We start from the raw sequence: 72,089 nt of genomic DNA, 5'->3' as shown, positions 1-72,089 counted from the left end.
CAGTTTGTCTGTGTTCTATATTTCTTTGACTCTGTCCTTTGCTGCTGTAAACCCGTATGCCTTAGCCTTCCTCTTAGATTAGCATCCTGTCTTTCCCTTGGAGGGGTAGGGGGAAGTTTGCATTGGTTATTTCGTTTTTCCCTGCTCCTGATCCTTATTTTCCATTGGGATCCATTGCATGTTTTCCATGGCACAACTGCATTTATTTCCCATTTGATATTTAGGTGTGGTGTGCGGTTGTAGCTAGCTCCTGTGTGAATGCTTATGTTTTCCTCACTAATTTGTAAACACTATTCCAACTTAGGTATTTAGTTTTCCTCCCATTGCTGTTATAGCCTTTCTGGGTCCCAGTTTCATCAACAGGATTCGTGGGCTAGCTGACATTCAAGAGGTTTATCTCGTCCTCGTGAGTACTGTTCTTTAGTTCCCTTATTTAATACCATCCAGAGAGTTAGTTCACAGATCCTGTCATTGCTTGCCCTCCACGTGGGTTTAGCGCTGTCAGTACCTGTAACAGCAATTGGGGGTAAGGCGCTTGCCGACTTTCCTCGCGGTCAGGTGCTTACCCCACATCCCTTTTCATATATGGGTTTGTTGTCACACTCTATTTGCACTCCTGGGTTCTAGCATACATGAGTCTTTGTTCCTGTGTGCACGTAGTTTAATTCGAAGCCTTTCACTGTGTAATTTAGTGCACATTTCCCTTGCCATATTCGCTGCCTTTGTACTCGCCTGACTAATCCTGACAGAATGACCAGCCCAAAATTCCCATTGAATATGGCAAGTTTAAGAAAGAAAGGCAGCAAGGCCTCTAACAAGTTTGTACAGAAAGCTTCCCCTACATTTACCTGTGACAATCAAATCACTAGTCCTGACTTAAATGAACTCCTTGTCACGAATGGGCATTTACGTGCAAAGTATTTTTCCCATAGGATGGCACATCCTACATTGCCTGATCCTTTCACTGTGTAATTTAGTGCACATTTCCCTTGCCATATTCGCTGCCTTTGTACTCGCCTGACTAATCCTGACACAGTTCTCCAATTCTAAAGATATTTCAACTTCAGCGATGGATATAGGCAAAAGAAACTCACATTAGAAAACCGAGGCTAATGCCTTCACGGATAAAGTATTGTTTGTGAAGGAAACTTGGGACCAAAGCTTTTACAACTTCCCTCTGATACTTGATATTCTTAATGATCTGATTGGTGATGGACAAGAGGATAGACAAGAATTGGTGATGGCCTTCAGTGGTCGTGTTACGGGGTGATTTTGAGAAGTCCAAATAAAAAAAAAAATTGTTGAGTCTACAAGGGGGATTCCATGCAGCCTTATACAAGAATCTGCTCTCAACAGCCAAGTGCCATCACCTTCCCAACAGCAACAGCAGCGTGAAAGTCATCTTTAGGTAGCTGTTTAACATGGCTGCTATTGTGCGCCTTGGAATAGCCCTTCCATAGCACTAAATGATATGGCCTCTCATAACACAAGAAACGTATTCTCAATGATTATCAATGATACTGCCCACTGCTGTTCTCGAGAGCCAATACATCACCCCTCTAAATGGCAACTCCCGGACAAGGAAACCTCGGCGCTTTAACTTTCCATGCTTTATCCATGGCAGAAATTATAACAACCCATGTGGGATCTGAGGCCTAACTCAGACACCTGTAGAGCTTCCCTCATCAGATTCAATTTAGAGGTTCCAGCAAACATACAAGCCCCCATATGCAGGAGGTCAACCTTTGCCTGGATCCTGATTTTAATAACAATGATGGTAGCCAACCTATGCATGTGGCCTCAGTTACTGGTTGAGGTCTATCCTGACTGAGACGCCATCCTTACCAGGAGCTCCTGGAAGGCAGGATGACTCTTTGGAGACTGAAAAGGAAACTGAAGGCTTCTTGGTTTGTCATTTATGGCATAAGAGGGCTCTCATTGAATTGCTTATATCTGTTATCAGCAGCTTTAGGTCAATGCCCGGTATGGGAATCCACTAATCGTCTAGGTGAGAACCTTCTTGGAGCCCCAGCAATCACATGTGGTTTGTATCTGATCTGGATAATAACACAATGTGTTGCAGTCCCACAACATGGGTAACCCCACTTCATCAGGACCTCCCACTAGCACGAAAGGAGCCTTGAAAAGGTAAGCCAGAATCCCCTACTGAGTACCTGCTATTGCTCCTTAATTGGTGTTCCTGGCTCAATGAGAGGCAGGGAGCATAGCTCACAGCCAACGTGCTCGCCTTGGAAGCAACACGACACGTAGAAACACAGGTTCGATCCCGGGTCCCTGCTCAGAAACCTTTGGGTATTAAGTGCATTATAAATAACCTATCATATCACATCATATGTTGCAGGCCTTAGTGAGGGATCTGCGGCACAAAGATGGGAGCTTGGTGCATCCAGGACACCGTCAAATGCATATGACACTCAAATCACTCCCTTTGGCTTTGTGGAACTCTAACCAGGTGTCAGGGAGGCTGAGGTCCCGTTTTCTGAGATGGCACTATAAGAATGAGAGGTGTGCATGGGGGCTGAAGTGCAGATCTGAAATATGATGATTTCAACATGAACCCCACTACTGGAGCTGATGGGAGTGAGGCCCCATGCACAGAAGGCTTAGGATACTCATTCTGGGATGTGGGTTTGTCATAGGCAATGCCGGCTGTCAAAAGTTGCTGGAGCAGTAAAGGTCATTGCAAAGTTAGTGGGAAAAATGAAATGGCTTAGAATCAGAAACCTTAGCAGCCACCTTACCAGGGACAAGATCACGAACATTATGATCAAAGACTGCAGCCTCCAAAACATCAGTAGGAGCCTGCAGATGAATAAAGGGAAGAGGTCAACAGACTTGCCTTAATTCCTTCATCAGACGATCCTGGACTGATCTATTTGACAATAGGGTGATGAATTCGCACATTTAAGACTAAATCCGTCCCCATGGAGATCAGTTCAGTAGCCTGGGATTGTATGTTCGTGAGGAATTTTTAAAAAGAAAGCACTACACTTATTAGTCTACATTTTGGTGCCCACCCTAAAAGCCAAGGCCCATTGAAGTCTCAAAATCGCCAAAAACAAAAACAAAGCAATCAGAGAAATACATGGGAATCCCAGGGGAAGCACACGAGAGAGCAAAGTACTTTGGGCTGGGAATCTGATATACTATTATTATCTTTATTGTTTTGGTTTATATAAACCTTTACAATTATACAAGAAACTACGAGTATTAACAAAATTACCATAATTCACATATTTACATCAATAAGAGAAAAAAATCACAGAAAAACTCTCCTAAAACTCATTTAAACATATTTCTTAAAAAGGTAATCCAGTTGCTTTGCAATATAATATATAGTGACCATTACCCGAGAGTGAATATTTTTTGTAAAGAATCAACTAGCACGTTGATCATTCATTTCTACAAATCCTTCTTGCGTCATGTATACAGTTTGGGTTGTTAATACATCAGTCAGAATTGTATATCCAAATCTTGCGTGTTGTTATTAAACCTTTGGCGACAAGCAATAATAAACGGCAGTTACGATCTTATTGTACATTCTAGCACACAAATATCATACAAAAATGTATGCACTTTCATTTTCAGGGCAATAGAATTTACATGTAACATTTCATTCCATAGTTTAACTCGGTCTACATTGGACATATCCATTACACATTTTGAAAAACATTCAATTCTTTGTTGGGCTAAATTGGGACAAGCCAATAATAGATGCATCAGAGTTTCTTTTTCTTCTGTAAGATTACAAAATCTACATCCAACCTTCCCTTGCATGTTTAAACCACGATTTGCCAAGATTTAATTCAAATTCAGAACATTCGCATCATTCTATTCCTGAACACCCTGGAAGGATATTTTACTATATCATTTTCTGGCTTCGGAAACCATTTCCAGTAGGAAATTATTTGTGAATATAGCTTTGACTTCAGCAGTACAACATTGTTTTCCAGCCAATCATAGGCTTTAACGGTTTCTTTAACTTTCCCATAATTTCTTAGCAAGGTCTCATTTGACAAGCCCACTTTCAACAGAGTTTTTTCACAAGGGAAGGGAATCTGATATATGCACTAGCAAACATTTTAAATGACTGAGTCCCCAAAGGGACCTAGGCCACCCTCAAAGCAGTAAAGATACATGCAGTTACTAGGCAATGGTGAATGTCTGTCAATGTGCGTCATTACATAGAATAACCTCATTGCTTAATAAGCACAGTGACACAGAAGCTGCCTCCCCCCTGCCCCGTAACTCTCTTAGGTTCTGCACTGATATCAGAGAACCATTGAAGATGGTCAGGCCTTTTATAGAGAATGTCATGAATTAGCTCTACCTGTTCCACCACTTGTCAGACACTCCGAGGGTGTGCTGCTAGTCATAGGTGGTGCAGGCCAAACATTTCAGTAGTCATTGCAGCCCCTGGCAATTTAGACAATCTGTGCATGTACAAAAGCTAATCCTGAAGGACACACAGCAACAACGCCCAGTATCAGCTGCACTCAGTGGATCAAGGAGTATACCAAACCTTTATTTTAAATGGGAAAGCATTTGGTATTGCTGTATCCTTCCCATCCTTCCCTGTTTTATTTATTTATTAAATGTATTTATTTATTTTACATTTATAGATAGCAGTGCATAAAGGCCTGAGGTATCTAAGCGCTGGTTACAGACATGTATGGTAGCATAGTCCACTGAGTGTGGGCCCAAGCAAATAGTTACAACATAAGGTAGATTGAACATGATCGTGGATACCAGCACTTTACCGGACCCAGCCAACTATGGGTTTTCTGGTATGGCGCCTCTGTTACCGGCAGTGCCCGTAATGATGGAAAGTACCCGATGAATGGGGATTTACACTGTCAGTCCGGCACTAGGAATCCAGCAGAAATGCCACTGGACCGAGTGCCGGAAACAGTGTCTACATTTGCCGGTAACCAGTCGGCTCTACCGCCAGGATACAAGCAAAGTCAGAATGAGGCCCACAGTCCGGTAAATCCTCACCACACATCAGGTGTACAAACAGGCATAGCAAGGTACATTCAAGTAGATGCACAGTCTTGCGGGTGCCGGGGGGTGGAGCTACAGTGTGCTCTCAGATGAGCATCATTACTCTATAGCATAGTAACCATGCTGAGAGCTGAAGGGTAATTTGTTTCATGTGGCAAAATATAAAGAAAAGAGTAAGGTTTTCAGTGAGTGGATATTTGAATTGTGCTAACTGCAAAATAACATTGCTTTGGAAGATATTGAAGAACTACACCTGCAAGAAGGGAAAATATATAAATACATCTGCACAGTTGTTAACTTGAGAGGAAGTTTGGTTGGATAAGGAAACAACTGCATAGTGCATTGAATCTCCTTTTGTCTCCACAGGTGGTACAGGAGAGCGGACCTAGGTCTGATGCTTACTCAGCAAGATAACAAGGAACGGGGAATATTTCTCCAAGAAACGGTACACCACCTCCGTTTTCAGGACTGTGCAAGTGGGATGGCACAACACACCACACCCTAATCCTTTGAGGACAAGATTAGGAAAACCCTCTAAGTTGATATGCTTTCAATACAATAATCGACAAAAGTTGCCTCAAGCCATTCCTGAATGTTCCTGTTCCATGCTGGCGAATGCAGTTTTGTTTTTCTCATTGTAAGTATTGGGCTATAAATCCAAACATGCAATGGGGAAAACCAGCACCGACTCGTGGTGTCATTCATGACACAGAGCAACTTGGCAGCTATGCAATCAAAAGTTACATTCACAAGTGATGGCAACACCAAAGCTTAAGTCCATTCCTAAAAGCACCCAAAAGTCCTTGTAGGCAACTCCTGGTGAGTAAACAAACGTATGCAAGCACGCATCAAAATACCTGTGCATCTCCCACAATCACCTCCCTATATCACCTGTGTAGCTCCGTCTCCAAGTTGGGTTTCTCATGGGAGGCTATGGCTTCTTTTGGGTCTTAAGTCTATTCAATGCACTTGCAAGGCCGAATGCCACAAGGCCTTGTAGGACCACGACTGTATATTGCTGGTTGTCATCGTTTTTATTTTCCCTGTTGCCTTCCCATTTAGCCTTGTACTTTGAAACACAATTCTGTTGTATAAAGTGCCTTACCAATGCTCAATAATATAAATAAAATAAAGTAAACCTGCAAAAACATCTGTCCCAGAGTGGCAGCTTGTGACAAGTCAAAGAAGTGAAAAATGCAAGGAAAGGGGAAATACCCAACAAAGGTTAAAAAAAGGATGCATTTACATGCATTGAGATTGTTGGATCTATCATCAGAAGGTTAGGTGCATAATACTTTTTTCAATGTTACATGTTCATTTTGGGCCACGCCTTCTCTTGATAGGGGGGCGCTATACAGAGCCATGCTAATTATTTCAGTTACCAGTTTTCATTGCACGTGCTTCAGACTTGCAAGTCTCTCCTTAGATGCTAAGCTCTGTCTCCTTCCCATTTCACTGCATTTCGGTTGCTCCTATCACGAAAGATTGGTCCTCTAAGTGGCTTGTGATCACCTCTTGAAATGGCGGTCATTTCACAGTCCATATTGCGTAATCCCCTCTATCTAAGTTGATTTAGAGTTTGGACTGTGGCTCCAATCTACCTTGTATGGTGTTTGGCAATATTTCTTGTCATTAGGTTTAGCTCACAAAATGGCATTTGCCCCTGAGATTGAAGGCTTTTTGGGATAGCCGTGTGTTCTTTAGACTCAGGGCTGCCGCATTTAGTTCTGTCTCCTGTATATCAGAGTGCACAGAACCCCAGACTAAGCGTCACACGAAACAACCCCTTTCACCCTAAGTGGAGGAGGCTCAGCATCTCCCTTGGCAATTCTTCACCTTCATTCCGAGAGTCAGTCCCTGTCTTTCATGGGTTGCAGCTTTCAGGTTTGCTTGTTTGTTTGTTTATTTATTTGTAATGCGCACCAGACCCAGGGATATCAGGGCGCAGAGCAACATGAAGAGATATGAATACTTTCAGCTCATAGTTACAGAGGTTACATAGGTCACATAGGAGGTATACAGTTTACAGATAAAATACACTAAGGAGGCTGAGTGCCAAATCTATACATTCAAAGGGAATACACAGTGTGTAATTACATAACTTACCAGGTTGAAATTAAACATATACTAAGCTTTGCAGTATCTATTTACAGTAAGATTTGGTGGGTAATGCTGTGAAGCATTAAGACAGAGGTCAGTCACTGGGACGAGTTAGTGGTCTTTATCTCTGAGACATTTAATGGTGTTATGTCTGAAGTTCAAAAAGGTTTGATCCACCCTCAAGTAGAGGAGGGGGAGGGTGTTCTATAACTGGGCTGCTTTGACTGGGAAACTGCTCCCTCCAGCTTTTGTCAATTTAAACCTAGGTACAACTAGACAGTCTGTGCTAGCAATCGTAGTGGGCCGGCTAGACATTTTTCTGTTAATTCTCTCCACAAGGTAGCAAGGTGCAGCGTTGTTCAGGCATTTGTGGGTTAACAATGCAGTTTTGAGCAGGATCTTGTCGCTGGTGGACAGCCATTTGTTTTGTCTCCTTGCCTCTGAGAGGTACTAAGTGGTGTGTGATAGGGGCGTTGGGGTTAGCGGGGAGCGAGAAGGTGGGTTGGCCGTAAGATGTAGTCAGAATTACATGCACTTTGACAGGAACAGCGCAGCACCTTGGATTTACCCCGATCCCCTCGAGCCTGGTGATCCTCAATCCACAAGAACTTGTACTGGGTCGCCGTGTAGCCCCCAGGGGAATGGGTTTGGGGAGGGTTTGTGGTGGCTAGAATCAGAGTCGCATGATAAAATTCCCTACCTAACGCTGGGGACACCTAGTTGGGTCGCCAAAGAGCCGGGGGCATCATTATACTAGTGGATGATGGGCCCAGATGTGGGATGGTGAGGACTCCTCTCCACCCAACACTGAGTCCCCTCCCTTAGCCAGAGGACTGTCACATGAGGACATCTAGGGACACTGTCCATTTAAGAGAGACGGGTTCCATCCTTTTGGGCCTGAATCAGAATGGAATCAGAGAGGGACTCTCCCAGTTGTTCCCAAAAACAAACACTTTTGAGATTCAAAGAGTGGATAATGTTTTAGGCAATGTGTCATTGAGGGAGCACAGCTCTAAGACTGATGGAAAAATGCAGCAATGGATTTCATTCCACATTACTAGTGCACACTCACTCAGACATCTCAAACACCCCAAAATTGATATGCACTCTCAAAGCAAACCCACACAGATATCAGAAGCACATACGTTTTTCTGAAGACACACAATGTGCCAACACAGACATCAGAGGCAAACCACATGTTTTCATACTACTCCACCAGCCAAATGCATGTAGACATAAGAGGCAACCCAGACTTTTCTATGCAATGGGTCAGATTCACAAAGAGACAACTATGTCCATTTCCCAGGTGCACAGAGCCAAAGAGAACAAGCAGGGAATGAGCGTGGAATTAAACAATGTATTTACTTTGTTCACCTTCATGAAATTTGCGCGTGGGGCACAAGTATCTGCTCTCGAGAACTTTTACGCCAAATGAATGGCAGGGAGAGCCTGTGCCTGCGGCATCCCTTCAGTTGAGTGAGGTAAAAGCCAAGATGGCTAATTATCTTTGTAACTGCTTGGTCCATCGTCAATTCCATACCAAACCAAAACCCGGTAGACCAATCCAAAGGAACCAATCACAGCCCCTCCCTCCTTCACATACACAGGTGCAGACCATCACAGGAACAAGGTGGCAGCAGAGGTTTGGAGCAAGTTGCACATGAAGATGTAGTCTGTATGGCGAGTAGAGGGAGGAGAGGGAGAGATAAGTCTTCTGGAGGAGGTTGGTTTGAGACATTAGAATGAGTTTGGTTGGATACACCAATATGAGGTTGTGTAGAGATGTCAGGATGATGTTGCTTTCAAACATGGGGGAGGTTCGGCTGTGCCATTAGGAGGAATTTGGTTTGAGACACCAGGAGGAAGTTTGTAGGCAACATCAGGAGGCGTTTGGCTTGAGACATCAGGTGGAGGTTGGTTTAAAACATCAGGAAGAGGTTGGTTGAAGAAATCAAGAGGGGCTTGGTTGGAGTCATCAGGAGGAGGTGAGTTGGAGAAATCAGTCGGGGGTTACTTTTTGACACCAGGAGGAGGCTGGAGAGAAGTGAAAGGCCGAAATGTAGGAGATTAACAAAGCCATAAATATCAAGATCAGGAAAGAATTAGAGGGCACACTTAGACATCAGCAGGGGGTAAACTGAGACCCAGATTTGAAGGGGCCAAGTACACAGTGAATGGAGGAATGAGAATGTGGCATGGCATTGAGTTGGAGCAGGGCCAGAGCAAGAGTAAAGAGGTGGTACAGTGGGAAGAGGTCATGACCCATCCCCTGGTCAACAGCCTAGAGGCACTCAACCTCTCCCGGCATAGCACAGGACACACCCACACTGGAAGCAACACCCTTGATGCAATCTTCAGCTCCTCTGACCTCGTCCCGATGTCCATCCTCAAACCCTTCATATGGACAGACCACTCAGGCCTACCTTTCTCTGTCCGCACACTGGCCCCACCTCCCAAGGCCTGCTCAGACCAACAATGCTGGGACATGGTCAAGGTACTGCCTGACCTGGCTGAAGCCCTGCTGAGCTCACTTTCAACCACAGACAGACCTCTACCTTTTGAATCTTCTGACCCTTGGCTTAATGCAAAGCAGGTCTCGACCCCCTCCAGCGATCAATTACAGACCCATCTCCAGCACCATATTCTTGGTGAAACACACTGACGGCTCTGCCTATTCTCAACTCAACCTTTTAGCTGAATCCAACAACCTAATAGACCCCACTCACTCTGGTTACTGGCCTTGCCACGGAACTGATAACCACACTGATCTTGATCTGGGACGACCTCAAAGTCACAGCAGACTCAGAGGATGTGCTGCTCTGGTTTTCCTTGATCTCTCACCTGCCTTTCACACCATTAACCACTCAATCCTCATCGACTGACTCCACTCCCTAGAAATGTGAGACTCTGCACTCAACTGGATTGCCTCGTTCCTTAACAACCGGAAACACATCACTATCCTCCCCCCTTTTACCCCCTACGCTCGTCCTGTGAACACCGGTGTACCCCAAGGTGCTTGCCTCTCTCCTCTCCTTTTCAACCTCTACATGACACCGCTGCCAGGGATCATCCGCTCCCACAACCTCACCTGCTACAATTACACTGATGATACCCAAATTATCCCGAGAATCCCCAAAACGAGCTCTGATCAACGTCCCCAGCCTAGCAGTTTGCCCTTGTGATATCGACCTATGGATGACAAGAAACCACCTACTTCCCAACCCAGTGAAAACAGAGATCATGGTGTGTGGCAACACAGCTCTACTGGCGCATCCACTCCGATGACCTCCCTCCCTCAGCACTCCCACCCCTACCTCAAAAACAGTCAACAAACCTTAGCTGCACAATGGACTTGGGCCCTATCCCTGTCCCACCAGATCAATAATATATCCAAATCCTGTCACTACCATCTTCCCCTATCTCACCTCCCCCAACAGATTGGCTTCTATAATTTCCTGTTATGCACCAGTCTGCCAACTTAACAAACTTCAAAGAGCCTAAAAATGCAGCTGCTAGACTCCTTCTTGTACTGGGACGAAGGGACTACATCTCGCCTGCTCTCCGCACCCCCCACTGGCAAGCTATTGGTCGAAGAGCCACGTTAAAAATCCTATGCATCACCCACCAAGCAGTGCACAAGGCCGGCCTGACATACCTCCAAGAGAAGATTATGCCCTACCTCCCAACACATACTCTAAGGTTAAGCGTGGCCCTTCTACTAGTAATCCTAGTTTCCATTCCAACAAGGTTTGGAGGGTCAGCCAACTCTGTGGAATTCACTGCCTCCCCATAGTCGACACAACCAGGACTACTTGAAAACATGGCTTTGTCCTAATTAGTGAAAGGGACAGCCTAAGGCCACATATCCATCCACTAATGGTCAAAATTCGGATAAAATTGGCATTAACTTGAAACGCAGCAACAGTAGGGCCGCGGAAGCTGGCTAATTAATTACTTCACCTCGGAAAAGCGTAAACTATCAGGAAACAGAAGTCGACCTGTACACGAGAGGGGTTCCGGCCTAGGCAGCTGTGGGCTGTCCTCACCCGGCTTAACTACCAGGGCATAGCAGGTGGTATATGATCGATAGAGGCTACTCTGGCCTACCTAGGAACAAGGGCCAAGAACCCCACACCGGAGGCACAGAAGGATCTATGATTAGCTGGACTCTCCGGAGAGTAATGCGATAACCCAGGAAGTACCCAGCCTCCCACATTAAACTTCCACCAGGTACCCAGAAAATGGGCCCTCTGAGTCCTACTACCGAGCGTCTGGAAAAGGGCCGTCCGACCAAGTTAACACAATATGCCATCACCTGCCAGATTATCTCTCTCAGAAATCCAGTGCCACGAACCACCCGGACATACACGGGCGACGCATTGAGCTCCAAAAGCAACCAGGAGCGGGGACCTCCTACCGGTAACCACAGACACTCATTCCTACCAATATGCTCACTCTCCTCAACAAACAATAGAACACAGCTACACCCCTCGATCAATTCAGCCAAGCTGCACACATACCTACACTGTTCCAAGAACACCTCAACAGTCTGGTAGAACACAGCTACACCCCATGAAAAAATCGGTCTGGCTGCACACATAATCTCCTACAGGCCCCACGGCAACTAGAATGAAGACTCAGAGACCACCCTCCTTGCTGCGCACATTACACTGATCTCTCACATCCACCGCACCACACCTAGCATTAGAATGCAGCCAACCACATGTAAACCACTCTGGCTGCACACCTACCAAGTGCACCCAAGCACTATATGCTACACTACTCTCTCCACTGACATGACCCATAGTCCCCAAGGGCTTCCAATCCACAGCGCTTTGAGATCATACCAATGGTACATATGGCACTATACAAATGCACCATAACATAACATAACTAAGATGAGAATACGTTTTTTCTTTGAATCTGGTACATCAATAAAAGACATACACCTCAATTTGGAATTTGTGGAAGGGCTAAAATATAGATATGTTATGTTATGTTGTGCTTGTAACTCGCCATAGCCAGCAGGCCTCAGGGAGCACATAAAACAAAAGACAAATGACTGACGATGCTTACAAACCGTTTATAAGGAGAAGGCTAGCGGATGGAGTGACAGAAAGAATCATGAAAGGTAGAAAGGTCTATTTATATGAATAGGTGCATCTTGAGCCTTTACCCGGAAAGTTTGGAAGTTCTTCTCGAAGCACATTTCCACTGGGAGGTCATTCCAGGCTAGGGTGGCCAAAACCGCAAAGGAGCAACCTCTACCTCGGCTTCTTTTGATCCTTGGGCAGATGAGATGGAGAGTATTGTTAGATCTAGTGGATTTCCCCGAGGCTTGGGGATTGAGACCGTTTTTCAAATAGGTGGGAGCATGTCCGTATAAACATGTGTGTGCCAGGGTCAGGATCTTGAAGGAAATCCTGTGATTGACTGGTAGCAAATGAAGTTCCCTCCTGGCCTTAGTTATGTGTTCTCGCCTAGACACACCTTTCATGATGCAGAGTGCATCGTTTTGAAAAACGTGAAGTTTTTGTATGCAATTTATACTTGCTCCCCCTAGTAGAGCGTTACAGTAGTCGATTTGAGGCATAACTATGCCTCTGACCAGAGTCTTGCAGTACTTTTTTGGGACGTATGGCTTAAACAGTCTAAGTGGTCTTAGATGTTATTGTGACTTTTTGACAACATTTGCTGCATGTGTGTCAGCGTTTAGGGATTCATCCATTATTACTACAAGGGTTTTAACCTGATCTAAAATGTTGATGGGATGACCATCAATTGTAAACTCTGTATATGCCGGCAGCAGTTTCAGCTTTGAATGGGCGGATCCAAAAATCAACATTTTGGTTTTTCTACAAAGCCAATGTTGGGTCATCCAATCTTTTATGATGTGATAAATATTCTGTACTGTTTTTATGTCGTCAACGTGATTTCTGCTCAATTCCACCAAAAGCTGAGTATCGTTAGTGTAATTGGCAAACTTGACTCCAGCTCAATCAAGAAAGTCACACAGAGGACACAGATAAATGTTAAATAATGCAGGGGACAAGCATGCACCCTGTGGCACTCCACAGGTAGACAGTATAAACCCTGTGGATGCTTAGCCCCAACAAACTCTAGACATTCTGCCTGAGAGAAAGAATCCATCCACTTCACTGCTAATGGGGAGCAGTGACCCCCGATGGACAATGTGGCAAGGAGTCTAGCATGGTCCAGGAGATCAAAGGCCACTTATAGGTCAAGAAGTATCAGTAGGTCTGTCTTGCTCCTGTCCATGTCGTCCAACATCTGACTCTGAAGATCTAAAAGGACCTTTTCTGTGCCGTGATGTTCTCTAAGGCCAGATTGACGGGAGTATTAGTTTCTTCTAAGTGTTTTTGCAACTGTATCATGGCTACGTGATCCACGACTTTCAAAAAGAAAGGAACATTAGTCCTGGGTCTGCAGTTGGTGAAATTTTTATTTTAGGATCCAGACTGCCCTTCTTTTGGCCTCTTTAGGAATAGTGCCATGGCGGAAAGCGGCGTTTGTGAAGCGAGTCAAGAAGGGTGAGAATATATAAGCATTGCTAAGAATAGTTTTGCCTGTTAGGAGGTCACCGTTGCAGAAAGTAGGGGCGTCTTTTTAAGGACTTCCTCCATAGTCTGAACAGAAATGGTAGCGAAATCAAAAAGCACCGTGAAAGAGGGGAAAGGTATAAATCGAAATGGCGAAAGAGGGGAAAGGTATAAATAGGAGAAGTTGTAAGGGTTAGACAAGGGAGTATGAAGGGTAACACTCCTATAAAGAATAATGCAAGAACACAAATGATGGGTAAATTCAAAGAAATGGGTAGGAGGAAAAGCAGATTCGATGAAACAACATAGATCCCCAAAGATAGGAAGGTGAGGCGAACCCTCTTAAAAACTGCGTGTGAAAAAACAAAAGGATGCAAACCCGGTTGCATCAGTATTGGAAGAACAACATGGAAAGACCCCGAGAAGGTGCTCTTGATTACCTTGCTGTTCCATACATGCACCCTTTCAGGTTAATTTGATCTCTGCACATATGCGCTATTTACTAATTTGCCAAGGGGCCCCAATATTAGAGCCACTCGGTTCACACTAGCAGTATTGCTCTCATCCTGACTATTTGGGTTTTTGGGACCTGCCTTACTGGAGGCTCTGTTAAGTTGCCCTATTTCTGGAGATTTTGGATTGCAGTTGCTGAGTCGGAGGACTTCAGAATACCAAGTGTGGCGCATAGGGGAGAGCCATCTTTTGAATCATATAATACAAGATGCCAACCAGGGGAGGTTGGGAGTTGTAGGGATAAACTCCCCTTTTGGTCTTAAGATGCTAAAGTTAAAAATGTTTCACACCTACAGAAATTGCCCAGAATCCCTTCTTATGTTTGCTGGGTCACAGATGGGGCTAATGAAACATGGCTTTGGTCCTAGTTCACTGGTGCCTGTATACATGTGGCCAATCAGAGTGTGTGCTACGCAGGAGCTGATGACCAGACAAGAAAAGCCTTCCCTTGTTCTGCTGCATGATTACCACAAGGCCTAGCCACCCTCCCAGCTTAACAATGGCCACTCTCTGGAACCCTGAGCGAGCTGGGGATTGCAGATTGTGAGTGGGTTGAGGGTTTGGGGCTTGACACAGATGTGTCAGTAAAATACATATGTTCGTTCAAAATAATTCTAGTGTCCATGGTTTTGTTTTGTATATAATGCGCATACTTCTGTTTTTTTATTTAACCAAAATAAATGATAACTTCTTGTCTACCAGTGTCACCTACCAATACTCTGTGGCATGGGAGGCACACAGGTGGATGGCCTTCCTCGTCTTCCATGCCACTCTCATGATCCCAGAGCTCCAGGTCAGACATGGCTACCTGACGCCTGATGAAATACCGTCCAACATGTACTACAGTCGATATGCATACACATGTCTGACCCCTTTGTTGCCTTTTGCAGGGATTTGGTGCACCTGCCATTATTTGACTGACCGGTTAGTCATTACATCTAATTTTTCGGTGGAAGAAAACTTTGGAGGTATTTGTGGGATTACAACAGTTTGTCAGCTCCTAATTAGGGAATACAGCATGAAGTATTTAACACGTGCAGTGTTTGTGAAACACTGTGACATTATCCTATGTGATGTACGCTTCATTATTATGCGATCAGTAAAACAGGTGGTACTCCAAAAACACTGGTCCACACCTGCATTTTGCTCTTTTTGGTTCGAACATGGGCTCATTGCCCTATAGTCCAGTCCAAGCCTCTGTACATAGTGTGGGTAGCCAGCATCTGGAATGGCATCTTTTAACAGTAGTGCAGTACTGAGAGGTCTGTACGTCCGTATATGCATCCATTGGAATTAGTCCTTGGCCAGGTGTTGTTGAAAGATCCATGTTTTGCAAGATTTGAAAAATTGGAGAATTGTGTATAGCTTTACCTTTAGCTTTATTCATGAATGTGTTAATACACCCACAATAAAACAAGGCAACGAAACATTGCAACAAATATGTAAAACGGATTAAAATCACATTATAAGATCTTGAATAAGCAAAAGCCAAATGGAAAAATGTGTGTATTACATTGAGCCCAAAACAAGACCAACATTGCTGTGTATCTTACAGCAAGAGGAAGCCCCTTCCACACAGCAGGAGCCACATTTTACAAGCCACAATGTCTCAGCATAGGGTGACGTACCCATGGCACAAGGGACAGGTTGTGAAATGTTGCCTCGCAATGTGCCAATTGAGATTGCTGATAAAGTGTCCCACTACACTACAAAGCTCCAAAGGATTCGATGGACAATTTGGAAGACAAACCATAGTGATCGAATGTTGTGGACATTTTGCAATATTCTACAAGTGCTAGACACACTTCTGGAGAATCATTCTGCACTAGATGAAGCTTCTCACTTAAGCACACAGTGAACTTTCTAGTTTTTGTAGTCAGGATGCACAACACAAAATGTTGATTACTAAAACAATGTTGATTACTCATTTCATGTCAGTGCATGATGAGAGAAAGAGAGCAAATCTCTGATGTTCTTAAGGTCAAATTATCCTGTCCTGACCACTGGCGAATCTGCTCATAAATGCTGAGACAGTGGCAGAAAGGGATGTCAAGATTGTGCAGTTGCCTAATTGCGAGTAGTGAACACCTCTGATTAGGCACAGCTCACTTTCTCCCTGCAATACGTCAGATGTGTTTCAGGACCCACAGCCAGTATCTCCGTCTCATCTGGGTCAGCTTTAGAACATGTGTCTCCATCCATATGATGACCTCTGTCAGCCAAGTTGGTAAAGTATTCGGGGCTGCCGCAGAACTGCCTTGAAATGAGATGTACATCTGGGTGGTGACATTCGTCTACTGATGACTCTGTAGACTATTCCTCGGGATTATGTTGCCCATTGGTCTCACATACAGATCAAATAGTACACTGGAGATAACTTATTCCGGTTGGACTCTGTAAGGGAACATGCTCACAGGTAAACACAGGTAGCCCCCTCTCACCTGCTTGGACCTGCCTTGATAGAAAGAGATATACATCTGTCCTTGGACATCACCAAGTCGCTGGTAAAATAACACGGAATAGGGTGCAATATGGTCCATACCATCTCTGAAAGCAGATTGAAAAACATTGAAAAAGTTGACCACTGTGGTGAGTTGGAGGAGCTCTGCACACTCCCTTATGAAGGGAGTGAGAAACGTGGGAGGGTGTTGACCCGACTGCTAACAGATGTCAACAAGAGAGTGGATGATGAGGGTTCCCACCAGCTCGCTCTCAAAAAAAGACGAGGTAACTTGACATCAAGAACAGCACTGTTAATTCACACACCCAAGAACTCCATTCTGCAGAATACCTCACAAGGGAGCAGAACCACCCATGGACCAGATTACTGAAACAATCAGTGGGGTGCTTGTCGAAGATGTACTCCATACCCTATACGATGGGAAATTCTGCACCCGGTAGACGAGGCCATGGAATGCTCCAGAGCCTCAAAACTCAATGTAGGGAATTCCAAGATGGTGCTGCAGATGATTATGAAATCTTGAGGTTCCTATTAAAACTGAATAACACCATTAACCCATAAACCAATTACTGACCTCAAGTAATAATCAAAGATTCCTGAAAGGAATATTCAATTTCAGAGAAAGGATACAAGAGCAATTTCAGTGTAACCAATCAGAGTAAACCTTACAAACTACTACATGACCTGATGGGTACAAGAGGGGCTGGGAAAGTTCAATCAGTGCCCTCAACCGAAGGGCACAGATATACCTGCTAATAATCCCTTGATACAAGTGGAGGATGATTAGGAGATAGGTATTGGAAGGACTGCTACCTTTAAGAAAGCAGCTTTTGGCTGGAGAGGTGGAGAGCTGCTAAGCCCTGGAAGCCCTGGAGGAGTCAGGCTAATTGGAAAGGCACCACAGTCCCACTCAAGTGCTTAGGGGAATTGGAAAATCCAGAGTAATGGTTTTTCACCAGCGACCTCTAGGGAAGGACTAATGCCCAAGGCAGGAGGTTAAGACAATATTTGCTGCCTAAAAAGTCCCATGAATGAGGAAGGGAATAATTACAATTTAAAGTCAAGGCCAAGGAGGGACCTGTGTGAATCGTGAAATCCAAAGTCCAAGAGGGAACTGTTGTGAATTCACAGAGTCCCAGGGCCCAGAAGGAGCCTGTTGTGAATTCTGAGACACCCAAGGTTCAGGAAGGACATGCTTGTGGGGTACATTTACCAGCCCCAACAGAAATCCCCTGCATCACAAAACTGCATTTCAGCAGTTACAAAAAAATGGCTGTGCTGTGTTTGCTGAGCACATGTGGGGCGAGAGTTAAATATAGCCACCCCAAGAATGGCTGCATTTGCTGTTCTCCATGTGAATTTGGAGAAAATAACTTGGAGGCAGAAGGGCCCTGCATGTCCTTTCTGTCAGTGAAAATTCAAGGCTGCACCAGACAAATGACCTGCATTCTGGACAACATCACATTGGTGTCTCTTTTGTTTTAAACAGCACACAATTTGTTCCATTCATTACAGCCCTGTCTATGTATTGTATTTGAATGCCATGAAGTCAGACTAGCCCTGTAGAAAGGCATTGTTTTCTTCAAGTCAAGTCCATGAGGAGCAGAGAATCTGCATCAAACTCGCACGGCTCAGAGTTCATTTAGCAACAAACTAACACACATGAGGAACTTCAAAGAAAAGATGTTTCCCTTGCCGTTTGTGATTTACCAAGAAAACTCTTCACAAGCATATTTCTGTGCTCAGAAATTGACCTGATCTGTAAAAGCTTTCAGAAAATGAATGCCAAAGAAACCATGTTTTGTGAAATGAACATGAGCTAAAAGGAAACAAACATGTGTAAACCCGCTTTTGCAAAGCAGTGATATGACACTTTGAAAACGAAATGTGAAAGAATGCCATTACTTGCACAGAAATAGGAGTATATGTGTGGGGATGGGGATTGGTTTAAATGTATATAATATTATTTACAAAAAGACTTGGTTTCTGTGAACGAAATAGAGAAAAGGAAAACACATGTTTGAAAGTAGCAGAACCAGTTTTGGCCTAGACAGGCACTTCAAAGTTACCAGCCCCCATGGGAAAAGACGCCCCTTTACAAATATGAAAGGGCCAAAGTGTGGAAATTCATAACCTCGTCAGAATGACCGGCATTTCTTCAATAAGGGACAATGGACACAGGGGATATAGCACTGTCAGAAAGAAGTGTGAATTCCTTTGACACCCCTCCTCAGCTTCAACTGCCCAGGATCAAAGGGTGCCATGGTAACCCTGTTGTTCAGACTTGTACAGAGGGGGCAGGATGGCTGTGGAAATTGGAAAGACTGCCCACATTTGGGCCACATCCAGCCCATTTGATTTAAAGACCTTTTCATATTATGTAATCTTTCTCCACAGTCTGAATAAGCAGTAATGTAATGTTATGCCAGCATTTTATGTGATTTTTGGACAAACCCAAAGAGACTCAGCACTTGTTCCTATCATGTGATGAAATGAAATGGCACAAAAAAAGTATTTCGGTGCAATCATAAAAGGCGCAGACATGAAACTTGAGAAAATTATGCCTGTGTGCATATATGGAACCAGTTGTTGAATTGTAGGTGTTTTATTGTGCCTAAGGGTGAGGCAACATTGCACAGAATTGGTGTTTGAACCGGCATATTCCTTGTGAAATAGGGGATCTGCACATCTGATTTTATGATGCTGACTAGTGTAAATATGAAGTTTTTGTGCCATAAATCATTTTGGTAAAAAGTAACTGGGATGAGACAAAGGGAATCCTAAAATTCACACACACTAAATGAGGTCACTTCCTTCAATCCAATCAGCTCGGAGGAAAGTGGCAACATTCATAAGCCTGGCCTATCCTACTCAAGAGGTATGTCCAGATTACCTCCACCCACACAGTAAAAATTCTCTGATGTCATACTGGCTATATAAGAGGTAGACAAGGAGGCACAGGGAGATTCAACATTCAAAATTCACCCTGCAAGATACCAAGACTCCAGAACCAACTCCAGAGGTAGCTGACCCAGGTCCAGAACCACATATCCTGAACCACATTTATCCCAATAATTCAGCGAGAATGGAGGAAAGGCTGCTGATCACTTTGGGAGAATCCAGCCAACAGACCCTTTGCCCAGCTGATGCCCTGCTGTCCACACTGACCAGACCCCTGTTGCCCAGATTTTCCCTAAAGGAGAGCCGATCCACTGCCCAATGACCAGATCCTTGCCTCGCTGTCCAGAGACCGGGTTGGCTGTCCAAATTACCCAACTACGGTGCATTTTGTAAGTATAACCCTCCCCAGTACACAAAAACTGCATACCCAGCTCTGTTACCCTGCATTCTGTCTAAATCCCATAAAAATCCCATAAGAACTCTAGTAACTTCCCAAATTGCCAGCATCATCTGTTTATCCTGTCCTTAGAAGAATCTTTGTTAGTCTCTATGTGTTAGCGTAATTCTTTTCAAATCATTTTAGTTACCTGTGTAAGTCCTTAGTACCATTTTTGAGATAAAGTAATTAATTCCCTTATCAAGAGGAATGTGGCACACGTTAGTTAAAATTGCAAATTAACCCCCTCGCGTGCAGTTTCTTTCTTTAATAATCTAGCCATTAAAATCTAGTCAAAGAAGAACCTGTCATTGTCCTATCAAAACCGATTTTACCTGTGTAATTGATTTCCTTAAACAAAATCGATTTACATTACTGTCACCCCATAAGGAGTCCTCCTTTAATTTCATTACCCTATCTGAAATGTGCCTTTGTTTCCATCATAAGAACCGATTTCCGATTTTAACTCTTTAGCTATTTTCTCAGCTGTTTGCTTGTTTAAAGTCTGTGTAAAATAGGAAATTGTAATTCTACCACTTGTGATTTTTGCTGCCTTGCTTTCCTTCCCCAAAGTTGATTTTTCTCACCTGTGTTCATGTTGTTCAGTTCTCTGCCCAGTAGCTGGTAAGCTTCCTTGCCTCTTCAGTACAGCCACACACATTCCCATCCCATTTCTCCTACCGAAAATGTAAACTGACCTTTAAGTAACTAGTGAACTCTGTGTGTGCCATTTTATGCCTTTTTCATTTTGGGATGGTAGATCAGAATTAAAATCAGATTTTTCCCTCTTATTTCTGACTCCTTGTCACTGCTTTCCATCCACACAGAATTTAGTTAGCCGGTGTTTGGGGGAGTGTTGCAGGGGGAATGAATAACTTAAGTGCCCTCTAGGGGTGGGACAAAAAGGGATCTTGCTTCCATTCTTTGAAGCTTATGTATTTAATGTCAGAAAGTTAAATTGATTGTATTATAACATTTTGCTGTGTATTATCACCACACTGGTGATTGCTGCCCTAAATTTGATTCGTTTGATTTTGCATTTGAATTTAAAAATAAATAAATATTTCATTATTACACACCGGCCTGGTTCATGGTCCATTGGGACACGGGGTGTTTGTTAAGGGGTGTGTGAGAAGGTTTTGGTGGCTTCTCAAAGCAGAATCCAAATAAATAAAGTAAAAGTGGTTTGATTGTGCGCCACATCCCTTGCCAGTGGAAAGAGTCCTGGTCTGGAGTGTGCCGTATCATAAATTCCATTACATAGTGGGGGCTTTTTTCCCAGGATTGAGATAAGTGTTTCCACTCATGAAAACTTAACACAGCAGCCTAACCCAGAAAAAGGTAGTGATACTTATTGTGGTTAGAAAACTGTGTTACACTGTAAAAACACCATCCAAAAACCTAGACCCTAAGTATGAGGCCTGTGTGTACAAAGAAAGTAAAATTAACATTGAACTAGACAAAAGAAACAGAGTACCAATTTGTCCTTAAATAAATAATTAAATAATGGAAGAACACTCTTCATAATGAGCACTGTAGAGATTAATATGGCTAGGCAGCACCTTCTGTCCAAACTATTCATTAGAGGGGAATGGGCAGAGCAAGATCAGGAGGCCTGGATATCAAACATGGTGCAACAGGTCACCACCATAAGCATGGATGTGCGGCGGGATAGTGGCCTATTGCATCAAGCCCTGACTGAGTTTTATATGACTCAGAATATCAAAGAGGAGCAGCTTAAATTGGTTGAACTCACTGCGTATATATATTTCCACCTGTATTGAGAAAGTGCAACCTTTGTGCAAAACCGATCTGAGTTCTTAAACCAAATCTAGAGTGAATTCAAACAGGTAGAAGAAAAATTGCAAATGAGCCAAAATTATGAGATAGAATTTGAAAACCACATCAAACAGTTAAAAGAAGAGTTGGCAGTATAGCAACCAACTAATTCAGAACAGGAAGACCAACTAGCTATATTAAAAGAAGAGTGCCAGGAAAAGGTTGATTCCATGAAAGAGAGCCAACATAAATTAAAGTAATAAGTAAAATACAATAGAATCTGCTTGGAGGACATGGACGCTCTCCAAAAACAGATTGAGAAATTGGATGATGACAATAGTAAATTAAACTTTGAAGAAGTCCATTCCCAAACAGAATTTGACAAGGAACGCCAGAAATTAGGTGCTATAAAACAACAAAGAGAGGAACTGACTGAAGAGGTTGGCACCCTGTATCAGGAAAAAGATGCCCTATACCAAGAAGTGTGCAAATTAAAAACAGATCTACAGAAAAGAGAGTCAGACATTTGGGAACTGACTGACCTAAAAACTGAATATGAAACCTGAATGGGGCACACGAGACAAGTAGAAGGTGATCTCGTAGAGACCACCCAGGCCAAAAATGTGCAAAGTCAGGAGATGTATCTCCTGCAACAAAAATGGTTTCATTGTTCCCAGGCAATACAGGTGGCACAAAGAGACAATGAGGCCCTCTGAGATGAGAATAGGGGACTCCAGAGCCAGGTAGCAGCACAAGGAAAGGTAATAGAGGTAGCTCAAGCCCTGATAGCAGAGCAAAAGGCTGAGGCCTTTGCCTACAGCCAGGAGATAGGGGCTGAGAAGGAGAAACTTGTGCTGTTAAAAAAGAGTATGCTAGCCTGAATCTAAACTTGAGGGACCCCAAACAAGTAGAGAGGGACAGGGCCACCCCTGATCACAGTGTGATGTCCTCTTTACCCGGGGCCTCAAACCCATTTACCCCCTTTTATACCCAAGACTTCATGGCTACAGATTCACATGAGCCAGAAATCATGAGGCAACCAGACTTCAATAGGCCTAGCATAATTGAGCTGACAGGACAGCACCCATCAGAGACTGATGGACAGGCATTGCTATTCAGCTTTGAGAATGTCATTGTTGAGGGATCTGACCATGAAAGCTCCTATGAGGAGAAAATCAGGGAGCTACACCTGCACAAGCATCAGCTACAAAGGGACCATTTGGTTCGATTTACAGAAAAAAAGAGCAGGAATTAAGGCCCCAAAAGAGTATTCTGAAAACCTCCACCAAATCAGTACAGTGGGGGGATTCTCCACGAAAGCTGGGAGCAGGGAGGAGTCGGAAGAATACTTACCTGTGCGAAAGAGGGAGTCCAAGGGGAGTGGCCCAGAGAGCCCAAAGCACAATAGGAGAGACAGAACTAGGCCCCACCATTCTGAGGGAAACTCACAAGCTCAAAGAATCAGGGAGCGCCCAAAATAGGAGCAGCTCTGAGTCTGAGGGTGAACAGACGCAGGTAAAGCAGCAGAAGAAGGCTAATAAACAAAAGAGAGCTCTGGTGAAATACCCCATTAAACAGATTAAAGCTATTAGGAGTTTCATGACCTTGTACCACAAGAATGCCAAATATTCTGTCTGTGAGCATCTGGAGGTATATGAACAGATGATGACCTCTTTTGACATAAAAAATAGCCAGAATTGCATAGGATTTGCCATATGGACGTTCTCTCCAGAGTACTCCAGCTTCTTTTCTGGGCGGGAAGACCAGAACATTTAAGGTGGTCCACCTACAAGGCGGCCATCTTGAAGTACTTCTCCCCACACAGAAACTCCCAGGAGGCCCGCAAGGCGGCCTACAATCTGCAGTGTGGAGAGGATCAGGCCCGCAGAGAATTTGTGCAGGAGCTAAAACAGGCATTTGCGCAAACCACTAGGCAAGTGTGCACAAATAGTAGGGAATTTATAAATAGCTATTTTCATGCACTCCCAAAATATATTATGAAACAACTGGTAGGAGATTTCCATGATGACAGGACCCTGGACTGGGTAATAGAGCAGTCTACCCGGATCTACAAGGTCCACAAACCTGTGGAAAACAAAAATACAACTAAGAACCCCAAACCAACCAACACCCCTGCTGCTGCCAAAGTGGCAGAGGTGAAGGTTGCCCCCATTTTGGATCTAGAAATGGGGGGGACTAAAAATACACCTTCCCAAAACAACCCATTCAGAGGCAAAGGAGACCCTCAGATCCATCACAAACAGGTGGTAGTCAGGGGGTTTATAGTTAAAGTTTCAAATATAAAAGAGTTGAATACCCCCCCAAACTCCTGTTTTTTGGGGAAAACCCACAAATCCTTCCTATACCAAACACACAAAAAAAATACATTTAAAAAAAAACATTCAGTCATTTTTTTTCAATCCTTTCTATTCTAACGTATTGTATTCAATCCTTTTGTAGTCGAAATAATGACTGGACACCAGTCAGACAAGGTATCCCACCAATGTGCCCCCTAACTCTGCCAATTAATCATCCCTAGGTACAAGGGCAACAGACGCTTCTTTTGGTACGTGTGGACTCCCCTGGCTGAGGGAGGTGGATCCAACCAGGTGAGTGCTGCCCCAAGAAACTTCCCTCCTAACTTCCTTCAGGAGGGCAGTAACCTTCCAAATTCTGGGTTAAGTTTTTTCCCTAGGTACCCTCAGAACCCCAACAACCAGGACAAGCCTCCTTACTTTCCCCGTTTTCAAGAATCCAGACCACCAAATCCGGGAGAGGGAAGGCCAAGGGTGGAGGGCTACCAAGGAAATCCACTGTACCCAGGGTACTCCGGCAGAAGGGATAGTTACCCATCCTGAGAACAACCTAGATTTGATCCAAGACCCCTACCAGCCGGAGCGGGTGTCCCAACTGGAGAGCAAGGTCCAGAGCCTAGCTCAAGATCTAACTGGCATGTTGAGTGCTCAGCAGAACCCTCAGATGAACATGGCTTCTCTGAATACCTCAAACCAAGGATCTGGCACCCCAGAATAATCATGGGGAGAGAACCCCGATAGCCCACCGGTTCCAGAGGAGGAGACACAGGAGGAAGGGGGGTACAAAGCCCTAGAGGAAGCTTCCTTCCTCACTCGTGAAAAGCCTCTAGACACCCCAGAACCAGAACTAAAATCTCCTGCCCCCGAAAATCTGCAACCCAGGGAACAGAGGGTGGGTAGGAGAAACAAAAAGACCAAAAAGGGCAATTTTGTGGAGAAAGTCAGTGTCTTCCAGTATGAAGGGGAAGAATCCTGGGAGGATTCTGGGAAGAAAGTCTTCTCCTCAAGGATGGGGGAATTCCTCCCAAAGAAAAATGGGTCCCAAGAGACCAGAACCCAGACTGGGTAGGCGTGGGGACTGATTCAGAATCACCCATCCCTGAACCCCAAATTTGGTATCCATAGAACATAATGATCACAGAGGGATCCTCCCCACAAACTGGTTCCTCTGACTGTTTACCGGTAAGCGGGGACAGCACAGGGCTAAGGGAAAGAGGGGACTCCAAAGTCCCACATATTTCAGGATGCCAAATTTTCTTTACAGATGCCAAACTCAGACATAGAAAACTGTCCAAAACCCCACAGTGTGGGAGTCCAAAATAACTAAATTAACTGCCCAGCTTGCCCAAAATGACCATTTCCTTTGCTCATTGGAGGAGAAAGAGGTAGATTCTACACCTCTGTCCGAGTGCAAGGGCAATGTGCATTTTTAGCACTGGTGGACACTGGATCCCACGCCACTCTTCTGTCAAAAAGGGCCTTTGAGCAGCTAAATTCAGGAATGGGGGAGATACACCGGATTCCTCTCACACCTCTTCCTGAACAACTCCAGAACTTTGACGGGAATGAAATTCCCACAGAGGGGACTGCAGATCTGGAAATTAAAATTGGGTGACATTAGGTGAAACACCCGGTTATAGTAGTGACTCCAGAGAGAACCCCCTGTCAATTAGGGAATGACATCCTTTGGAGGGTTTCTCCCCTAATAGACTGTGTGAACCAGGTCCTCTGGACTCAGGCTAACCGGCCAATAAAATCAAAACAAAGCATCAACTATGTCAGTTTAAATGGCACATGCCACATGGTTGAACAAAAATCTGACCAAATTGAGTTCCATTTCCAAAACAATCAAATACCTGACATTACAGTAATTGCTTTAGGACAACAAACTGGTGATGGGAATTCCTCTCCATTCCTGAAAATCAACCTTCCTTCCAGTTTCAAGTTGCATTCCACACTGGAAGGAAATACCTTGAAATTATTTTTGTACCGATCCCCAATTTGACAATCCAAGTCCTGTAGACAAAAGTGATGAAAAACTAGGTCAAAGTTTGGCTGAGATTCAGAAAATAAGAGAACAGCTGTCCTCCCTAATCAGTTAAATGAGGGGAGGGAGCCTGTTCTCACCAGAGTGTGCCTGAATAATGGAAAAAGCTTAATCAGCAAAGCGTTGTTCAGGAAACTCCCAAAAGATCCAACCATTCCCACATTTAAATTCATTGATAAGTGGGAAATGGTCCTGGAAACTCCCAATTCCAATAGCAGGTGTATGCAAAATATGTTCATAGGTGATAAAAGCATATACCGTAATTGTTGGGATGTTGAGTTGTCCTTGCTGCATTCTATTTAGGCAGTGACATTCTCAATCGGTTTGCAACTAATTTAGACCTTATAAATTACAAGGCCTGGTCCCGACTGGCGGGCAACCCTATAGGCTTTGATTATTCTGAAAAAGTATTTTGGTCAGCTCAATTGCTGCTGTATGCGGTTGAAGTTCAAATTGGACCATCCCAGGACGGACCTGACAATTCCCACTTGACTTAAAAATTAAGAGAGGACGAAACTTCAGAATCCAGATGCGTATGTACACCTCATTGCCCATCTTCAACAGCAGGGGTTCGGGTTAAACCCAACACCATTTGTTAATGTAGAACACAACAGCATTCCAATAGTGGTGGATAACAGCGACCTTAGGAATATCACTCTGGTGCAGGCACCATTATTGGAATTGTCAGGGACTCAGGTAGGCAGAGACAAGGACAGGCTAGGCGTAGGGGTGTTGTGGGTACTGTTTTGGGTACTGGAGGGGAGAGACAAACTAAGATGCAACCATACAAAAGGCTGCTTTGCCCTATGTGCAGGAGAAAGGGACTAAAGACTGCGTTTCCCAGCAGCCGGCGCCAAAGGACTACAATCCCCAGCATGCCCAGGGACGTTTTGGGCCAATCAGGAACCAGGAAGGGCGCGGCCGCCCCATCGCGCATGCGCAGAGCCCCGAGCACGGGGCTTGTGCTTGAGACTCCATGCCGACAAGACGTGTGGACCGGAGCTCCAGCAAAACTACACGCGAGGGGCCCAGCCCCACCCGAGCAGCAGCCCGGCCCCTCGCCCACACGAGATAAGTACTCCTCTTTGCTCAGGGCCCAAAGGGATCGAGGGGGAAGTGCAGGGGGCGAATGCTTGCCACCCCAGAGCCCCTGCACAGCTACGAAAAGCTAAGTTTTTAGAACTTCGGCGCTCAATGTGCCGGCGGCATTCTTTTGGGATACATTGACCTGTGCACGGGCGTTTAGCCATTCGGGGTGTTTCCGCCTCTTGGAGACCAAAGCATATCCGTGAGGCGAAAACACAGCACCGGAGACACCTGCCACAGTTTTAGGGCACAAATCGATCACGAGGGTCTGCAGGAAGACTGCTTGTGCATTCGAACATGTTTGCAGGGATCTGCAAGGAGATCGCTTGCGTAGCATAGTGCAATAGCACTATACAGGCCTTGAGAGAGGCATTAGAGAGTGTGTTTGTGTGAGTGAGACTGCATGAGGTGAATGCAGAGAGTAATAGAGGGCATGTTCTAATGCTTGTTAATTTCTTTTAGCTTGGACCTTGAAAACAACCCTTCAGACGTGCCAAGGACGTGACTGCTCTTCATGGACAGGACACAGAAGACCAGAGCTAAGTTGCATGCTAGTTCTTGTACTGTTCCGATGACTTAGGGTTAGGCCGAGTTAAACTGTTCTTATGTGCAAATTGGTGCTTATGTACAAGTAGCTAGTAAGGGCTGAGAACACCAGAACAAAAGTGAGCAGCAACCAAACTTTCCCAGTAGAACTCCCCATTCCCACCCATAACCTCTACCTCACCCTCAATCCGGTTTACCTAACTCCCCCTACCTATCCAATCATCGAGACCCTAACCCTCCTTCCCTGCTCTGGTCCAGGAAACCCGTGTAAGCTCTGACTTGCGGGCTCCACGACCAAAGTGGGGGTGGTTGGTACTGCGTCGCTCCTGCGCCTTGGATTCTGGACTTCGTGACAGAAGCACAAGCCCACGTAACATTCAGGTGCCCGAGCTACGTGGCCAGCCCCCATTGAAACCATGGAAGAAATAGCCAAAGCCCTGCAGGACTTGCAAGGTGAACTGGCAGCGTCCAGACAGGACTACGCCACCCTGTCCGCACAGGTGCGCAGTTTAGCGGCTCAGACAGCGCCCTTACCTACCCAACCGCCCACTCCGGTGCAGGTACACGTAAGTCCGGAGGCAACAGTTCCGTTGGCACCTCCTGAGCGCTACGCTGGTGACCCACAAAAGTTTACCACTTTTATTACTCAGTGTCGTCTCCATTTTCTGACCAAGACTGCAGCCTTTCGGTCTGTTCAGTCCCGAACGGCGTTTGTAATTTCGTACCTCACAGGGGACGCTGCGGCATGGGCAAACCCATTAGTCCAAAAAGACCATGCCATTCTTTATGACTGGGATGAATTCCTGGCGGAATTCGAGAAAATATTTAACCGGCGAGCCGCCACCCTTTGCAAGGATCGGGAACTATTAAGCCTCAAGCAGGGGTCTAAGGAATTAGTGACATACGTCACTCATTTCAATCGGCTGATAGCGGAAGCCGACTGGCCCCGTGATAAGCGGATGTCCCTCTTTTATCAAGGCTTGAGGGATGATATCAAAGACCTTATTGCCCAGGTAGATCCACAGCCAAGGGGCTGTTCAGAGATGATTGATCTGGCCTTACGGCTTGATCACCGAATGGCAGAAAGGCGGGGCGATAAACGAAAGGGAGATTCGCGACCCATGCCTCGGTTGGATCTGTATAGGGGATCCCGGGGGGTGGCGGCCAGATCTGAGGGGGAAGAACCGATGCAGATAGGTTCAGTTCGAGGTCCCCTCACTAAAGAGGAGAAGGAACAAAGGAGGAAGGACGGCCTCTGTATGTACTGTGGCAAGGCTGGGCACTTTGTTCGTGAATGCCCAAGCAAGCCCAAGACCCAGGGAAACGCTTCGGCTCGTCGGTAGTGGGGGTCACCCGATCGAGCCTGTTGAGTAGTAGGGCCCCAATGGCAGGCATTTCGAACTATGCTACGCATGTCACCTTGACGGGTTGTTTGGAGTTCCAAACACAAAAGAAACAGGTCACTATGTTTGTGGACTCGGGAGCGACAGGTAATTTCATTGATGTCCAGTACGTGGTTACCTTAGGTATCCCAGTACAGCAAAAGGCAGACCCAGAACCTGTACGTGCCGTTGACGGCACTCCTCTCTGCTCAGGGCCCATAACACATAACACTTGTTTGGTGACGTTACAATGCGGAGCTTGGCATAGGGAAAAAATTGCCTTTGATATCATTGCCGCCCCGCAATTTGGGCTGATTTTGGGATTACCGTGGCTAAAAAAGCATAACCCCCAAATTCATTGGACCACAGGGTCAATCAGTCTGGACTCACCGCATTGTCTTGAACATTGCCGGCAAGAAAGTACACCTTCAGTGTGTGCTCTCAACGTCTCGGTTGAGCAGGAAATGCGTCCCGAAAATATACCCCAGGAATACGCAGATTTCATGGACGTGTTTAACAAACAAGCTGCAGAATCATTACCCCCACATCGGCCCTTTGACTGCAGAATTGATCTGGAGCCTGGGGCTACTCTACCGTGTAGTCGTATATATGCCCTAACGGAGGCAGAAAACAATCACCTCCAAGAGTACATAGCTACGAATTTAAAGAATGGGTTTATTCGCCACTCTAATTCACCAGTGTCCTCCCCTTTGTTCTTCGTACCGAAGAAGTCTGGAGAACTCCGGACTTGCATAGATTACCGCGGAGTGAACCAGATAACCATTAAGAACCGTTATCCGCTTCCTCTCATCCCGGTTCTTTTGGACCAAGTTAGGGACGCGACAATCTACACCAAGTTGGACCTTCGAGGCGCTTACCATCTTGTGCGGGTGCGTGAGGGAGACGAATGGAAAACCGCCTTCCGGACCAAGTTCGGATTGTACGAATATCAGGTTATGCCATTCGGTCTCTGTAACGCCCCCGCTGCCTTCCAACACTTCCTGGATGAGGTCCTTAGAGAATATTTAGACGTATGTGCGGTAGTGTACATAGATGACATCCTAATATATTCTCAAAATCTCCAGGAACATGTTCAACATGTACGCGCCGTTTTGCAAAAGCTGCGAGAATACCACCTTTATGCAAAACTGGAGAAGTGCGAGTTCCATTGTACCACCGTGGAATTTCTAGGCTACTTCCTGACCCCAACCGGCGTACAAATGGACAAGAAAAAGGTGCAGGCAATCTTGGATTGGGCTCCCCCTACCAGTGTGAAAGAGATTCAGTCATTCCTGGGGTTTGCGAACTTCTACAGACGCTTCGTAAAGAACTTTTCAGCATTGGTCACTCCAATCACGAAGCTTCTCCGTAAAGGCTGCCCTTTTGAGTGGGACACATCGGCCGACCAGGGGTTTCGACAGCTCAAAAAGGCCTTCACCGACGCCCCGGTACTGAAACACCCGGATTTGTCTAGACCTTTTGTAGTGGAAACCGACGCCTCTAGCTACGCTCTAGGTGCTATCCTGTCCCAGCGAGATCCCCAGACAGGCCTGCTACATCCCGTGGCCTACTTCTCAAGGAAACTACTCCCAGCTGAACAGAACTATATCATTGCCGATCGGGAATTGTTGGCAATTAAGGCAGCTCTTGGTGAGTGGCGACACTACCTGATGGGGGCACGTCACACCACCACGATCATAACGGACCATCGTAACCTCCAGTTTATAAGAACCGCCAAGACGTTGAGCCCGCGCCAATTGCGATGGGCTCAATACTTTGCCGAGTTTAATTTCATCATAACGTATAGACCCGGAGCCAACAATCGAAAGGCAGACATATTGTCACGATATCCCGAGTCAGCAGAGCGAGAGGCAGGCATTACACCACAACCTATTATTCCCCCAACACGTATCGTTGGAGCTACTTCTGATTTCTTTGAGGCCGTATTAAAAGACCTCACTATGCAGGACGTCCATCAGTGGTGCAAACAAGATCCTCAGAATACTTTCGTTGAGGGACTCCCCTACCATGGGTCAGCCTTGTACTTGCCCACTAAGCAACTACGGGAAAAGGCCTTATCTTGGTGCCACGATTCGTCATTGGCAGGACACCCGGGAAAGTCAAAAACTCAGGAGTTGGTGGCTAGACATTTCTGGTGGCCCAAGTGGCGGCACGATGTTCTGCAGTATGTGTCTCAATGCGAGGTGTGTGCTCGAAATAAAGCTAGTCACCAAAAACCTGCTGGACTCCTTCGTCCTCTACCGACCCCTTCGGTGCCATGGCATACGATCACCATGGACCTTATTGTGGATCTTCCCGAAGTTCAGGAATTCACTTCTGTATTGGTAATTGTGGATACCTTTTCGAAAATGGCTCACTTCATCCCATGTAAGGGGGTCCCGACTGCTGGTGCAATTGCCGAATTCGTTCTGCAAAACATAGTCCGCCTTCATGGCCTACCCTATTGTGTGGTCACAGATAGGGGTCCACAGTTCACCTCTCGCTTCTGGCGTGAGTTTTGCAGGATTCTGGGAATGGAAGTCCGCTTGTCGTCCGGATACCATCCCGAGACAGATGGCCAGACAGAACGCGTGAATCAATGCCTAGAGCAATATTTATGGTGTTTTGCCACAAGTAGGGAGACAACCTGGGTCCAGCATACTTGGTTGGCAGAATTGGCATATAATAACGCCACACATGCATCCACCAAAAAGACTCCGTTCTACTGCCTTTATGGGCGACATCCACGGATCCTCCCAGTGGCCATTCCAGTTTCAGGATTTGAATTGCCTACGTTGGCTGGACAACGGTTGGGCATAGAGCAGGTTTGGAAGGAGGTGCAGGAGAATCTCACAAAGGCCAAGGACGCATATAAGCGCTATGCAGATAAGCGTCGTCGACCCAGCCCACTTTACTGTGTAGGAGATAGAGTGTGGTTATCCACTCGCAATCTTCGCATGGAAGGACCCAGGAAATTACAACCCCGGTATTTGGGTCCATTCCCAATAGTTAAAATTGTGAACCCTGTTGCAGCTAAATTGACCTTACCTCCCCAAATGAAGGTACATCCCACTTTCCACACTTCCCTCCTGAAACCCGCTCCACATGGGACAATAGCTAGAAAACCACCTCCCGTTGTGGTGCAAGGGGAACCAGAGTACGAGGTTCGAGCAATATTGAACTCTAAACAAGATAAAAAGGGCCAGGTGTTTTACCTCATTGACTGGGTGGGGTATGGCCCTGAGGAACGCACTTGGGAACCCTCCCAACATGTACATGCCCCCAGGTTGCTGCGTGCTTTTCACAAGAATTATCCTAGTAAACCCGGAACAACTGCCTTCTGTGGGAGGGGGAGTACTGTCAGGGACTAAAGACTGCGTTTCCCAGCAGCCGGCGCCAAAGGACTACAATCCCCAGCATGCCCAGGGACGTTTTGGGCCAATCAGGAACCAGGAAGGGCGCGGCCGCCCCATCGCGCATGCGCAGAGCCCCGAGCACGGGGCTTGTGCTTGAGACTCCATGCCGACAAGACGTGTGGACCGGAGCTCCAGCAAAACTACACGCAAGGGGCCCAGCCCCACCCGAGCAGCAGCCCGGCCCCTCGCCCACACGAGATAAGTACTCCTCTTTGCTCAGGGCCCAAAGGGATCGAGGGGGAAGTGCAGGGGGCGAATGCTTGCCACCCCAGAGCCCCTGCACAGCTACGAAAAGCTAAGTTTTTAGAACTTCGGCGCTCAATGTGCCGGCGGCATTCTTTTGGGATACATTGACCTGTGCACGGGCGTTTAGCCATTCGGGGTGTTTCCGCCTCTTGGAGACCAAAGCATATCCGTGAGGCGAAAACACAGCACCGGAGACACCTGCCACAGTTTTAGGGCACAAATCGATCACGAGGGTCTGCAGGAAGACTGCTTGTGCATTCGAACATGTTTGCAGGGATCTGCAAGGAGATCGCTTGCGTAGCATAGTGCAATAGCACTATACAGGCCTTGAGAGAGGCATTAGAGAGTGTGTTTGTGTGAGTGAGTCTGCATGAGGTGAATGCAGAGAGTAATAGAGGGCATGTTCTAATGCTTGTTAATTTCTTTTAGCTTGGACCTTGAAAACAACCCTTCAGACGTGCCAAGGACGTGACTGCTCTTCATGGACAGGACACAGAAGACCAGAGCTAAGTTGCATGCTAGTTCTTGTACTGTTCCGATGACTTAGGGTTAGGCCGAGTTAAACTGTTCTTATGTGCAAATTGGTGCTTATGTACAAGTAGCTAGTAAGGGCTGAGAACACCAGAACAAAAGTGAGCAGCAACCAAACTTTCCCAGTAGAACTCCCCATTCCCACCCATAACCTCTACCTCACCCTCAATCCGGTTTACCTAACTCCCCCTACCTATCCAATCATCGAGACCCTAACCCTCCTTCCCTGCTCTGGTCCAGGAAACCCGTGTAAGCTCTGACTTGCGGGCTCCACGACCAAAGTGGGGGTGGTTGGTACTGCGTCGCTCCTGCGCCTTGGATTCTGGACTTCGTGACAGGAATGGTGGTTGATGACCAGCATTGCTCTATGGACATAGGAAATGAACTTACAGGACCAATCCCCAATGACTGCTATGACTGTGGCAATGACATACCGCAAGAAAGGATCTTCACCCGGCAAGGGAGAAATTTCCTTATGTACTCTTCCTGCCCATTACCGGGGGAATAGGTGACCTGTGAGATCAGGAAGAATGAGGTGATATTCCAGGTCCACAATGACTGCCTCACCTACCTGAAACCCCCTGTCCAGGCCAACACCCTCACCAGAGACCTCTCCACACAGCTGGAGGAGGCCACTGAGATCGCAAAACCCAGGGTCTTTCCAGGCTTCAGACTTCCAGGTTGAAGAAGGGGTCAACCTCGCTTATGCCTGTGAGACCGAGGAACAAAAACAAAAGTTGAAACAGGTGTTTTTAGATTTTCAAGATATCTTTGCTGTGGACTTGTACCACTGTGGTCGCACCGAGATACATACTACCTCAATTCCCACGGGCCCTGGAATTACCCCTGTATTCATGAAGGAATATAGCTTACCTCTCGCGTCTATGGAGTACCTGAGAGAAATTATAAAAAACCTCCCGTGGGATAATTTATCCAGTCCACAGTACCTTTAATAATCCGTTACTGGGGATTCTAAAACTAAATGGCCAATGGAGACTTTGCGCAGACCTCAGGGAGCTGAACAAATGGGTTCACATGTCCCATTGGCCTTTTCCCTACATTGACCAGGGGCTGGCCCAGATTCAGTTTATTGGACTGTGCTCGTCAGTAGGGAGGACCAGTACAAGCTGGCCTTTACCTTCAGGGGAAGCAGTGCACATGGACCTGGACTCCCTTTGGATACATGAACTCCAGCAATTAATTCAACATCTTCCTACATAAGGTCATGCCCAACTTGGGTGAAAGGGATAACCTGGCCTATGCGGATGATGTCCTGATTAAAAGCTCAACTGTGGAGGAACACTTAGCAGAAATCTGCTATTTTCTGACCCAGTTGACGGTTGCCTGAGCAAAACTGTCCTTCCAGAAGGCACAGAAGTGTAGGACCTGTGTAAACATCTTGGGACATGGAATACCCCTCTATCCCCAGGTGATGAAAGTGGATGCACTACTAAAACTAAAAGACCCCACAACTCTGCGTGAAATAAGGAGCCTTCTTGGACTGGCCAATTAAAGTAGGAAGTTCATTGAGGATTACGCTATGGTCACAAGACCCCTGGTCCATCTGTTGAAGGGGGGTCAAGTGGAAGTGGGGTCTGGAACAAAATGAGGCAGTAAAACAATACAAAGAAGCCTTTCACAAGTGCCTTGTCTAGCTTACCCCATCAAAAACAAGGAGTTCTTCTTGGAGACAGGGTTCTCGAATACATGCTTGACAGCAGTATTATATCAAAAGCATGACAAGGTCAATAAAGTCATCTCCTATGCAAGAAATACTTTATTCTCTGTGGACGAAAAAGTTAATGATTGTGAGAGGCACTCCTGGATATTGGTGTGGGCATTGAAAAATGACCACCCGTTCATTGAGGGGGAGCACATCATAGTGGAGACTCTGCACCAGCCTTTCCAATACCTCCAAAGTGACAGAATCCGAGCCAGAAATGTGAGTAATTCCAATATGACTTCCTGGATTAAGTCCATTGAAGGCTTTACTGTGCAGGTCAGATATGGCCAAAACAAGAAGAGTCGCCTTGCGCAAGGTCAGCTAACTTGCATGATTGTGCCAGAGAAAACTGTCTCGAGGACGAAAGTCTCAAAATCCAGGACAACATGGAGGCGTACCTGAATTGTCTGTCCAAGGTCTATGAAGAAGATATGTGCAAGGGGATGTCCACAGTTTATGTGGACCGGTGCTCCTACCATGTTGACAACAACAGGGAAAAGGAACTGGTGGCCGGGTTTGGGAATGCCCGGGTGAATGATGCCCAAAGCCCTCTGCTGGGTACAAAATCGGTCCCTGCAGTAGTCAGGTGGCAGGGTTGATGGCAGTTCACTAAGCCATCCTCACGGCCGTGCAACACCAACTGCACAAACTGATCATAATCACTAATTCTAATTATGTCCAGAACAGATTTGTGGAGCACCTGATCAATTGGAAAACCAGAGACATGTTGTTTGCAAATAATAAACCACTCAAGCATAGCAAACTCATACAATATATTGATGATCTGGTCACCTCTAATTGGATGACCATCTATTGGAAAAAGATTAAGGGTCATTCCAGAATAGAGGAACCTGACAAAACTGGAAACGACCTGGCTGATCCAAGGGCATCTCCTTGAGATTGAGTCCTTTTTGGGGGAAATCCAAGTCACAGCTGTCCAATTCCCAAACACTTGCTCACAATGAACTCTCAACTCCCCAGTGGAGTAAGGAGACCCCAGATGCTGATTTAATCATGGCACAAAAAGGGGATCCGATTATTGGAAAATGTTACCAACACATGTGAGCTTTCCTCTGGCAGAAACCGATTACATTGGGAAAGAGGATCTCAGGGTGTTGATGAAGGTTCCCAAAATGTTCTGAATCCAAGACGGTTTGTTGGTAAGAAGATCCATCTCTGGATGTGACCAGTGGGTGGTACCTACCTCATTCTGAAGCCTGATGCTAAATCACGCCATGACGCAGCCACAGCCGGTCATCAGGGTTTTCTACTACTCTAGAAATCTTGCAGGAGGTTCAATACTGGCCACATATGGGGCAGGACCTCGACCAATATATGAAGGGGTGTCTTGTGTGTGCACAATTTCAGCCAAGTTCACTCACATACCGAGCTCCCCTCCTGAAGAGAGTGATGACACTGCCTTGTTCAGATTAACAAGTAGATTTATTCAGGCCTGTGATTTGCTACTCTAGGGGAAACAAGTACATGTTAACAGTAACATGCATGTTTACCAAATGGGTGGAATGTCTCCCGGCCCAAATTGCAAGGCAGAAACAGCAGCTGCCCTGATGATCAACCACGTCTTCTTGTGTTTTGGCCTTCCCCAAAGGATTGAGTCAGACTGAGATAGTCATTTCACCAGCGAAGTGATGATCAAGATGTGGGAGATACTTGGGGTAAAAAGGAAACTTCATATTGCATACCACCTGTTCTCTAGTGGGGAGTTGAGAGGAAAAATAAACCCATTGTGAGAATTCTCAAAAAGTTTGTGCCAAAAGTTAGGACATCCGATTACCGCTTGTCCTGATGGCCAATAGATCTACACCATCTTCTGTGACTAAAATGTCTCCATTTGAGCTAATGATTGGACGAAACATGGTGCCACCTCAGAGAACCTTGCTCAAGAGAAGACACTGATAAATGCCTCCACAACATATGAATGTGTTGAGAATCTAAGAAAATACCTAGACCATGCTTTTGCCACCCATAGCTGCTCCCAACAATGTTGACATATTTGTGGTCACACTAAAGCTTGCACCTACTCATCGTGGTGCATGGATGCACTGCCTATCACTACTTCATAATTAAAGTGTGTCTGAGACAATAATTGCCAGGGCTCAAAAATAAGTGCCGGGGATGAGCCCTGACAAACACCCTCACAAATGAAGCACTGTGTGGCGGTAACAAATTTACCACCACATTACTGCAGTTTTTAACAACACCGCCACACTTGCAATGAGACCCAATGTGATGAGCAGGAGAGCGGATTTTGTGAGTGAGAAGGGGCATATACATAGATGTTGTGATGTGATGTGCTTAGACATAGGAGCTTATGACAAATACACTGACCTTTTAAGGAGAATAGGTCACAGTCTGTGTGAATAGTTATGATTGCCATGGAGGACTTTAGCTTCCAGCACATTTTATCAGCCGACATTCACAGGTGCTAAAACCCAAATGATTGTGTGATGCAGCTCTCAGTGGGTCAGGTTACATGAGCTGGGAAATTTCCTGCGATCGAATGATGTTTTAGAATTACATTTGCAAAAAACAACCAGTGCAACCCTTACATCATTTTCACCCAATGACCATTGCAATGATGACAGTTTGCACAAACTGGTCAGTGCAAGTGATAGTGTTACATTACCTGGCATTGGTGCTAAAAAAAGAACTATATGAAATGTGTCCCGTCTGTGCTTAGCAGTAAATATCCTTGCAAAAATACAAAGGTGCATTATCAATGACACTTTGCACCAAAAAATGAAATGTAAGCATTTGTATTGTGATATGCCATTTTGTCAATTATGTTACCATATGTGAACAAAAACATGTAAATTACTAAATACATGTTTACAAGCTGTTGATGTGCTGCAGCCCCTCCTACTACTCCTACTACTTGTGACTTCTGCTTTGCAGGGAGAGGCAGAGGGAGAGGGCAGGGGAAGAGGACCAAGGACCACAGGCAGCAAAATAAACACAGTGGGGGTCATTGCGGCATGGCTACCCCCATTCCGGGTACCTGGTCCGGTTTCATGGAATGGGGAAATATCAGCCATTCTGACCTTGGAGGGCCCAGTATTTCCCCATACAGGAACCCACCCCCATTCCCATTCGAGCCCCCATAGGGCTCAATGGGAATGGCGAGCATGCTAACAATGGGCCCGTTAATGACGGGCCCGTTGTTAGCATGCTGGACCACTCGCGGGACCCGCAAACCGACCTCGTAATGAGGCGGTAGGGGGTTAACAGGGCCGGCTCCTCTACCGGCCCCGTTAACCCCCTACTGCCAGGGTCGTAATAACCCCAGTGTGTTCATTTTGGTTTCTGATGTGAGCGAGCCACTGGGAAGCTTCAGGCGAGCTGTTGACCCTGGGCCAGATGAAACCTGATGCGTAAACTGAGCAACCTAATGTCTAGGAAGGATCTCCCATGAATCCTGAATGCTACAGTGTAGGGAAAGGCCTTTGAGTGAATGCTGCAATGCCCGAGAGATGCCTGTGAATGCTGCAGAACTGAATTAATAAGACATGTGGCAAAGGCAGAGAGGCTGAAGGATCCCCTAGACTGTAAGTAACTTCTGAAGGAGCCATCTCAAGACCATTGTTTGTTTTTTGTTTGATTAGCTTAGGGCAGTGCATTTTTAGTTTTGGACTATGGAATTCTTGCTTTGGCTAAAATTTTAAACATTTTCGGTTGAAGCATAGGGTCACCTGGCGACTGGCGACTGAGGACTATAAAGATTAGGTTAGAAAGCTTGGCTGGAACACGTTTTCAACATTTCCTTTGTAGTATAGGGTATCCCACGGAGGGGCAAGGACTGTGGAATCAGAAAAATACAATATTAAGGCTTTTACACCATGCAAAGGAAAATACACTGACACGGGCTTGTAAAGATTCCCAGAATCTTTATTACAAAACTGAACAGTATCGAACAAAGTACACAAATAGCTATTTGGCCCTCAATACATCACAGAGACCACCAGCAGGGTTCAATGTGAGCAGTGAGCAGGATTTGCTAGCTGGACATCAGCATATTTATACAGTCTCTTATAATGATGTCCAGCCTCTTACAAGTTAATTATATACTGGGCTAGGGTCGCGCCAGGTTCGTTTCCTAATTTACATATCTCTTGCATGCGGTTTACTTTTCAACATATTTACTAACACACACTATTATTCTTTAGTTTAATGTTACACTCTTTACACATTGCTTTAATACAGATCAAACAAATGTTTCGCATGTCATATTTGGATAGCGTTATTGTTCTTGTATACTTGTAGGTTAACATCGCTGATTCAAGTAATCCCCTGATCCCAAAGTCAACGAAGGACAAGGGCTACATGACCCTAACATGTAGCCTGAAGGCAGGTTGGACATTAACTCCCCTACAGAGGTTGGAGAGGTTAAAGCAAGAACAAGAGCACACGAGACGGCCATTTTAGACTACAGGGTGACTTTGCACGAATAACTAAAATGGCGGCTTTAACCTAAAATGGAGGCTTGATTTACTTAAGGTCACGACCTTGCAATACGAATTTCCTCACAAAGCGACTGGGCATAGGCCAGCATAGAGAATGAGGACAAAACAATATTATATCAGTTCTAACAAACCCTCCTTTTGGCCTATGCCAAGCGCTAAACTACCTTCAATCACTTTGAGACTAACTCCACGATTCAACATCTATACATCCCGAATCATTGTCGGACATATCTATTGCCATTAGATCAGACACTAGAGTTTCTTTCAACACATACTCTATGGAAACCTTATCTGGGGCCCTTATGCCCTAATACACTTGTTGCTTGCGCGCAACACCCCCCTAATACTGAGCATATACCAGGGAGACACTGTATACAACAACAAAGGAACAGAAAACCTTCCAAGATAATCAACATGGCCGAAAACAACTTCCATCCCCATGACCGTAGGAGGTCCCAAAACCATGCACTAAGTTCCCAGTTTCCCTCAGGAACATGTACTTCTGAACTAAGAACATGTAGATTTTGGATAGCCCTAAAGATCATTGGAGAGGAGTCTGGTACGTAAACGCAGCAAGCGGACCACACTAACATCTAATGCCATCCGGTTCTGAAGAGCCACTAATCTTATCGCTTTCTGTTCTAACGTCATATTATAGAGTATGTCAGTGGTCCGGTTGATGGTTCTCTCCAATACTCTCGCTAGTCCCCTGATATCTTCTGAATTCGTAATTTGCCCAAACAATTGCACAAAGGATTTCATGATGTCTCCTAGAGTCTGCGCTGGAGTATACCCTTTCATACCTCGTTGTGGACGAGTTTTTGAAATTTCTGCAGTACTGGCAATAAATACCCCAGGTAGTAGAATCCCTAAATAGCAGGTTCCTTGCCAATCCCTGGGCAACCATGGAAATGCCACATTACCGCAAACAAAATAGACAGGTTCGTCTACGTACAGAGGTCTGTTCTCACTAGTCAAATTCGCAATGTTGGCGCACTTTCTAAAATTACTCATTGACTGTGTTCCATTCCTCTGTATGCAGAAGGATACTGAATCGGGGCTATGGTTAACAGAATAAGATGGGGGCGTGGCATCCTTATTGCCTATAGGAGCCATTTTGAAAGAGATTAAAGACTGAAAAGGGCGAGACAATCTATCAGAGGGCCTAACAGAAGCAACGTTTGGCTTACTTCTATTTGCAAAAAACATGCATCCCAGGGGCATCAAAACATGCATTTCAAAACTATTCAAATTTGTACCATCAAAGTTCCCTGAGATGCTGTCATTCCATCGGCCAAAGAATAGTGCTCTAAGAGAAGCGTAACAAGTAGTTGTCAAAGGTAAAGCATGAATATACCAACCTAGCACCTTATCCCCATGTTGCGGTAGATGTGAACAGATCCAGCAATTGGTTCTATTTAAAATTGCATGAGTGGCATTCAAAATTAACAAAAGAGTATTATTCTGATAGTTCCGTCTATGCAAAGAATCTCTTGGCGATAAAGTATGCAATTGCACGGAAGGAGTGGGGATAACAGATACATTTTCAATAGGTAAAAAGTCCTCTAACGGATATGCTTCCTCAGTTACCATAACCCAAAACCAACAGTTACTAAAAATCCAGTTATTATTACAAAAAGGCAACAATACACTTTGGGGGTCCCCTTACATGCTTGATCATTGTCTCTGCTAGTCACATATTTATCTAAAAGTTTGGTACGAGCGGTAGCGGGTGCAGGCATTGTAGTCTTCAATCGAAAAACACCAATTGTTCGTTTGCTGGCGACTCCAGTTGCGCGTCTTCTTAATGTCTTTCCCACAACCCTTAGCCAACAGAATCCTTCCGTACAGTCGGGCCAAAAGTAAAGCCCTCAAATGATTTTCTCAATCGCACAGTCAGACAGTGCTGTACGTCTATTTCCTTGGACGCAAATTATATTTCACAGTTTCTGGTGAGAACAAAGTGTCGTCACTTCCTCCTGGAGGTGGCGAGTGAACGGAAATGGGATCAGAAAAGGATTGATCCGGAAGTTCCACTGTTGGGGAGTGCGGAGACAAGATGGCCCTTTTGTCTGGCCTTGCGAATTCTGGAACGGTCTCCGATACTCCCTTGTCGGTTGTTGCTGTTCCAGGTACGCTAGTTGCAGCAGTGGGAAGGGATTCTGTGTCTTCTGTATCGTGTGGCACGGGCTGCGGGATCCGTTTGGTGTGCGTCACATGGATCCAGTTGTTACGGCCCGCTACCCGCACAGCAGTCTGAGTGACTAGCAGGACTTGGTAGGGGCCCCTCCACCGAGGTGCAAGGCAAGACAACCTCTCAAAAACGTTCATGAGGATCCAGTCCCCTAGTCCTAGACTGTGACCCGGACCCTCGTACCGTACAGGTAATGCCTCTCGCACCTGGTGATAAATTGAAAACAGATTTTTAGTCAACTGGTTACAGTAATCTAAAAGAAGCACATTTTCTTTATCCCGCAACAAACTGCTTTTTGGCAAACCCCAAATATTAGCAGGTCTCCCCATTACCACCTCAAAGGGAGAGAGCCCAGTCTTAGTTTGAGGGGTTGTTCTCATCGACAGCAACAGGATCGGTAAGGCGTCCGGCCATTTTAGCTTGGTGCCAGCGCACGTCTTAGCGAGCTTGTTCTTTATAATGCTGTTATGCCTTTCCACTAATCCGGCACTGTGGGCATGTCTGGCCGAATGTAACCGTTTATAAATCTGTAATCCTTTGCAAATTTGTAGGATTACAGTAGCGATAAAGTGTGGCCCATTATCCGACCAGATGACTCTCGGCAGCCCGAACCTAGGGAAAAACTCTTTCAACAGAGTTTTTGCCATGGTAATGGCAGTTGCATCTCTAACCGGGAAGGCCTCAACCCACTTACAAAAGGCACAAATGACAACCAACACATATTTAAGATTGTTACAACATTCCATTTCAATAAAATCAAAGTGAATAACCTCAAACAGAACAGAAAGTGGAGCGAAACTTCCTCTAGGCGTCGAGGTACCTTTTCCTACATTGTGCTGCAAGCAGACCGTGCACCCTTGGACAAAGCGCTCCGCAGTTTTGAAAATCTTATCATTGGCCCATACACCGTGTAGCATTTTAGTCAATTTACGTGCACAAACATGTGTCGGACCATGAGCCATAATAACCATCATTGCAATGTAGGCGTCAGGGAGTAACCATTTTCCTTATTGTCCACCCAATACCCATCATCATCCAGTCTCCCTGCACCCTCGATCCATCTCTTAGTTTCCTCTATGGTAGCATCTGCTTGAATGTCTTTTAACGAATCGATACTTTCACCGAAAGTGCAAATATTTACAGTTTCTCTTACAGCATACATTTCTGAACTGAAATCAGTGGCAGTTTGTTTAGCTATCTGATCAGCGAAAGCATTCCCTTTTCTTACATCATCTGTAACTTTTTGATGTGCTGCACATTTTATAATAGCTAACTGAACAGGGAGTGCGAGTGCTGAAAGTAATCGCACTATTAAAGTGCCATGCTGAATTTTCGTGCCGTGCGAGGTCAAAAAACCTTGTTCTTTCCAAAGTCTACCGAAGTTGTGGACCACCCCAAAGGCATACTGACTATCCGTATATTTACTGTAAGCCCTTCAGAAAGTTCGCAATCTCGAGTTAACGCTATAATTTCTGCGGTCTGCGCGGAATTATGCATAATTCTTTTGGTTTCCACAATCGTGCTTAAAGTAGTGACGGCATAAGCAGCCGTGGATGTACCGTTCGGAAGTTTAAAACAAGAGCCATCACAAAATAGCTCTCCTTGTGGGCTATTCAAAGGCGTGTCTTTCAGATCGATTCTGCCTTAGTCTCTTGTTCTGTCACATAAAGGCAATCGTGCGACGTTTCGTCACCATCAACAGTATCTTGCGGGACAGGTAAAAGTTCAGCCGGATTTAATACACAACACCTCTGAATTTGAATGTGGGGGGCAAACAAGATTAGTTCATATCTTGTCAATCATGCGGAAGTGAGGTGTTGCGTTTGAGTTCTATTCAATAAAATATCTACAGAGTGAGGTACCATTGGGGTTAACGCATGACCCAGGACCATTCCCTCACTCTGTTTTACAGATGCAGCAGCAGCAGCAACAGCTCTCAAACATCTCGGCAAAGCGCATGCAACAGGATCAAGGGCGGATGAGAAATAGCCGCATGGCCTATTCTTCCCTCCATGTTCCTGCATTAACACAGCCAAGGCACATCCATCACGTTCATTCACATACAACACAAAGGCCTTGTCATAATTTGGAGTTCCTAAAACCGGCACTGAACACAGCACGGATTTGAGCAAATCAAATGCTGTCTGGTGTTCCAAAGTCCATGGCAATGGCAAAGAAATGCCCTTCTTTGTCAAAGCCAGCATTGGTTTAATCGTTAACGAAAAGTTAGGGATCCACAATCTACAGTAAGAAGCCATGCCTATCAGGGCTCTAACTTCCTTATGCGTATTTTGGACAGACATGCCAGAAATAGTCTTTATTCGTTCAGGTATCAACCGTCTTCCCTCCTTTGACAGGAGATACCCTAAATAGGCGACCTCCTGACAACAATATTGGAATTTTTTAAGTGAAGCTTTGTGGCCATGTTTCGCTAGATGACAAAGCAACAATACGGTGCCTTCTTTGCAGGCGCTCTCAGAATCAGCAGCCAAGAGGAGATCATCTACATACTGTAGTAATGTGCAAGTAGTAGGCAACTCGAGAGTATCGAGCTGCTCTTTCAATGCCGTACTATAAATACTTGGACTCTCAGTGTACCCTTGTGGTGCACGAGTGAATGTGAATGAGCGTCCACCTAGGGTAAACGTGAACAAATACGTGCTATCCTTGTGTATAGGAATACTGAAAAACGCGTTTTTAAGATCAACAACGCTAAAATGAGCGGCAGAAGCCGGAATCATGGTTAGTATCGTTGTAACATCAGGTACAATAGGAAATTGAGGAGCCACAATTTTGTTAATAGCACATAAATCAATTATAAAACGAAAGGGAATCGCATTATCACCTTTTTTGTCTACTGGCAAAATGGGGCTGTTACATACCCGTAATTTCCTCAATTACTCCACGATGTACAAAATCAGAAACTATACATTTCAAAGCCTGATCGCCTTCAACTGAGATCTTATATTGCGGGATGCGAGGCAATTTTACTTCATGTTTGAGAATCATTTTAACAGGTTCAATTTGAAGAATGCCCACATCATTATCAACAATTGCCCATAAGCATTCTAGAACATTACTGAATTCTGGCGGTAAGGGTCGAGTCAAAAACTGAGAGGCGAGTGATTGCTGAGGTGAAATTGTTAACCGAACTCCGTCCGGAGAACAATTTATTACTGCATGCAATTCTTTCAACAAATTTAACCCCAGCAAGTTCTCCCCATAGTTTGTGGTAAGTAGAAATGGACACTGCTCCGTGAAGGGACCCAGTGTTATCGGTACCGGCAAAGCGACCGGACAAACTACAAGTGTGCCTGAAAACCCTAAGGAAACGTTGGACTGCCCTGACAGGGGAATATTTGGAACCCGTGAATGGTCAATGGAACATTTCTGTGCTCCCGTATCTACTAAGAATAGATGCTTCCTATTTCCCACCGCCATCTCAACGTAGGGACCTTTCTGATGAACGGGAATAGGCCTCAGTTCCAAATCCTGCTCTGGGCAATCCTAGCGAAACAGAATATTATCAAAAGGAAGCTCTTCAGAGAGGTACGCGGCAGAAGGGTGATCAAAAATGTTTCTATTATCCACATTCGAAACTTGCTTATCTTGTGAAGGAGGTTGCTGTGATTCTGGTGCAAACTGACCTCTGCCAGGGCCCCCTGCAACGGGGCGACCTCTGGATCGTCTACCCATGTTCCCAAATGACCTTTGCTGCAAGGTCGGACATTGGCCCTCATTACAACCTTGGCGGAGGACCATGGTGCTATTAGCACCATGGTCCAAGCCTCTAAGGTTACGATTCTGCCATGGTGGATGGTGGAATTACCGCCCCATTCCAAGGTGAGTGGGGCGGTAATTCCCCATTCACCATTTGCCCTTCCCCATTCCCGTTTTTGCCCCCATAGGGCATAATGGGAATGGGGAAGGCGCTAATTACGGCACCGTAAATTACGGTGCCGTAATTAGCTCCAAAGTCCCTTTGCGGGTTAGATTTTTAACGCCTGGTTAAACACCAACCCGCAAAGGGACACTTGTAATCAGGCGTTAAGGGTTAACGGCGCCGACGGCGCCGTTAAACCCTTAACGCCTGAGTTGTAATGAGGGCCATTGTGCGCGCCAGTGGCCTTCCTGTCGACAATAGGCACACTGGCTAATGGTTACCAGAGCCAAGGGCGCACTTCCCTGTGGAATGTACTGACCCCTAAATTGATTACCCCCTCTAGGGCTTCTAACAATCTGTTGTAATAAGACTTTTGTTTTCAGGTCACCCTTTTTTTTCAAGTTTTTCCTTTTCAGTATTTACACAATTTTCATAGTACTGATCCATGTGCAGTACTTCTGATTGAGACTTCGCCTGCCAAGCACTTTCGGAAGACATAATCTGTAACTGGATGTCACGCAGCAATCCACGTACAAATTTGTCGACAAACAGCCTTTTCCCTGACTCTGTGCCTAAGTCTTGTCCACTGAAGTCTGAAAATACCTGCACGAACCGATTGAAGAAATCGGTAGCACCCTCAGATTTTCCTTGGACACAGGCCGTAAGCTTGTCCCAAATGATTCTTTTTTCAGGAACTATAGTTTTCAGTTTTACAATAATTCTATCAGGGACGGTTAATATCACTTGAGGCAGTCGTTCGCCAGCTGGTCTTTCTCTATCTAACCTAACCATGTTATCCCATGTATCTCCCAACCCAGGTATATCATCTATAGTCCTAATCTGTTTCCACAAATCGACTGACAGGAGTACGGGAAATAATAAATCAATATCACTTAAGGTGAATACCGCCGACTGTAAGACCGACTCTATTTCTTTATAGAACCCGGTCGATTCTTTCTTACATCGGGAATAGATTGCTTTATGGTGTTCACTTCCTGTCTTGAAAACGGGACGTGAACAAACTGTGATACGTAATGTGCAGGAATGTCCACTGCAAGTATCCCTCGTCCAGCATCGGCCGCAATCTCAACTTTCGGGACAAATGTCGGAGGGACCTCTCTCATAGGCAACTGAGAAGTAGGCAGCTCCGAATGCTTACTAAGCAACAGAGCCAAATCAAGCGCTAAGGCAGTCGAAGAAGTATCAATCGAAAAGGCTCTCTTATAAACACTCAACAATTCTGCGGGACAACAGATCTTTCTCTTTGCACACTCATTCTGTAGGTACTCCACCATCACCTGTATCACCTTCTTTTGCATTTCTAACGTATACTGACTATATGTGTCATATACTTCATCTGGAGTTATCGACATATCCGAAATCCATCTTATCGCATCCTTTGTACAAATTTGCGCTTCCTCACCCTTTAATTCACGGCGAGGAGAAAACCGTTTCTGTAAGTACATAATACCTAAACTACCACCATCTGATTCCTCATTCTGTAACCCTTCCAACTCCTTCCTATACTCAAAAATCCTCTCACATGCTCATATACCTTCTCCGCAGTATCTCTGGACAACGCTAAGGTGTTCAAATCCCGTAACCGTTGTGGGAAATCTACATTTTTAATCTATTCCACATTATACTCAAATGAGTCCCTAATCCTTCAATAAAAACATTTTTTTCAGGAATACCTTTTAAATTTTCAAGTGTGGAAAAAACATCAGCTTGTTCACCCTTCTCCATACAATGTTTAGCCCAAGCAATCAATTCATTCTTTTTGTCTGGGGACACCGTATTACGAGTTACAACCCTTGGTCTCACTCCCTGGTCTACTACAAGCGATGCAGAATCACTTGGAAGAGGAAGAGTAGGCACATTCTGAATATCAACAGGTGGAGGCAAGGGGGCAGGCAAAGGAGCGACAGCTGGAAGAACAGGAAGAACAGCAAGGAGGACCGGAGGAACTATAGGAGGGGGAATAACAATGGGGAGGGGCAAAGCGCCAGGAGGAGGGACGTACGGAGGTGGCGGGGGGGCACCGGGCCTTCGTTCAGGCAAAAGTTTATTAATCAATTCATCTAACGTATGAAAATCTTTTGAAGGGTAGATTTTCTGAAAGCCTAATTGAAACGCCCTGTCCGTGTTCCTAACTGACTCCAATTGTTTATTTTGATCATATAACCGTGCCTTTTCGACACTTGCCATATGTCTACGCATATGTTTCTCTCTACTCTTTTGTTGCTGCAAAGCTTCTGTTTTCCAACTATGCAATGCGTCAAATGCTGCAGGACTAGCCTTTTTCTTTACTAATACAGACTCTAAATATTCTATACGAGGGATTTCAAAACTACCATTGGTTGGCCACCGAAGATTAGAATTATGTCTGGTCTGTCTGTGCCAAATGTCATTAAATGCTACTCTACCAAAGCCTTTCTTACAGTACATAGTACATGCCGGGGACCGCTCCTGAGGTGCGGGACGGCTATCTTCCAAAGATTGTCTGTCGCTGCGGAATAATGCCCTAAAGCAGGCAGACAATTTTGGTGTGGAGAGTGCGGTGAATGAGGAAGAGTACAGGCTCCATGTGTGTAGCTTTTTGGAGGTGCCGTGGGTGAGGTAGGGGGGCAGTGTTGTGGAGACAGCGATGCATTTGGACAGGATTTTGAAATCTATCTGTGCTTTAATGGATATACAGTGTGCCTCACTTCTAGCAGAGGAGATGTGGTCTGGTCGTTTTAGGCCCCAGGCTGCTCTGAGTGAGTTTTTCTGAATCAATTGTAGTTTGTTAAGGTTTTTTTGTGAGGTTCCTGCAAGGATGGAAAGAAATGTGCTATTGCAGCCTTGTGTCAAGATATTGCACGCTCTCTTTGAAGCTATGGTTATGTAGGTTTTGTAATTTTCATTCCGGGCTGCATAATTATAGTGCTCTTACATTGAGGCTGCCCAATGTTATTTCAAAATTGCAATTATTACTTAGAGTCACCTTTGTTCTTGTACCTCAGACGCTTAACATTGATTAAATGTTTCAATAATGATGTCTTGATACACTTATTTGAATCAAATATTGTTTAATTGCATCTTCAATTTTTGGCTTGAATGACTAATGCATGATGTTACATCACATCAAGAGATAAGGTTCCCCTTCACAGTGTTATGATTATCTTGACACGTGCTTCTCCCAAAACAATCTGATGGTGTCATGCACCGAGGCGACTGGCGGTTGCTATCGCGTTGGTGGCTGTGCCGCGGTCTACGCCGCCATTAATGGTTCCATCACGTTTTTCAGTACGTGTTGCACAAGTCTATTGGTTTCCAAGATGGCCGCCGCTTGGAGGTACTTAACGCATACACTCTCAGCAGTCGGTGCGTTGCAACCTTCACGGCGATTGTTGTTCCTCTTTGGTTGAGATGCTCATTTTCCTTACTCGCTTCGCCCTGAAGCTCTTTTCTCTCTCTTTCTTACTCTTGACTTTTGCCAACACTTATTTCTTTCATTACCTGTTTTCCTTGTTACATTTTCCTCCTTTCGTCTCGCGCTGCACTTACCTCTCCGTTTGTCCCTTCCTTTCTTGTCTGTACCTGTTCTCTGCTATTTGCGGTCCCTTATATTTCTTTGCTCTGTCTCTTCCTCCTCTTCCACCTCCCTATCGGCAGACATTCCATTTATCGCTACCTTGGGGTCTTCCGCACCTCTTTCCACTTTGCCTTTGCTCCGGTTTGGTTTACAGTTCCTATTTCCCGCTGAACTGCCTACTGGATTCCTGTAATCCGGGTTCCTTCAGTACCACGCTCAGAGAGCGTCAGGTGGCTCTCCATACCAGTACGTCCTTCAAGAGGGTTTTTTTAAAGCGTTCAGCTTTTTTCCCCTTATTTACCGGCCTGTCCCAGGGATAGGAACCACGGATATGCATCTTACAGGCAGCCACTGTGGCTTATACTCGAGGCAGGCATATTCCACAAAAAAGGAGAAGGATTATTTGTCTCAAAGACATCTGCTCAAAGACACTTCGGCACAGAACAACTCAGATGAGGAGGAGAGTGAAGGGAGTGGGTTGGTTAAACGCCGCTAGAGTGACAGTTTGCAACGCCTAGAACTAGGAATGGCCACAGCTGAACAGGTCCAGGAGCTTTGGATTGCTGTTCAAGGATTGTCTCAAGAACTACAAACGGTTAAGGCAGAAAATACTCTGCTGAAACAGCTTATCACTGCTCGTGAACAGCAACCTCCGGATCTACCAAAGATGGCTCTTTCCTCTGGAAAATGTATTCGATGGAACCCCAAATGAAGGTTAAAGAATTTATTGAAGCTTGCATGGTGTACTTCACGTTCAGACCCTGTGTGTTTGCTACAGACCAGTCTCGAGTGGGTTTCCTCATCTCCAATATGACTGGTAACACGCTTGCTTGGGGTACTCCACTAGTCACAGGGGCCAATCCCATACTGCAAGACTTTGGGGGTTTCCAGGCACTTCGCAGGCAGACTTATGAACAACCTGACTTACACTGCATGTGAAGACTTGTTGTATGTTAGACAAGGGTCATCTGATCTCCTCTCCTAAATTACTAATTTCAAAAGCTTGGCTACTGGGGCCGGTTGGCCCGAACAAGCACAATATGCGATATTCCGCAGAGGCTTAAAAGAAGAATTAAAGGATGAGTTGGCGCGTTCTCCCAGACCTCCTACATTTACGGACTTGCTATCTTCAGTACTTCAGATTGAATATCGGCTCCAGAAAAGACGTACGGAATGAAGAAGACATCGAGGAAGCGCCCTCTTTGGTGAATCACCATCCTCTTCCACCCACTCTCCTTCTCATTCTCGAGATGAACCAATGCAGATCGGGGCAACTCAAACCCCTCTCTCTGCCGAAGAAAGAAGACGCCGGAGAGAGAAAGGATTATGTGCATATTGTGGGTCAGCCCAGCACCTTCTCAAAGACTGTTCAGAAGTGCGATGAAATGGCAGGGAAACAAACACGCTTGGCCCTAGTAGGGACGAGCAACCGAGGGAAAACATCAACCAGTCGTAGTCCCTACGTTTGCTGTCTATCTCGGCAGCAGAGACCAACGAGGATTCCCGAATGATGGTCGTCTCAGTTCTCCTAGACATCAACCATAGTCCATTTGAGTCCCTAGCACTTCTTGATTGCGGTGCCGCAGGCAACTTTGTTGATACACTGTAGGCCGAGTAAGTGGGTCTTCGAAGGCTTACTCGCAAGGAAGGGCAAAAGGTGGAGGGAGTGGACAGCTCTCACCTTTCCTCTGGGCCCACTACCCATACCACAGAGGATCTTCAGGTTACTATATTTCAACATTCCGAAGTCCTTCGGTTTGACATCATATGAGCGGCACAATTCCCTATCATATTAGGAATCACGTGGCTCCGGAAGTATAACCCTCATATTGATTGGGCAACCAACCAGTTATGCTTTGAATCAACCTACTGCAAGCAGAAATGTCTCCCTCATACCAACTACAGTAAGGTACAAGCTGTTATGGCTTCCCCAGAAGACAATGTAGGAATACACGCGTTACCCAAATACTGTTCTCCATACCACCACATATTCAAAGAAAAGAAGCAAGCGACACTACCTCCTCATCGGCCAGAAGATTGTTCAAACGATATAGAATCCAACGCATTGGCTTCGTTCGGTTGGATGTTTTCTCTCTCACAAGAAGAAAGACATGTTTTACGAAACTACTTGAACGCAAACTTGCAGAACGGTCTCATTCAATCTTCCAAATCACCAGCAGTGGCCTCTTTGTTTTTTATCTCCAAAAGAGACCCGTCAGAACTAAGACCTTGCATCCACTACAGAGGCCTAAACAAGGTCACTATCCAAGACCGCTACCCAATGCCTTTAATCAGAGACATCATAGAGGCTGTACAAGGAGCACAGATATTTACCAAACTAGACCTCCGGAATGCATACCATTTGCTTAAGACGGCCTTTTGTACCCCCTTTGGGTTGTACGAATACAATGTCATGCCGTTTGGTTCAGTCAATGCTCCAGCCATATTCCAACGGTTCATGGACCGGATGTTCACTGACTTATTGTTTATTACAGTCATCATCTACCTCGAAAACATACACATTTTTTCCTCCAACATGGAAAAACAATCCTTACACGTGGTGGAGGTACTGGACAGACTCCAAGCCAACCATCTACTGGCCAAACCTGAAAGGTGTGTGTTTGAAGTTTCATCTATGCCATACTTAGATTTTATACTATCCAAAGACGGCATTTCTATGGTTCCACGCAAGGTATCAGCCATCCTGGACTGGCCCGTTCCGTCCTCGGTTAAGGAGGTACAAAGGTTTCTTGGCCTGTCAAATTTTTACAGATGGTTCATTCCCAGGTTTTCAGAGATTGTTCTTCCCATCACCTCTTTACTAAAAAAGAACCTTGGACCTTTTTCTTGGTCTACCGATGCAGACAAAAGCTTCATCCAACTCAAGACCCTCTTTTGTTTCGCTCCCATACTGCGACAACCGGATCAGTTAAAACAATTCAGAGTTGAGACTGATGCTTCAGCCTCAGCTATAGGTGCTGCTCTTCTTCAAGAAGACGGTGGGATTGAACATCCCATTGCTTACCTCTCCAAAACTCCCTCTGCAAGCCAGTTGAACTATTCGGTACTCGAGAAGGAATTGCTTGCCATGAAGCAAGTGTAAACGAGGTCCCAGACATGACCTGCACCCCTGCCACTCATTTCGAGCGACCAGGATGGTACTCGCCAAGGCACGTGATGTATGAAGAGCAAATTAACCAACAGAGAGTTGCACTGGGACTCTGCCCAGTGTACATTAGAAGATCCATACCTGTTGAAGCGCCCATAAACAGACAACCCTGAGCAGCACAGTACCCTATCAGACAGCCATACCTGCCTCCAATACGAAATGAGGAGTGCCTACATACGGTCCATGAAGAGACCCCAAGAGCCCTAATGGGAGGCCAGTGGAAATGAATGACACAAGGGCCTAAACAGACTCGTGAATGACCAAAAGCCACTATCGACTAGAACACGCCAGCGTACGTAATTACGAAAATAAATGTAATGGACACAGAGATGAGACAATGTTAAAACATGAGGAAACAGTGCTACGAGACAAGATGGAAGCAACCAACCTGTTAACCGCCTGTAAATAGGCTTGGAACGCAAGATGCTAAGAAATCGATACTGCTTGCAATGCTTAGTAGAAGATAGAGCGGAAAGCTCCAACCATATATCTACCTCAATAAGCCACATTATACAAGTGCGACTCCATTTTGTAAAGCAGAAATGGGCCTGGGCTGCCGGAGGCCTGGCAGGCCAAGTTTCACAACCCAGCCAGAACAGAGAAGAAGAGTGGAATCGAAACTCAACAGAGAGCGGCTCATGCCTGGGAAATCGAGGTCACCCAGAGAAAGGGAGGAGAGCGTCAGCTCGCAAGAACCAAACTTCGGAGCATACCAGCTCGCCCGTGAAGGTCAAGATAAGAGAGGCCCAGGCAGGTGGCAGGGCTGAAGCAGAATTAAATACAATAAAAGCTGGAAACTGAAGCAAATTCATGGTGAACAGACACGTGACCAGCCAGGCGCGAAGAGGTACTATCGCCTGATGTCATCCAGAACCCAGGATGCCATAACGTTTCCCGATAAGAGGCAAAAGTCTTGAGGCCAAACCCAGCAAACTAATTGACACATAGCCCTAAAATACTGATTGATCGAAGGGAGGCAGGGTGAAACTTGGTACGCCAGACCCTTGGGTGTCCATTCTGCATGCTGCTAATTAAAATGGGGATTTATGTCTAGGGGTGTAACCTGCCCAATCACAATGGACCAAGTTATCTGGAGTCCTATAGATAGTAGAACCAATGAGACGTCGTACTTGTAGTGACGTCAATCACGTGTGATGTAGTGGGATGGGCATAGACGCCCGCCCGATAAGAGTAATCCAATCCGCATGCCCTATTATCATATACAGATATTGTACCTATACATAAGTTACCTTTCCTAACGAATTATATTGCATGTCGAGTTTTTGTAGAGTTAGACGTCAATGATGACGAATATTGCCTAAAAGAATTGCTGTTCAACTGAAGTTTCGAGGAAGTCGGAGCGAGACAGGTGATCGCAATGCTGCTGATTCCCATTTGTTTCTCTGTTTGATGTATTTGTCATTAAACAGACTTCCCTTTGCCAAACTACTGAGTCCTCATTATTGAGTCGTGTTGGAGTAAGTGAATCCTGCACCCCAATCCTCACATGGTGCAGCTATCTTGTCTTACAAGTTCTAGAGGGTGAGCGCTGACCAATGGGCCCGTCAGTGAATTCCTCTCCTCCGGAGCACTTGGTATCAGAGGATGGTTATGGCCATCGATTATTGATTATCGACTGATATAGTTATAAGACACCTTTAGACCGACGGCACAAACTCATTCTAGGCCTTGGGTATGATCACAAGTCCTTTCGCCATTCCGGCTGAGTAGACTGAGAAGCTCTCCGTGGACAATGATAGAGTAAAATTTCAAAAATCTGCAGTGGGTCTGAAGGAACCTGCCTTTCCAAGCATAAACCTTCTCATTCCCACGGGCAGCGGATCAGACGAAAACCTTGAAAGCAGGAAGAGGAAGGGGCTTTGATCCCGAAGTTCCAGAGAGGAAACGATGCGATCGGTGAGTAAAGCAATAAAACTTGTTACTTTGCCAAATGTTGTGTAGGCATCAGAGCCAGTAAGGGAAAGGTAACGGTGGGCGGCGGAGAAAAATAAAGCAGTTAGAAGTAGAGACGACAGTAAATATATAGGGGGTAATGACTCAAGCAGAAGAAATAAAGAAAGGATTACCAAGGGGGCACCTGAGACAAAACGTAAGGATTACCAGGGGGGCCCCTGAGACAAAACGTAAGGATTCGCCTTGTTCCTGCGCTTTAAAGAGTGGTCAGAAGGAACGTGAACCCATAGCCCACAGTGGGGAGTGCAATTTAGGCTACGGTGATGGTTAAAGACGGCATCAAAGGGGTTTGTTCACATCCCATGACGGGGTATTGATTAGAAGACAGGTATACGTATGACCAGCTGGTGTCTGTCTAGTCTGTCAAACGTCTGTCAAATGTGTTCTGTTGTATGTCAAATGTAAAATCATTGTATTGGTGATTGTTTGAAGTGCATTTTGGCTTTACGCGATTCTGTAACTAAGAGGGAATCGCCACTGAATTGATGAGATTTCAGTAAATTGTTGATATAAAATTTTGCGGGAAAAAATTGGATTGGAGCTTGCGTATTTGGTGCTCGCTCATACTAGTGAAGGGTCAAAGAACTGTATAAATACTGGTAGTGAGGAAACTAGACATGGAGGAAGTTACCCACTTGCACATTTATGCAAGCAGCTGCCCAAGCATGCACCAAAGCTGAAGAAATACAGCCAGGAGTGGGTTAAGGGTACCGCAAATAAGATGTTTATGCCCTGGCCCTAGAATGGGTCACTCTCTAAGGCTGTTTTACAGCATATGACAACCTTCCTACATGCCACATATACAGGCAAGAAGCTAGAGAAACGTCTTGCTGTTCTGGAATTGTGGAAAATGTTTGAAGAAACGAAGGTAGAAGAACCACCCACAGATTGGATATTGAATGTATGTACAAAGGGGGGTAAGACACCTACCACACCACCTGCTCCGCCTGAGCCAGTGATCGAAGGGAGTTAGTCAGAGGGTCTTTACCCGCTGAGAGAACTTAAGGCAGCCACGGGGTATAGCAACCCCACATATGAGTCGCCTACGTACAGTAGTGGTGATAATAAGGGAAAAGAACAGGAAATCAATATTGCCTCCTTAGTCTCAAGGGACAAAGAGAGATGCAAAGATGAAGGGAATGATTGGGCACGGAATTGTGCACTTCCATATAAGGAGAGAGAGAGGGAAATAAATGTAAAGGAAATGAAGGTAGAAGTGATGAGTTAGCATTCGCAAAAGACAAATGGATGGGAGGACAGATACTATTGAAATTAGATGGAAAGGGAAGTGATGATGTGAGGCCGAGGGAACGGTCCGATGAGGCGCAAAGAAAGGAAAAAGAGAAAAAAAGGAAATGAGAGACGAGAGGGTAAGAAAGAAGGATAGGTTAAGGCGAGAACAACTATATCGCAAAGAGCAAGGAATTCCGCTCAGTCGCACACAATACGCAGCCTATGAAAGGTACAGGCAGAACATGCTAAAGTTAGAGGAAGGAAGGAGAGTGCAAGAAAGGAAAGTAAAGAGGCGGGAAGACGAGGAAAGTAGAAGGGCAAAAGAACGTAGAAATGAACGGATGAGGGAAGTAGATAAGGCTAGAGAAGAAGCGAAGAAGCGAAAAGAAATAGACAAGGAAGCAGAACGCAAGTTCAGACAAAGGCCACAAGATCTAGAATATTTGCAACGGGAAGTTAAAAAACCCAATCCCGTTGTAGAGTGGGAAGACATAGAAGGAATCTTCCCTGCAAGCGATGTGTTACCAGGTACAAGCGGGACAGATATTGAAGATGACTTCGACACCAGAAGCATCGGGGAAACGATTGATAAAATCTATGACGAGATGGGGCTAGAACTAATTTACCAAGGGGAAAGCGAAGATGAGCACTTGGAAAGCACCCAGTTAAATGAGACTGAGGATGTCACCCGAAGTAGTGGGAGCAGGGGACTGTCTCCAGACAGGCTGGAGATTGGGCACAACGAAGAAGATGCAAGGAGTTATGTAAACTGGGAGTATTCAGGATTTGACTCCGGTGGGGAAACGGAGGACGTGGCACATGAAGAAGGGAGACAGTGTGAAAAGCGGCTCCCAAGGGTCCGAGAGGTACAATGGTCAGATGCTAGCGGGTCCACAAGTAGGGCACCAAAGTCCGCTGGACAGTCCAGCCGACATGAAGAAACACCCCACAGTCAGAGGGGGGCGTCAGCACCCGCCTATGCAGACAGATTAAGGGCATTGCCAGGTAGACAGCAAGGCAGAAATGCCACCCCAGCGATAGACCGTAGAGCTATGGGGAAAGAAAAGGAGGACTGCGCATTCCAATTCCCATTTCTAGAAAAGGGGGGAGCAAGACCACAATATATTCCATGGCCACACATGGACCGAGAGAACCTTAAAAATAAACTTCCAATGTTGACATCAGGAGCCGGAAAGTGGATACATGTGTTAGAGAAAATGATGGGGGGTGTCACCTTAGCTATAGGGGACATTAAGGGCCTCCTAATTGCCATACTTGGTGAAAGAGCAGATGATGTATGGAAACGGGCAGGCTATCCTAGGGTAACCCTAACTAACGCCTCGCATGACAGAGCACCATTTAATAACTGTAGGGCAGCAGTGTGGAAAGCACTGCGAACGCTATATCCAGACACGTCTGATATGGGAGCAATAATGACTCAAAAAATAAAAGAGTCAGAGGATCTGTTGATTTATATCCAGAATTTTCAAGATGCGTGTGTACTCGAAACGCATGAGTCTTGGACGAAATCTATCCCCGTATTCTACCACATATTGTGCCAAGGGTTGCCTGAACCGGTGCAGAAGCAGCTCAAAAAATTGGTAGGAATAAAGGCAAAACCATGGGCCGAAATACAGTTGACAATTGCACACTATTGTAGATTATTGCAAGAAAAGAATCAGAAAAAGGAGGCAACTCGTAAGGGAGAGGAGGCAAAGCTGGTGCAAAAGAAGCTCTCAAAGTATGCTCTCGAGGGAGCCATGCTCACCAGCCCAGCCGAACCAAGCACACAAGCAACTAACCCATTGCAGAACCATCGCTAGTCAGCCAAAGGCTCAAGCTTCCCAGTCATTGCAGCCAAGCTGTGGAACACCCTACCGAATACTCTCAGAAATATTCCTGCCTTCCAATCCTTCAAAAATAAAACCAAACTGTGGCTTTATGATCAGGATGTCCTGGCCACCTCACAGTAAGCTAAACAATTGCCAGCAATAAACTGTCTGCACACTTTACATATTGTTTACTATGAGCTGTTCTATTCTCCCTGCAATTGTCCTATCCTCGATGTAGATATGTATAAATGTAGTGTACCTATTATTGTAACTTGTAACCGCATTATAAACATGCGCCCTGATGCCCTAGTGCAGGGTGCGCACTATAAATAAACAAATACAAATACCCAGGGTAACACAGGATTTTACGCGAGGGGAAGGCGTTTTGGAGGTAGAGGATGGCAGAGTAATCATGGAGGGTTTCGAGGTAACCAAGGAGGTTTTCAGGATGTTCAAGGTGGCTTCTAGAACGCGCAGATGGGCGGTCCAGCTATGCCAGATGGACAAATGGCCCGACCACCGCCAGTGTGCTGGCTGTGTGGAATGACAGGAAACGTGGCGCTCATGTGCAGAAGCCAAAGCATGTGGCAAAACAGCCAAGGGATGGGGACAGGCATGGTGAATCAACCTGCCGCCCCACGACAGGGCGGTGCACAAAATTACGCAGTGCAGCTGCAGGCATCAGGGGTGCAGGAACGTGCACAGCAAGCGGTTCAACCACCGAACATGGGGAATTTGCCACAGGGACGACCCCAGTAGGCGCCACCACAGATGGCACAGGGTAATAATTCCGGAGGGGGAGTTAACCCTGGAAATGGGGGGAGCACATAAGTATACAGTGTACCAAACCTGTACATGAAATAGGACAGCTCACGGGGGACTCTGATGTGCTCTATCCTATCAGTGACACCAGACCCTAACAGGGAACCAAGGGTGAATGTCACTATAGGGGGGGAAGAATATTCCTTCTTAGTTGACACGAGTGCAACGCGCTCGTGCATACGAGAAGGTAAGTCTTCCTTGTCCGGTGAGGCTATAGATACTCAGAGTTTCACTGGAGGTCATAGTAGAGTTCCCTTTACAGACGCACTCCAGTCTCAGTGGGAGAGCGCAAAATGAATGTACCTCTATTGTACTCACGTCAGACCACAGTAAATATTCTGGGTTGGGACCTGATGACTAAATTAAACATGACCATCTCGTTTTCCAAGAATGGTATAGTGTGCTCCACCCCAGGAATGCATTATTCAAACGTGTGCGAAATGATCAGAGCATACTCGGGACGTATGGCTATGAGAGCTATATCGTTAGAACCAGAAGTCTTCGCATATGGCGTGTGGGTGCTTATGGAGGGATTGCCAGGCCTCGCAGACAAAACTATGAGAACCCCTAATGAGTTTCTATTGAGACCAAGAATACCCATGCACGAAGAGGAGGGACAAGTATTCCCCTTAATGATACAATCGGCTGCAGTGCGAGGGAAAGCGGTATTGGTCAATTGATATGATGACGAGGGCAGACAATGGTGTGCGATTATCGCCATTGAAGAAGGGTATCGAGTGACTGACATCACCGATGATGACCTGTTCGAAGGAGCACCCTGACCCAGAGGAGAAAAGGGTAGAAGTGAATCTCATATTTTGGGTCAAAATTATCAAACGGGAGGTGCCGCAGAGAATGATGTTGGCACTGATACGTCCAGAGTACTTTGATGATGACAGTATGGACTACAGGGCCCTATGACATAGGTCTGTTGAAGGGGGCAGGTGAAGTGAAGATTAAATTGAAACCAGGAGCAATTTTGCCACGAGCACGACAATATCCCATGTTCAGATAAGCGGATGAAGGGATCGCAAAGAGAATTTCCGCCATGATGGAGAAGGGCATCCTAGTGACGTCAGAATCACCGTGCAACACAGTGATTTATCCTGTCAAGAAATCAAAGGGAGGGTCTTGGCATTTAATCCAAGATTTACGAGCACTGAACGATAAAGTCAAAGCCGAATTGCCTCTAGTCCCTAATCCATCCACAATAGTATGTAACATACCCACTGAGGTAAAATATTTCACGGTGATCGATTTGAAAAATGCGTTTTTCTCGATTCCATTGCACCATGACTCACAAGACTTGATGTCATTCACTTTCAAACAAATGCGCCTGAAAAGCACAAGGTTGCCACAGGGGTATTGCAAGTCCCCATCTATTTTCAACAGAGTCCTGCAAATGGACCTAAGCAATATTCCGGTGGACAGTATTGTGTTGCAATATGTAGATGACATTCTGATCTGTAGCACCACTGAAGAGCAATGCAGGCGTGACTCTGTCCAGCTACTAAGTATACCGGCTGAGAAGGGATACAAAGTTGATAAAGAAAAGCTACAGTAGTGTCAGCAAGAAGTGTTGTACATAGGGCAACTGATCTCACATGAAGGGAAAAAGGTAACCCCAGAAGGGGCTGAAGCTGTCATGAACACGGCCAAGCCGCCCCCAATAAAACAAATGCAAAGCTTCTTAGGCCTGTGCAATTATGTCAGAGCATGGGTCTTTGACTGCAGCTCATATACCAAGCCCTTGCTTCAGGCCCTAAAAAAAGCCCAGGTAACAAGGGAAGATATCGTATGGAATGAGACAATGGAAAAGGGGTTTACAGAGCTGAAGGGGGCAATTTGTAAGGCCCCAGTTCTCGGGATTCCTAATTATGCAGAGGAATTCTACCTGTTCTCACACTCTGAAGGTAATTTTATGACGGCAGTACTTGCGCAGCGAACCTCGATGGGGTACAAGCCCCTAGCATATTACAGCGGGAGTCTGGACCCGGTCATGAAGGGCCACTTCCCATGCGAACAAAACCTAGCTGCTGCCGCATTCGCTATCGAAAAGGCATCATCCATTGTGATGGGGTGCTCCATGACATTGTATGTTGAGCACTCACTGTTTGCCATACTAGAAAAGCCAAAGGGCACACTGACATCTCAGAGAGCAGTGCGATGTAAAACTGTAAATCCTGCTACATTCATAGCTGAACCTGTCACAGAAGGAGAACCTATACATGACTGTGCGAACTATGAGGAATTCTATGATGAGATCCCCAGGGTAAAGGAGAATTCCCTGGCGAGTGGACGGATCGTCTTTATTGACGGGTCTTTGAGAATCGACCAAGAAGACGGACAAAGGTATACAGGCATTGCCGTGGTAAAACACCTAGCGAACGGGGAGTTTTGAGTACTCGTTAGTGCATGAATACCATCTCATTATTCGGCACAGGCTGCAGAACTATTGGCACTGATACTCGCCATTGAGAATCATGCAGACCAGGAAGTAACAGCGTACAGTGACTCCGCATATGTGACATCCACAGTGCACGCAGGCTTAGCACGCTGGAAAAGGAGGGGCTACCTCCGAGCAGACGGCACGCCAGTGCAACATGCAGCCTTATTGTACAGGCTGATAAAAGCACTACAGCTCCCAGTGGGCATAGCGGTCGTGAAATGAGCCGCTCATACCAAGGGGACAGATTTCGTGTCACGCGGAAATCATGAAGCGGACACAGAAGCCAAGCGCATGGCATCCAAGAATGAAACAATCATGGAGGTGGAGGTGGCACGTACCCATGAGAGGATGTTGGTAGCGCGAGCCACACCAGAAGCCTATAACAATATGGGACAGACACAGCTAATGGAGCTCCAGGGGGAGGCACCTCAGGAAGAGAAAAATTTATGAAAGCATCGAGGGTGTTCTTTAAACCCCTTTGACGGGTTGTGGAGGCAAGACAGCACTGGTAAACCAGTAATGCCTGTCGTCCTTCTAAAGGTAGCTTTAGAACAACTGCACTACCCCATCCACATAACAAAAGAAAATCTTGCTGCAACGCTCGCAGAAGACTGGTTCACACCGAATTTAGCAGAGCATGTTGCATTTTTCATGGTGAACTGCATTATCTGCCAGCAATTCACTGGGCACACATTAAAAGTAGTGAGAGGACTCATTCCCAGACCAAATGGACCATTCCAGCACTTACATATCGACATGATTCAAGTGTGCAACGCGTACAGGTATTTAATTGTGGTGGTGTGTCCATTCTCTAGATGGATAGAAGCAGGCCCCTGTACACACCCCGACGCTACATGTGCTGCCAAGTTCCTGGTAAGAGAAGTGTTCCCTATAAGGGGGGTGTGCGAGGTAATGAGATCAGGTAATGGGGCCGACTTTGTAAATTCAGTTTTCGAACAGATTAGTTTGTTGCTTGGTATAAAGCACAAGTTCTCGTCGGCGTATCATCTGGAGGGGAATGCGATATGTGAACGGATCAACGGCTTGCTTAAGGAGAGGATAGCCAGTTGAAGCTCACATTAAAGAAGGGATGGCTGTACTGTCTACCGTTGGCATTGTATGCACTTCAGAACCAACCAGGCTCCGACCATCATCTCACGCCGCACAAGATAGTCACAGGCAGAAGGATGAGGACCCCTCTTACCCCCCGAGATAGAGGTAGTTGTGAAACCCAGCCGACTAAAGAGGTTCTGGGAACAGAGATGCAAAAGTACCTTACTGTATGACATCCAGTGCCTCTGACAGTTGCAGCAACGGCGAAAGGCGGGCGGCGCAACTCGAAACACAGCAGGAAGTGCTGAAGCAGACACCGAGGAAGGTGTACATGTGTCCCTCGTCTTCCCTGGTGACAGCGTACTGGTGAAGAACTTTACCAGGAAAAGAAGGGACGAGCCAAGATTTAATGGCCCGTTCATCGTAGAAGACTGCACCCTATCTGCCATCAAGCTCCGGGGCAGAAGGACATGGATCTTCCTAAATGACATTAAACCCTATATAGGAGAGAGCCCTCCAGCTGCATCTCACTGCGAAGAATCTACAGACAACAGGGAAGAACCTCAGCACGTGCAGGCAAGATCCATGGTGAGGAAGAAGGACGCATGAGCAGCAAAACAAACGGCAAACGAATCCAGTAAAATTGTGGTTTTCAAAACAAGACATTTCCTCAAACCAAGTGAAGGATGATAAAAGGACAATAATATGGACATTCTGTACAGTCAAAGTTGCAGGGTAAAAGAAGAGAATCGCACTTCCAAATCTGCAGTAACACTACTCATATGAACGTTAAAGCCACACAAAGCATCGAAAAAAGCCCAAAGACACTGATAAGCGGGAAATAAGACATTGCCTGAGAGTGTAACACAGTATCCAGAAGCAATCAGTATTGAGACTTCGATCACAGAGTTTATGGTACAATCCAGCAGAAGTCTCAAGTGGGATGTGCTAACATTTTCAACTCGTGGTGTTATCATAGGGAGAGGAGCCAGCGTCACAGACTTTATTCAAGATCCAGCCAACAAAAAGGTAATCAGGCAACTGCTGACCATCATCGCAGAGGTCTTCGCTGAGTTACACAAGCATAGTGAGAAGGACACAAATGCTCCCACCACAAGTGATCATTGATGAACTGACATACACTCTGTTTTTCCGCATCATAGAAGGATGCCCAGGACTCGTCGGGAGAACCACAGATACTTTATCCTTTATCAAGGATCCAAGAAACAACGAATTCCTAAACCAAGTGTGGTACAAACTGAACTACGTGGTCACGAACCACACAGCAGGAAAGTCTAAAAAGTGTTCACATCACAAAAAAGGCCAATGATCTAGAGACCAGAAAATCGGAAACAAATGTCGTTCTCACCAGAAGACAGCAGATATGCATACCATGTCTTCTTTCACCTCATTGTGAACTTTCCAGAACTAGTGGGTAGACCAAACAATGTTGACGTACCCACATTTCTCAGAGACCCAGTAAAGAACGCGCAATCAAACAGGCTCCTGAGAGCCATCACTGCACAACTCAGAAGTAATTATGGTCATCCACTGCTGAAAAGAGCCTTAGAAGGAGGAGATCCACAATAAGACCTTCTGCCGAGGACAGATCGAGAAGAGCAGAAACAAGGATTACGACATCTTGTTCCTGGTTCATTTTTCTTTTTTTTTTCTTTTCTATTTTTCATATTTTCCTTATCGTCACCTTTCCGCCATGGAGCAGATCAAGGAGAGAGACACTGTTCTTCGACTTGTCACCTAGAGACCGAGTGAAAGGAGGGGACACAAGAACTTTACCGTCTAATTTTCCTTTCTCTTCATTTTTCTAATTTTTCCTATTTTTTTCATATGTTCACTGTTATTTTTATTTTTTGTTTTTATTTTTACAACATTTTATTTTTGTGTAATTTTTAGTAGTTTCATCTTTTTCATTCTTTCGCATTCAGCAAGGTCCAGCATGTCCACAGGACCAAAGCAAATTCGAGGCGCATTGGGACCTCACCTATTATCAATATGCATAAGTGAAAGTGATGTACCAAAAGTTGCTAGCCTAACCTTTTTCCATAGTCTAGCAAACGGAACTGTGATGCATACCCAGAGACTATCGTTATCTCCCGCGAGGGGAGGGACACTTGAAAAGCACTCGACACTTTAATAATAATAACTTTAGAAACTACGAGATTGGAGCAAGAAAAGAATAAATAATTGACTATGGACTTGGTCGACATGGGGGCCCAGAACAGTAACTTAGTTTTACCTCCAGTAGAAGGGCGCCTCAACTTCCCTGGAAGAAAATGCTGCCAGATGTCCTTCAAATCTATCATGTGTATATGCTTGATAATTATCATTGTCTTTCTGTCGTTGACTATCAGAACGGCTTTCTTTATTGGTGCACGCAGCGTCCCAATTCAGTGCACCCACCAGATAATGTACACACGGGTCCTACGAAAGCACCCAGGCCCTATATAGTGATTCCAGCTCCCAGATAGGCTGATGATAAAACAAATAAACTAAAACTAAATGTAATTAGTAGTGACACATGCACACGTGAGGTGGTAAATGGAGGGAAAAGCTGGAGACAGGGTCAGCATGGAATGAATGGTAATATAGCACTGACCACGGCACGCACCCACACACAGAATGCACACAAACAAGGGCAAGTGTCAATGGCTACAAGGCCTCCAACAAAGGCAGCAGAGAAGGAGGCCTTGCCGAACATTCAATTCCAGAGAATAGTGGAAGTGACCAAGAAAAGCCAAAGACGGAGGGAATAGCAAAATCCCTCAAAAGAACAGAAGTAGCCACGAAAGAATTCACAGAGAAGACACAAATGCTAATAGATTATTTGTTCCCATTCATAGTCAGAGCAAAGAAACTGCATGAGGAACTGAAAGGCAGGACTATACAGACTATAACAGCAAGCACGCCAGCTCAAACACAAGGAACAAGCACCCGACCTACAACACAGCCACGAGTTGGGGAGCTGGGGAGCCAATGGCAGTTAGAGGAAGTCTATGGGCCTCATTACGACCCAGGCGGTAAGTTACCGCCTGGGTCGTACCTTTACCACCATGGCGTAAACTGCGTTTACGCCATGGTGGTTGGCGGACTTACCGCCCCATTCCGAGGTTGGCGGGGCGGTAAGTCCCCAATCCCCATTTACCCGTCCCCATTCCCATTTTTGCCCCATAGGGCATAATGGGAGTGGGGAAGGCGTTAATTACGCCACCGTAAATTACGGTGGCGTAATTAACAACAAGGTCCCTTAGCGCCATGGATTTTAACACCTGCTAAAAGCAGGTGTTAAATCCTCCATGGCGCTAAGGGACCTCGGAATTAGGCGGTAAGGGTCGGCGCTGTTTACGCCGCCGTAAACCCCTTACTGCCTGGGTCCTAATGAGGCCCTATGACAACATACAAAGGGGAAGGAAAGGAAACACAAACCCTTCTCCTACCACAGCGATACAGTCAAGGCAGCCAGCTCCACCAAGATACCCAGAGAGGAAGAGCAGCACAGAGGCATTTAGAGACATAGTCATTGCAAATTACCGAAGAACATTGAGAGTCAAGAGAAGTCCATATGAAGATAACAATGAACTTAATGACTACCTGGACAGCACAGCCCATCTCGGAAACAACATATGGTACCAACAAATGAAGGAATTAGGACGAGGGAAGTCAGAAGGAGAATGCTTCGTCTGTGCACTCCTACCATACAGTATGGGAAAATCTAAGATCTTTGTGGCTGTAGAAATCGATGTCCAGACAGCACACTGCATGTCATACGTCGCAATGTGCAAGACCAGAGGCCAGTTCATGGGCAGTGATGCCTCCCTGAAATGGGCAACTGAAGCAACTGACCCCGACGAGGATGATTATGTTCAAGACATAAAAACAAGAAACAGAGCTCATACTAAAAACCATGTGAATAGGTATGAGAACCCTGACATAAAAGGGGCAGCAATTAGATGGTAAATGAATCAGAAGCTGAAAGTTCAAGGAAAAACTCCAGAAGAGGCTCGAAGTTGGAAGAACAGAGGCCAAATGCAGATTTGGGGGACAGTGCTTTCACCAGACAGATGGGAAAAAGGAGTGGTGATCTGCAGAGCCTGGATGGTCGCTGGGCATTACGAGCCTACCATCAACATAGTGTGGAGCGGATCCAAGCCATTATGGCCAAAACTTGCGAAATTACTCACATGGGTTGAAGACAGAGGAGGACCCCTGCAGATAGTGCCGCTGGAGAACCCAAGATTATGTTTCAGAAACAATGGTACAAGGAAGATGGGAGAAAATCAAAACTGTGGACGACTATCTACTAGAACAAGACAGTGTCATTAATTACGAAAATAAATAATGGACACAGAGATGAGACAATGTTAAAACATGAGGAAACAGTGCTATGAGACAAGATGGAAGCAACCGACCTGTTAACCGCGTGTAAATAGGCTTGGAACGCAAGATGCTAAGAAATCGATACTGCTTGCAATGCTTAGTAGAAGATAGAGCGGAAAGCTCCAACCATATATCTACCTCAATAAGCCACATTATACAAGTGGGACTCCATTTTGTAAAGCACAAATGGGCCTGGGCTCCCGGAGGCCTGGCAGGCCAAGTTTCACAACCCAGCCAGAACAGAGAAGAAGAGCGGAATCGAAACTCAACAGAGAGCGGCTCATGCCTGGGAAATCAAGGTCACCCAGAGAAAGGGAGCAGAGTGTCAGCTCGCAAGAACCAAACTTCGGAGAATACCAGCTCGCCTGTGAAGGTCAAGATAAGAGAGGCCCAGGCAGGTGGCAGGGCCGAAACAGAATTAAATACAATAAAAGCTGGAAACTGAAGCAAATTCATGGTGAACAGACCCGTGACCAGCCAGGCGCGAAGAGGTACCATCGCCTGATGTCATCCAGAACCCAGGATGCCATAACTTTTCCCAATAAGATGCTACAGTCTCGAGGCCAAACCCAGCCAACTAATTGACACATAGCCCTAAGATACTGATTGATGGAAGGGAGGCATGGTGAAACTTGGTAGGCCAGACCCTTGGGTGTCCATTCTGCATGCTGCTAATTAAAACGGGGATTTATGTCTAGGGGTGTAACCTGCCCAATCACAATGGACCAAGTTATGTGGAGTCCTATAGATAGTAGAACCAATGAGACGTCATACTTGTAGTGACGTCAATCACGTGTGATGTAGTAGGATGGGCATAGACGCCCACCCGATAAGAGTTATCCAATCCGCATGCCCTACTATCATATACAGATATTGTAACTATACATAAGTTACCTTTCCTAACCAATTATATTGCATGTCGAGTTTTTGTAGAGTTAGACGTCAATGATGATGAATATTGCCTATAAGAATTGCTGTTCAACTGAAGTTCTAGGAAGTCGGAGCAAGACAGGTGATCGCAATGCTGCTGATTCCCATTTGTTTCTCTGTTTGATGTATTTGTCATTAAACAGACTTCCCTTTGCCAAACTACTGAGTCCTCGTTATTGAGTCGTGTTGGAGTAAGTGAATCCTGCACCCCCAGTCCTCACATGGTGCAGCTATGTTGTCTTACAAGTTCTAGAGGGTGAGCGCTGACCAATGGGTCCAGCAATGAATTCCTCTCCTCCGGAACACAGGTTTGTGAAGAATGGCGTCATTTACTGTTAGGGGCACATCATACTTTTTTACTCAGGACTGATCATAAAAACCTTCGAGTTCTGCAGACCATGGAGTGTTCCAACTCTCGTCAAGCCCGATGGGCGCAATTTTTTGCCCAGTATAACTTTCACATCACTTACCTTCCCGGTTCAAAAAACACATTGGCAGATGTCCTTTCTCATAAGGACTCAATAAAGCACGACATATCACACCCTAAGGAATTGATGTTCCCCAGAAAGAAGATACTGGCTCATGTCAACACGTTCCTACAAGAGGTCAAGGAAGCCATGGTGTCCGATCTTACCACTTTCCTCAAACCCACAGAGAAACAATATGTAAAGAAGGACGGTTTATGGTTCTACAACAATAAACTTTATGTGCCATCAGGTCCCTTACGGAAAACAATCATAAGCTGGTGTCATGACCATTTAACTGCAGGGGACAGAGGCCAATCCAATACTTCAGAACTTGTCAGAAGATCATTTTACTGGCCACAAATAGGAAAGGATGCGAAGGACTACCTGGAAGCTTGTCCTGTCTGTGCCATGGCCAAATACCCTATGGGCAAACCACTCAAGCTTCTTACACAAACTGAAATACCAACACACCCTTGGGGACTCATCTTCAGAGATTTTGTAGTAGAACTCCCGGTTACCGAATCTTGTACTTGTATCATGGTCACCGTGGACACACTTACTAAGATGGCTCATTTTACCCCCTTAACAGGAATGCCAACCTCTGTAGCAATGGTGGAGGTTTTCACCAGGGATATATTCCGACTACATGGACTACCCGATAAGGTTATTTCAGACCGTGGCAGCCAATATGTATCTAAATTCTGGAAAGCACTCTGCAATCGCATCAACATTGAACGTGCATTGTCATCCGGTTTTTATCCCCAAACTAACGGGCAAACCGAACGACTCAATGCAACACTAGAGCAATATCTTAGGTGTTACAGCAACCAGCATCAAGACAACTGGGTGCAATTGCTTCCCACTGCTGAGTTCACATACAACAACTCCAGATATACTGCAATCGGTATGACCACCTTCTTTTGTAATTATGGGATCCATCCACAATCATTATTTCCCATACTTTCCATTCCCAGCAGCTCACCAGCAGCTGAAGCAGCATTAGATATCATCTCTGATGCATACAAGACAGCAAAAGACAATCTGAAGGCCAGCCTAAGAGGATACAAAGAACAAGCAGACAAACACCTTAAGGACTGTCCAGATTGCAAAGTTGGCACTAAAGTATGGCTATCGACCAAATTCCTAACCCGGTGAGTTCGCCCTTCTAAACTTTCACCTCGCTTCTTAGGGCCTTTCCCCATTCTGTCAAAGATCAATCCTGTGGCTTACAAACTGAGACTGCCCTCTAATCTCAGTTGCATTCATCCTGTTTGTCACTCTTCTCTTCTGAAACATTTTGTTCCTGCTGCAACACGCAGAACCAGGTTCCCCCATACCACTTCACCAGCGGTGGATGAAACCAAGTACGAAGTCTCTCGCATCCGTGACTCTTGCTATTACCAAGGTCGTTTGGAGTATCTGGTCTCTTGGAAGGGGTACCCTGAGTCGGAGGACCCGTGGGAACCTGTTTCTTTTGTTCACACTCCAAGATTACTGGACCGGTTCCATAGGTTCCACCCGAGTAAACTTGAGTTCCCCAGCCGTAGGAGGGGGCATGCTGTCATGCACCGAGGCAAATGGCGGTTGCTACCGCGTTGGCAGCTGTGCCACGGTCTATGCCACCATTAATGGTTCCATCACATTTTTCGTTATGTGTTGCACCAGTCTAGTTGTTTCCAAGATGGCCGCTGCTGGGAGTTACTTAACACATACACTCACAGCAATCAGCGCGTTCCAACGGTTAAAGCAATTGTTGCTCGTTTTCCTTACTTGCTTTGCCCCAAAGCTATTTTCTCTCTCTTTCTTGCTCTTGACTTTTGCCAACTTTTATTTCTTTCATTACCTGTTTTCCTTGTTACATTTTCCTCCCTTCATCTCGCGCTACACTTACCTCTCTGTTCCTCCCTTACTTTCTTGTCCGTACCTGTTCTCTGCTATTTGCGGTCCCTTATTTTTCTTTGCTCTGCCTCTCCTCCTCTTCCACCTCCCTATCGGCAGACATTCCATTTACCGCTACCTTGAGGTCTTCCACACCTCTTTCCGCCTTGCCTTTGCTCCAGTTTGGTTTACAGTTCCTATTTTCGTGCTGGGCTGCCTACTGGATTCCTGGACTCCGGATTCCTTCAGTACCACACTCAGAGAATGTCAGGTGGCTCTCAATACCAGCACTTCCTTCAAGAGGTTTTCTTTTTAAGGATTCAGCTTTTTTCCCCTTATTTACCAGCCTATCCCCAGGATAGGAGCTACGGGTCTGCAGCTTACAGGCAGCCACTGTGGCTTCTACCCGAGGCAGGCATATTCCACAAAAAAAGGAGAAGGATTATTTGGCCCAAAGACATCTGCTAAAGACGCTTCGGCACAGAACAGCTCAGGTGAGGAGGAGAGTGAAGGGAGTGGGTTGGTTGAACGCCGCAAGAGTGACAGATGGTTCATCAATAGGGTTTTTCTTTTCTAACATTCATCTAAATGTGTTAAACAGAAAAATTAATATATGTAGTCCGCAAGTTTAGCATCACTTGATTGCTATCTCTTAATGGACAGTTGTACTGTTATTATAGTGAATACGGAAGAGGCTCCTATTAGTTATGTTCAATCGAATAAACTCTTAAAATTACAAATATTTGCAGTTTTGCATGAGACAGTCAATTAATATTAGCAGTTTCTCATTGGGCAATCAATCTCACAACATTTAAACTTGTGATTAATTACTCACTTGAATAATAAGTGCTTACATTTTTGTTAATTAAGTTTTCATAATTACAATTTTTAAATAACATTTTACATGATTCTCATCGGATAATCAATCACGCAACATTTTCACTTGTGATGGATTTCTGACTTAATTCATTGTTGTCCTTTCAGCTGTATTTCAATTGGTTTCCATTTAATTTGTAATGTTACATATTTGGTAAGGCCAATGCTGGGATGGTTCCCTTCAAGAGGTTAAATATCTTGATATCAGGAAATGACTGCTTAAACCTGTTAATATCCCAATTTTATTTTTAGAATTTAGAAAAACGTTTTCTAAATTACTTCTAGACCAATTCTACTCAATATGGAATGTTGTGCTGTTGGATATTTAAAGTTGTAAGTGATTTCAATCTGGCACTCACCCAAGTCTCGCCCAGCATTTAGTGCACACATTAAACCCTTATTTATTTTTATCTATAAGTTCAAAATTCTGAATGATATACCACTCATATCACACCCTTCTCTTGATTCCCCCGGTCACACTGAACCAGGAATCAGGCTAGTTTGCAAAGGTAAACATTTATTTATTTATTTAGAATTTAAATCACAATATATTTTAATAAGTAACAACAATCACCAATGGGGTGACAAAACATCGATTAATATCTGTAATGTACTAAGAATCAAGTAATGAGCACAACAACAAATGCAGCAAAGAAAATAATACTTCTGAATTGGTTTAGAATAGATAGCACTATGGATAAGGGTTCCCCCTGCAACACCCCTCAACCCCCAATAGGTAATTTAAATAGATGTGAGGCGAGAGCAGGTACTCAGGAATAACACAGATCAAAAAGAATATCACTCCCACCTTCCCCCTTTAAACAGAAGAGAAAAACGGAATTTACTTTTCATCTGTCACAATGGCTTTGAAATTGGCTGAGCAAAAACACCAAATATGGTCAAAAATGCTTAATTTATTATAAATTTCTACGGGAGCCACTTTAAACAGATGCAAGCAAACACAAGCAATGATTTAATCAAAAGAAAACAATTGATCTCTCAAAGTCTAAGTGGGAAATAATTTAAAGCTAATTCACACGTGTAAACTTTTCAAAATGTCAATTTGCAGCAAACTTTTCCTTATGCAATTTTTGATATAATGGGTCAACCGCACTGTTGTTAGGTACAAGAGGGAGTTGGAATTTCACTTCTATCTTAAAAATGGAGGGAGGTATGGAGGTTTTAGTAAGAGGTGTTTTTTCGAAAATAAAGACACTAACTGTGGACAAGACTTCAGTTTAGAATTGGAAGATATGGCTTATTCTTTTACTCAAGGCTAGAGCATTAAGCTAGGCAACCACAGCGGGACACAGTAAGTTCTGGGACTAATTCATGACTTCAATAACATTTCCCCATCACTTTCCCGGCAGCACCAGACCAAAGACTCAAAGTGGGATTTATGGATCAGAGTTACACAATAAAGATGACTATGAAAATGGCACTTTAGGAACTAGACAGAATAAGATAGCACTAAAGATTTTGACACTGTTATAGATTATGAAAGTAGGGATAGTTCAGAGATTAGAGTAGAACACGATAAGCAAGGTATACAATAGTTCCCTAGCGTCCTATTAATACTCACAATCCATTGGGATTTAAGATTTTTGGACATTCATGGTTCTGGTCAATGGATTGGGTCTATCAAGGAGGTTTTAGTAAGAGGTGTTTTTTCGAAAATAAAGACACTAACTGTGGACAAGACTTCAGTTTAGAATCGGAAGATATGGCTTATTCTTTTACTCAAGGCTAGAGCATTAAGCTAGGCAACCACAGCGGGACACAGTAAGTTCTGAGACTAATTCATGACTT

Source organism: Ambystoma mexicanum, chromosome 9 (genome assembly GCF_040938575.1).
Source record: "Ambystoma mexicanum isolate Mex_15411 chromosome 9, UKY_AmexF1_1, whole genome shotgun sequence".
Lineage (NCBI taxonomy): Eukaryota > Metazoa > Chordata > Amphibia > Caudata > Ambystomatidae > Ambystoma > Ambystoma mexicanum.
Note: the sequence above shows the minus strand (reverse complement) of the source record.